The sequence below is a fragment of the Schistocerca piceifrons genome, chromosome 4 (genome assembly GCF_021461385.2).
Source record: "Schistocerca piceifrons isolate TAMUIC-IGC-003096 chromosome 4, iqSchPice1.1, whole genome shotgun sequence".
In the NCBI taxonomy this organism is placed as follows: Eukaryota; Metazoa; Arthropoda; class Insecta; order Orthoptera; family Acrididae; genus Schistocerca; species Schistocerca piceifrons.
Genome location: NC_060141.1, coordinates 612,498,088 through 612,570,176, shown reverse-complemented (window position 1 = coordinate 612,570,176; position 72,089 = coordinate 612,498,088). Strand labels below are relative to the sequence as shown.

The 72,089-nt window shown below is 42.4% G+C and overlaps 1 protein-coding gene across 1 annotated transcript; it reads right to left on the bottom strand.

Annotated features, from left to right (window-relative positions):
* Positions 1-28,163: 28,163 nt before the first annotated feature.
* LOC124795198 lies at positions 28,164-59,814 on the bottom strand. The gene is made up of 2 exons (XM_047259104.1): positions 59,743-59,814; positions 28,164-31,246 (listed from the first exon to the last, which is right to left on the bottom strand). The coding sequence occupies exons 1-2, from the start codon at positions 59,758-59,760 to the stop codon at positions 30,413-30,415; spliced, it is 852 nt and encodes a 283-aa protein (XP_047115060.1). The 5' UTR covers positions 59,761-59,814; the 3' UTR covers positions 28,164-30,412.
* Between the last annotated feature and the right edge of the window lie 12,275 nt (positions 59,815-72,089).

Below are 72,089 nucleotides of genomic sequence, written 5' to 3'. Positions count from 1 at the left end.
AAGCATTATTTGCAAAGAATTATAATAACACTGAAAAGATAAAAAGTTGTAAATAATTATTTGAGGAGATATTTGAAGAATAGAAGATTTTGTTGGATAAACACATGAAACTGATCTAAAACTCCACTATAGCAAGAGAAATATCATTAAAGCATAAAATCACTCAAATTTTATCGTTCCATGTGAAAGCACACACTTTGGGAATTAGTTTGGAATATTATTTTGGCAATGTCCCCATTTCCTTTATGTGATGCTGAATTTAGTGTGTGGGGGTGAAAGGTGGCAATGCTTGCTGCCTCCATCCTATTCATTACAGAGCCACATGTCTCCCCCACATGTTATTCTAAATGGTGAGCAGGTCAGAAAGCTCACCGATCATTGGCTGGGTATGGGTTTGGTGACCCTGAACTGGGGAATAGTGAATGCCACCACTTCTCTATAAGCTATGAAATAAGCCATACTTCAATTACATAAAGCTATTCAGGCAAGCAGGCATCTGCTTGAGGGTACTCTTGTTTCCCTACTTGCTTGTAGGACATCCATGATACCTTCATCGAGCTTGAATACTCCAGGCACTTTGGGTGATCTATTGTTCAAACACCCAATCCTAAAAATATTTCACAAATCTTGTACATCTTATAAGTATACTAATCTGTTATCACTTGATTGCACAGGCATCTCATTGGTGGTTTTATGAGGGATTCTCAAATACTGGGCACAAAAAAGCACTTAAATTACTTTACCTGTTTTGCACATTTATTAACACTTGCAGAAACATGATGACCAATCTTAGTTCTCATATAAGGTACTGAGAATAGGTAAACATATTCAGTAATATCCACATCAGCCTGATAGTGGCTAAATATTTACAGTACACATTTACATACAAAGTCTGACAGACGAACATTCAGAAGTTGTTATCAAATTACACATTTAGTGGGCAAATTAGGTTTCATGATGACTGATAATAATGTATATAAATGCATACAGTTGACAGGGAGCAATTAACACCATAATACAAGCAGCATTATAAAGCGGATGATTATGCATGAACTGAACTTTGACCAGAGAGATTTATGAGGATGTTGTCGTTGGAGTCATCAGTCTGAAGACTGATTCAATGCAGCCTCTCCATGCTACTGTATCCTATGCAAGCTTCTTCATTTCTGAATAACTACTGCATCCTATGTCCTCCTGAATCTGCTTACTATATTCATCTCTTGGCCTCCCTCTACAGTTGTTACCCTCCACACTTTGATCCTACACTAAATTGGTGATCCTTTGCTTTCTCAGAATGTCTCCAATCAATAAATCCCTTCTTTTGGTCAAGTTGTGCCACAAATTTCTTGTCTCCCGAATTTTACCTAGTACCTACTCATTAGTTACATGATCCACCCATTCAATCTACAGCGTTCTTCTGCAGCACCACATTTCAGGACCTTCTATATTTGTCTTTTCTAAACTGTTTATCATCCATGTTTCACTTCCATACAGTTCCATACACTCAAGACAAATACTTTCAGAAAAGACTTCCTAACACCACTGCTTCCCTTTCATGCCCCTCAACTTTTATAACTGCCATCTAGTTTCTGTACAAGTTGTAAATAGCCCTTTGATCCCTCTATTTTATATCTGCTGCCTTCAGAATTTGGAAGAGAGTATTCCAGTCAGCATAATCGTAAGCCTTCTCCAAGTCTACAAATGCCATAAACATAGGTTTATCTTTACTTAATCTAGCTTCTAAGATAAGTCGTAGATTCAGTTTGCCTCATGTGTTCCTACATTTCTTCAGAATCCAAACTGATCATCCCTGAGGTCAGCTTCCACCAGTTTTTCCATTCTTCTGTAACTAATTCGTGCTAGTATTTTGCAATGTAAGAGTTTTGTCACAGCTGGTTTTTCCAAGGCTGTCAGTAGTTCTGATGGAATATCATTTACTCCTGGGGCCTTGTTTCAATTTAGATCATTCAAATTTCTGACAAATTCATCTCACAGTATGATATCTTCCATTTCATCTTCATCTATCTCTACTTCCCTTTCTATGTACAACCTTGCCTTCAAGCACGTATCCGTTGCTTAGACCCTCTATATATGCCCTCCACCCTTCAGCTTTCCCTTCTTGGCTTAGGATTGGTTTTCCAGCTGAGATCTCAATTTTAATACAGCTGCCTCTATTTTCTCTAAAGGCCTCTTCAATTTTCCTATATGTGGTATCTATCTTGCTGCTAGTGAAACATGCTTCTAAATCCTTACATTTGTCTTCTAGATAATCCTGCTTTGCCATTTTGTATTTCCTGTCTATCTCATTTTGAAATGTTTGTATTCCATTTCACAATCTTCACTCTCTGCATTGCACCAATTGAATTCAATTTCTCTTGTGTTATCCGAGGATTTTTACTAGGCCTTGGCCACCTGTCTAGGTGAGTGGTAAGGTGTTTGCCTACCACGCAGTTGGCCCGGGTTCAGTTCCCAGCTGGGTTGTAGATATTCTCCACCTGTGGACTGAGTGTTGTGTTGTCCTCTTCATCATCTCATCATCATCAACACACAAGCTGCCCAATGTGGTGTCACATGAAATAAGACTTGCAAGACGGCAGCCCCGGATGGAACCTCGCGCTAACAATGCCGTACGATCATTTCATACTAGGCCGATACCCATTTGTCTTCTGCTGCTATCCTTCACCCTGTTCTAGTTAATCATTGCCTAATGCTCTCTCGCAAACTCTTAGCAACCTCTCATTCATTCAACTTATGCAGGTCCCAACTCTTTAATTTCATACCCTTTTTCAATTTCTTCAGTTTTCATCTGCAGTTTATAACCAATAAATTGTAGTCAGAGTCCACATCTTCTCCTGGGAATGTCTTTCTGTTTAAAACCTGGTTACTGAATCTCTATCTAACCATTATATAATCAGTGTGAAACTTCCAGTGTCTTCAGGTTTCTTTCACCTATTGAACTTTCTTTTATGATTCTTCAACCAAGTGTCAGCAATGACTAAATTTTGCTGTATACAGAACTCTTGTATGCAGCTTCCTCTTTCATTCTTTTCCCCCAGTCCATATTCACCTACTATTTTACATCCTCTTCTTTTTCCTATTGTTTAATTCTAGTGCCCCAGAACTATCAAATTTTCATCTCTGCTAACATTAGAACTGTCGGAACATATTTGTACACCTAGAACCTCTGATGCGGTCATTTTGACCACTATATGAAAATTATTATTTTCATTATCATTATCATTATTTCAAATGTGTATTTTAGGTTTATGAAACTAAGATAAGATTAATTATACAATTTTCTCAAATTTAATATTTCTTTAAAGTATTACAAACAAGGATGAGTTTTTAGAAATGTTGTATCTAATTAACAAACACAGTCTATATTTCAACTTCTTTTAGTAAAGAAGCTGATTTATTTATTGTGTATGCATTATTATAAAATTAAATGCTGTAATATTTTATGTAGTGCACTTGTAGTCATGAGATCTGTTTCCCAGAGCCACATACCACAACGTGTTTGTAAATCACTGCCTGCCTTTTTCTTCAGTTTATTTGCACTCACTGATGTGAATTACATATCTTTAGTAGCAGGAACTACATACCACAAACTTAGTTATGTCATTTGAACAAGAACCACACACTCGCTGTTTGCACTTTTTGCAGATATAACTTGTCGTATTCCTTCGCTTCTTCATTTGACATTATCCCCTCATTTTATTTCCTTACACAGAGTTTCCAGATTCAATGTCTGTTTCCACCAAGTTAGTTTTTGAGTCTATGTACCTCATAAGAAGCTCCTCTGCTAGCTTCAGGATATAATTTAGATGAGTGATCTTCATCCCTGTTACTTTCTTGAAAATGATCCATGAATTGATAGCTACCAGGTCAATAATATTATAAAATACATGAACTGGCCATCCACAAGTACTGGCTTGAACAGTACATTTTCTTCAAATTTGATCCACTAAATCAACACCATATTTTGTATTGTTGTAGAAATGTACTGTCTCTGGAGTGTTTTTTGACCAGTTTGAATTTCAATTTGAGAATTTAAAGTGCTATACAGAAGCACATTCTTGTTTCATTTGCCTTGATGTACAGTAAAAGTAGCACTGGAATGTTTGAAGAGATCTGAGTCATAAAGATTAGCCTTCATTGCCTTCACAGCATTAGGGATTTCTCTTCTTGATAATTTAATTCTTCCAGCAATGCTAGTGCCACTAGTTCTCAACTTCTAGCCCAGTTTCACTATTACAAAAAAATTGTCCATAGTCTCGTTTCACCCCTTCTTTTGAAACAGCTCATTACTACACTTTCAGGAAGAGTCTGGTCATGTGATCTGTGGTGGTCTTTTCCTAAATAAGGGAACCCACTGCACAGAAACTTTGAGTCAATGTGGACAAGAAGTCAAAATTGGTTTGGCATATACTGTAAGAACTGACACCTTGTTTTGCTTGGAAAGAGCTGTTAGATTTTCACTTGGAATATTGGTCAAATGGCAATTTTCAATGAATTTGTTCCAAACTTTTGGGAATTGATCTGTCTCCAAACTGTCAGATCGGGGGTTTCTAACATCGAAGTGTAAAAATCTTAGAATTTCTCGAAAGCAGTTTCTCCCCATAGCATCACTGAAGATAGGTGATCCCCACTTTTTAACCTACAGTTCATCAAATTCAGTACTATTGGCTCCAAGAACACCACAAACATACAATAAAGCAATAAAAGCCTTCAGTTTATCCAAACTTACACTCTACAATTCATTTACTACAACAAGTTTTGCCTCCGTTTCCATACAGTGTTTTTTGTCTTTCAGTATTGGTTCATCAATAAAGAGATGCCATGGTCCTGGGAGGCATTTGTTGATCTGTCCCTTCTGATATCTTCTTTTACATGATACATTTTCTGCTGCTTGTAAAACAATAGAAAACTTCAAATTAGAAGTGTCTGCTCAGAGTAATTGTCATATAAATCCTGAATTTTAAATGGAGGTTGAATTTTGACATATAAATAAAGCATTTCATAATGTGAATGAGTGAGAAAGTCAATTAAGCGATGGTACACCTCTGGCCATTATGAAACCAGTTATTTGGCTAGGCACTGATTGACAGTTGTTGGATGTCTTCCTGACGTGTGAGTTCATCGCACCAAATTCTTTCCAACTGGCTTGCTACATCCTCCAAATTTCTAGCTGGCAGGGAGGCAGTGCCCTCAAATCTCCAAACCTCTGGCAAGCATGAAGACAAGCAGTAAAACCTCTCGCCCTGAGTGGGCAGGTATTATCTTGCTGCAATGTAAGCCTAGTATGGGTTGCCATGAGGGACAACAAAACGGGGCATAGAATATCGTCTACAGACCGCTTTGATGTAAGGGTGCTGCAGATGACAGCTGAAGAGGTCCTGCCATGAAAAGAAATGGCACACCAAACAGTCACTCCTGGTTGTCTAGCCATGGCGAGCAATAGTTAGGTTGGTATCCCACCACTGTCTGTGGCACTTTCAGACACATCTTTGGCCTGGGCTCTCATTGAATGGAGTAGAATTGTCTTCATCAATAAGTCCCACTTCCAGCTGAGCCCTGATGTCCAACGAAGACATGTCTGGACACTCTCGAGACAGCTGTAGGGTACCAACCTGACTGTTGGAAACCATACGGACCGATAACAGGAGTGATGGTCTGGAGTGCCATTTATTTTCATACCAGGACCCCTTTGGTTGTCATCCTTGGCACCTTTACAGCACAGATGTTGACGGTTTTCTACGTCCCGTTTCGTTGCCCTTCTTGGCAAGCCATCTTGGGCTTGTATTTCAGTAAGATAATGCCCGGTCGCATACGGCGAGAATTTCTACTGCTTGTCTTCACGCTTGCTGAAGGTTTGGAGCATTATGAGGCTGGGCCTTCCTACCATCTCGGGATTCTGACGATCTAACGCGTCAATTGGGCAGAATTTACCATGATGCCCATCAGGAAGACATCCAACAATTCTGTTAATCAACGCCAAGCCACATAACTGCTCGCATAGGGGTAGAGGTGGACCTACGTGTTATTGACTTCCTCGAATTTTGAAGCTCTTTCTCCTTAATAAATCATCCATTTTTCCAAAGTTGTAATCATTTGTTTGTCTGTTCATGTACACCACATCTACCGATTTCAGTCCCATTCGGATAATTCCTTCGTAGTGTGTTCTTTGTTTATCTTAGAGTGTATTTTATAGTAATCTGTCTTGTATGTTCGATTACTTGTCAAGTACGATGTAAGCTTTGGTATGTATGTATGATGACGCGTCATGAATACACTAAGCGTAGACGTTTACCTCGATGTGAGGTGTTCTACATTGCCTTTTCGTGTACGGAACTGTTTCCATGTTGGAAACTATTTGCCCTATTATTTTAGTTCCGCAAGTGGTTGTTATCAGTTACTGTAATGAGTTGCTTTGTACCGATTTGGGGATCACGGTATATTTGCACTTGTGAACATAAGCTGCATTAACACACACACACACACACACACACACACACACACACAAGTGATGCTACAGCTCATGGCGTAACTGCTTTGGCACTGTGATGACGGGCTATGTAGGCTAGGAGATAGAGTTTGCTTTCGAGGACCCCGTGTATAATATGCCATCACCACCACATTTAACGTGCCACAGATATGTACGATTTTGCAGAATCTTTGCCGATTTCATCACTCTTAAGTTTCATATTATTTTATTCTCCGAAAATGAGTGCTGAGCTTCGGAATTTCATATACGTAAAATAAAAACACTTCTACAAATTTTTGTAGAAATTTTCTTCCTAGCCCCCTTCCTCGGATGTGCTTCTGGAACCAGGTCACTAAACCCCTCACATTCTTTGTAGTGGCACAGTTATCGGTATGACTTTGGGTAAGATGGTTCGTGCGGATATTAATGTTATTGCGCAGGTTGTCGCATTAGAGCTGGCCCATGAGTTAAATACAAGGAATCCAAGTGTTGGATGCGAAAGTAGATTTCGCGAAGGAATATAGTTGGGGCAACAAACACAGTAACAAAAGAAATGACACTCGAACACGAAAATCTTGTCCGCTATAGCAAATCAACCAACACTTGGCTTGTATCATCAAGGAACGTGCCGAGATTTTAGAATTTTCTTTGATTCATTAATGCAAGAATTTTAAACACCGGGAGCTATTTCCTACATACAATTCAAAATTCGTGTCTCGTCTTTCAAACAACGATATTTGTGCAACTGGCATTTTGGTTCAATGTTTATTTTATTTATTTACTCACCAAAAAATCTGTCCAGGTCGTAGAATACAGCATTCGTTTGAAAACGTCGTGCACGAATGTGCGTTCCTGCACACACCAACCAACCCCCCCCCCCCCCCCCCCCCCCCCCACAAACACACTCACTCACACTTACTCCTACAGAAAATTAGAAAATTTTACAGGTGTATCAGATCGCTCTTCGTCTTGTTAAAGAAGCTGCGAAACTGTAACTGCCAGCCACTTTTTGAATTTTTTAATTAAGAAAATGAAAAATCACTGAAATCGAGCGGTTTACAGCAGCAATTAGTTTGCAAAGACATGGACAGAATGCTAGTATTTTGAAACATAAGCGCCAGGGAACAGTCAAATGGTGCTTTAGTGTGGTGGCGGAAGGTTATGGACTTTGCTAAGAACAACCGACTTCTAACTTTTATTGGAATGGCAGAATGTTTCACCAGTGCACTGATGCTGCCAAAAACCGGGTTTTCATACATGCAACTGCAGCGCCAATGTCACTGAAAACTAAAGTCAATTAAATTCTGAGGCCCGAATGATTAGCATCATTCTATTGCAGCCTGGTGACCATATTTAAAAACATCATCGAGATTCTTATGTTTTTGTTGGGTGCTATTACAAACATGCAAAAGAATGACTTTTTTAAAAGAAAACACGAGATATCGGCTGATGTGCGTCTCCCCCTTGTAGGAAGTTCGAGTCCTCCTTCGGGCATGGGTGTGTGTGTTGTCCTTAGCGTACTTTAAATTAGATTAAGTAGTGTGTAAGCCTTGGGACCGATGACCTCAGCAGTTTGGTCCCATAGGAACTTACCACTAATTTCCATTTTCAGTTGATGTGGTACAGTTAAATGCAGTACAGACCATACTTTCATAAAAAAAAAACTTGTGATGCACTCCTTTAGGAGATTATTAAAATACAGGTCAGATTATTTGTGTGAGTTGAAAAAACAATCAATAACAAAAATCCTATTGCAGAAATCTTTGTGGTTTCATTTAATTTGTTGTTATTATACTCACAACTATTACATAAAAATTTAAGTACTTCATATAATATTACAATCAGTGGCGGCCGGCTGTCAAGTGTTAATATAATACGGCAAACTGTAAATATTGCACTAAAATTATGCTATTTCTCTGCGAATATGAGCTGGAAATCGCACTAAAATTACACTATTTCTCTTTTAATGCATGCTGATATGCAAGTAAAACCGACAAAAATGTTTTGTAGCACACTGACCGAGCCATCCAGAAACCATGATAGTCAGCCTCACTACGATCAACTCAGAGAAGGGATGCAGTTCTCTGTTTTCGTCTGCACATGATCTGGTGTGAATGCTACGTTGCTCACAGCACGAGGACAGTATTTTTCATTGAAACTGTGTGTAACGTACTGTGGAAGTGTAGAGTATGGGCGATTTTTGAGGAACACGTGCTGCAGTGGCTACGTGGGCAAGTTGTCAAGGTGACCAACTGGGGACTGTTGGCTCCGGTTCAGTTGCCACTGCTGCCAACACTCTTTTTCATTTTATTTTATTCCTCGCGTTATTAAACAGTTAATTACAAAATTAAAATATACATGTAAACAGTTCAATTAATATACATAAAACTAATCATTCAGTTTAGTTACGTTACTACCCTGTCAGCCAAAAGTTGAAGATGGTCATAAAATAAGCGAACATGCGCACAAATTTGGCATGGAAGGTTTTTTTTTTCATAGCGCGTATCACAGCATTGAATTTATTAAAAGGAGGAGGTATTTTCATTATTGCTGTATTGATTTTATTTGTACATGACTAGTTTCAGCCTCGTATGCCACTCTAAAACGATTTTGTGATTCTGCAATAGAAAATTGTGCTTCACATATTGAAATGTCAGAGTCTTTAAATTTACGTTTTGTATTCGTTTTGGTTCAAAAACACCTTTGCAAATGTTACCCTGTCAAACTAACAAGACAGCATTTGTGAATCAAAACGAATTACAACACCTTTCTAAATGTCAAGCTGTCAAAGCAACAAGACAGGGTTTGCGAACCAAAACAAACACAAAATACACATTAAAGACGCTGATATTTCAGTATCTAAAGTACACAGTTGCTGTTACAGAATCACAATATCACTTGAGATGGCGTACAAGGATCAATTAGTGGTGAACGAATAAAATTAATACAACAAGTTGCCTCCTTCTTTCAGTATGAAAATGTTTTCTGCAGATAATCAGCTAAAGAGGCTCTTTTCCAGTTGATCTTTGGTGGAGAAAGTGAGATTTAAAGAGTTGAATAGATCTTTTCCAAATGTGGCATGAGGCTCACCGATGTTGCTCAAACTATGTGAGTAGAAGTACGTAATTATCCCTTTCAAATTCTAAAAATATTTACCCTGAGAGGGTGTATGAAAAGGTAAAACGCTCTCTAAACGTGTACGCTTATTGTGTGAGGGACTTAAATCAGCAACCCTCTCAGCGGCAGGATAGTGTAGTGGTAAAATGCACAGACCCACAGACTGGAGGTCTTGGTTCGATTCCCTCTGGTTCTGACACTTTTTACTTTTTAAAAATTTTTTTCCTTAAAATGTTTAACCGATTAATTGTAATATATATAAATATATTTAAACAGTTCAATTTATGTATGTAAATTAATATATGCAAATTAGGTATTTATTATTATTACTTATTATATGCTCTTGTATGTCAAAGGGCTTATAGTCCACCGCTGTTGTAGCACATTGGTGACAACAGAACTGAAACGAACAATACACAGCATAAATCGAAGTGGAATGCACAAAGAAATTCGACTGTGACTAGCGCAGCCGCTAACTAAGTTTGGTGGTGCCATGCACGAAGTAGCTCATGTCCGACCTCTACAGGTTCGTTACGTTATCATAGTCCAAGCCACTGCCCTGTCCACTTCCCTAAACCTGCCACGTCGAAGTGTCCGCACAATACAATAGCTTAGTCAGATTCTGGTCGTTGTTGTTGTTGTTGTGGTCTTCAGTCCAGAGGCTGGTTTGATGCAGCTCTCCATGCTACTCTATCCTGTGAAAGCTGCTTCATCCCCCAGTACCTACTGCAGCCTACATCCTTCTGAATCTGCTTAGTGTATTCATCTCTTAGTCTCCATCTTCGATTTTTACCCTCCACGCTGCCCTCCAATACTAAACTGGTGGTCCCTCGATGTCTCAGAACATGTCCTACCAACCGATCCCTTCCTCTAGTCAAGTTGTGCCACAAGCTCCTCTTCTCCTCAATTCTATTCAATACCTCCTCATCAGTTACGTGAGCTACCCATCTAATCTTCACCATTCTTCTGTAGCACCACATTTAGAAAGCTTCTATTCTCTTCTTGTCTAAACTATTTATCGTCCACGTTTCACTTCCATACATGGCTATACTCCGTACAAATACTTTCAGAAACGACTTCCTGACATTTAAATCTATACTCGATGTTAACAAATTTTTCTTCTTCAGAAACGCTTTCCTTGCCATTCCCAGTCTACATTTTATATCCTCTCTACTTCGACCATCATCAGTTATTTTGCTCCCCAAATAGCAAAACTCCTTTACTACTTTAAGTGTCTCATTTCCTAATCTAATTCCCTCAGCATCACCCGACATAATTCGACTACATTCCATTATCCTCGTTTTGCTTTTGTTGATGTTCATCTTATACCCACCTTTCAAGACACTGTCCATTCCGTTCAACTGCTCTTCCAAGTCCTTTACTTTCTCTGACAGAATTACAATGTCATAGGCGAACCTCGAAGCTTTTATTTCTTCTCCATGGATTTTAATACTTACTCCGAACTTTTCTTTTGTTTCATCGGGGAGAGGCTACAACTCTGTCTCACTCCCTTCCCAACTACTGCTTCCCTTTCGTGTCCTTCGACTCTTATAACTGCCATCTGATTTCTGTACAAATTGTAAATAGCCTTTCGCTCCCTGTATTTTACCCCTGCCACCTTCAGAATTTGAAAGAGAGTATTCCAGTCAACATAGCCAAAAGCTTTCTCTAAGTCTACAAATGCTAGAAACGTGGGTTTGCCTTTCCTTAATCTATTTTCTAAGATAAGTCGTAGGGTCAGTATTGCCTCACGTGTTCCAATATTTCTACCGAATCCAAACTGATCTTCCCCGAGGTCGGCTTCTACTAGTTTTTGCACTCGCCTGTAAAGAATTCGCGTTAGTACTTTGCAGCTGTGACTTATTAAACTGATAGTTCGGTAATTTTCACATCTGTCAACACCTGCTTTCTTTGGGATTAGAATTATTATATTTTTCTTGAAGTCTGAGGGTATTTCGCTTGTGTCATACATCTTGCTCACCAGATGGTAGAGTTTTGTCAGGACTGGCTCTCAAAAGGCTGTCAGTAGTTCTAATGGAATGTTGTCTACTCCGGGGGCCTTGTTTCGACTCAGGTCTTTCAGTGCTCTGTCAAACTGTTCACGCAGTATCATATCTCCCATTTCACCTTCATCTACATCCTCTTCCATTTCCATAATATTGTCTTCAAGTACATCGCCCTTGTATAGACCCTCTATATACTCGTTCCACCTTTCTGCTTCCCTTCTTTGCTTAGAACTGGGGTTCCATCAAAGGTCTTGATATTCATGCAAGTGGTTCTCCTTTCTCCAAAGGTCTCTATAATTTTCCTGTAGGCAGTATCTATCTTACCCCTAGTGAGATAAGCCTCTAAGCCTCTACATCCTTACATTTGTCCTCTAGCCATCCCTGCTTAACCATTTTGCACTTCCTGTCGATCTCATTTTTGAGACGTTTGTATTCCTTTTTGCCTGCCTCATTTACTGCATTTTTATATTTTCTCCTTTCATCAATTGAATTCAATATTTCTTCTGTTACCCAAGGCTTTCTTCTAGCCCTCGTCTTTGTACATATTTGATCCTCTGCTGCCTTCACTATTTCATCCCTCAAAGCTACCCATTCTTCTTCTACTGTATTTCTTTCCCCCATTCCTGTCAATTGTTCCCTTATGCTCTCCCTGAAACCCTGTACAACCTTTTTGCAGTTTCTTCAGTTTTAATCTACAGTTCATAACCAATAGATTGTGATCAGAGTCCACATCTGCCCCTGGAAATGTCTTATAATTTAAAACCTGGTTCCTAAATCTCTGTCTTACCATTATATAATCTATCTGATATCTTCTAGTATCTCCAGGGTTCTTCCATGTAAATAACGTTCTTTCATGATTCTTGAACCAAGTGTTAGCTATGATTAAGTTATGCTCTGCGCAAAATTCTACCAGGCGGCTTCCTCTTTCAATTCTTACCCCCAATCCATATTCACCTACTATGTTTCCTTCTCTCCCTTTTCCTACTCTGGAATTCCAGTCACCCATGACTATTAAATTTTCGTCTCCCTTCACTACCTGAATAATTTCTTTTATCTCATCATACATTTCATCAATTTCTTCATCATCTGCAGAGCTAGTTGGCATATAAACTTGTACTACTGTAGTAGGCGTGCGCTTCGTGTCTATCTTGGTCGCAATAATGCGTTCACTATGCTGTTTGTAATAGCGTACCCGTACTCCTATTTTTTTATTTATTATTAAACCTACTCCTGCATTACCTCTCTTTGATTTTGTATTTATAACCCTGTATGCACCTGACCAAAAGTCTTGTTCCTCCTGCCACGGAACTTCACAAATTCCCACTATATCTAACTTTAACCTATCCATTTCCCTTTTTAAATTTTCTAACCTACCTGTCCGATTAAGGGATCTGACATTCCACGCTCCGATCCGTAGAACGCCAGTTTTCTTTCTCCTGATAACGATGTCCTTTTGAGTAGTCCCCGCCCGGAGATCCGAATGGGGGACTATTTTACCTCCGGAATATTTTACCCAAGAGGACGCCATCATCATTTGATCATACAGTAAAGCTGCATGCCCTCTTGAAAAATTACGGCTGTAGTTTCCCCTTGCTTTCAGCCGTTCGCAGTACCAGAACAGCAAGGCCATTTTGGTTAGCGTTACAAGGCCAGATCAGTCAATCATCCAGACTGTTGCCTTTGCAACTACTGAAAAGGCTGCTGCCCCTCTTCAGGAACCACACGTTTGTCTGGCCTCTCAACAGATACCCCTCCGCTGTGGTTGCACCTACGGTACGGCTACCTGTATCGTTGAGGCACGCAAGCCTCCCCACCAACGGCAAGGACCATGGTTCATGGAGGGGGATTCTGGTTATGACACTAATGGAGTTATGAAAACACTTCAATGGCCCAAAGTTGGAGTCACATGGGAAATCTGTGTGCAGGTTCAATAAATTTGTCATTTTTGTTTTTTCTTTCTTTCCTTAGTTGCTTGTATATTATTATTATTACTATTATTTGCTACGAAACTATATAAAAGGGTGTTCAATTATGTGCATTTCACTGGCTTCCATTTACGAAGGATCCTCAGTAGTGTTTTTTTGTGATCTTGTTATCACATGTGTGTCGCTCTGGAGTTGGATCTCGTTGTCCTGCGTACATCAGTAGCGCCGTTTTCGGCGTTTACAAACACATTACAAATTTTGGGTTTCGACATAACTGTCATCATGGAGTGTGACCGAATGAAGTTTATAATGTTTATTTGATACCACAAACGGTCGTCACGCCACAGTCACTAAAACAATGAAATTTTGAAACGGCTACATAACTAGTTTCAACGCACTGCGTTATCGTTTTAAAATGTAATCACAAACCTGGAAAACTGCATTAATAACTGCAACCACACTTCTTTCAAATATTACGAAAAATACACTGAAAGCAGTAAACACAATCAAAGGCACCAAAAACGGGTCACAAGATGTCACAACAATTTTTGGTTGATCAGTCATTTCACACCTTAATGCAGTGTAGATGAAAACTCATTACACCGCATTAAGGTGTGAGATGACAGATCAACCAAAATTTTTCATGACGTCTTGTGACACGTTTTTCCTGCCTTTGCTTCAGTTTACTGGTTTCAGTGTATTTTTTGGTAATATCTGAAAGAAGTGTGGTTGCAATTATTAATGCATTTTTCCAGATTTTTGTTTACATTGCAAAATGACGACTCAGGGCGTCGAAAGTAGTTACGTAACCTTGTAAAAATTTCATTGTTTTCGTGACTGTGGCTTGACGACCGTTTGTGGTGTCAAATAAACATTTTAAACATTACATTAAAATACTTGATTTTCATTTGGTATGTACGTTTCAAGAATGTATGTTGGTGTTGTGTGTTTACTGTTTATAATCACAGCGACAGTTAGTCGTTTGAAGATGGTTAGTGGGCAAAATGCGTGAGGAGAAGTGATTCAATAAAAAAATGATTCTGGTCAAGTTCGTACGATTGTGTTACATAAGATGTATCACTGAAGTCATGGCTAGCGAAGAGGTCGAAAAAGACCGTTTTAGTGTACAGACAGCAGAAACATTAGTGAGAGATATGAACGTGTTTATTGAAGGTGAACTCTTGTAGAATAGTGATGGTAGGCAACATTTTAACATAAGGGAACAATTAGTAGAGCATGATAAAGAAACTAGCACCAATGTGTCCATGGAATATTCGTGCTGGGGCGTTGAAAAGTGGAAAACTGAATATAAGTTTTGAAAGGATATTTTCATTTGATCCTCAGTGAACATGTCGATGAGAGAGTGCTATTACTTTGCGATTTTACTCAGTACACAAAGACTGTAGTCTGACTGCAGAATATTTTCCCAAGTAGGACATTACACAAGATATACTGTCAAAGGATATTACCACCCAACACAACCAGGTGCTGCCCCAATGTGCATAAAGTGCCTGTTGCAGGAATAGTCTGCGACAACTAATTCGATTTATATGGGCATCTTACCGCCCAGCACCACCATGTGCTGCTCCAATGTGCGTAATACGCCTGCTGCAGGAGATGTTTGCGGCAATTAATTTGATTTACATGTGTGTCTATGTAAAATTTTACCTATATTACGTTAGACTGGGCACACATAAAATCACTTGCAACCTGAAAAAAATGACTGTGAGAGAGCGTGTACCTATTAAGTGACATTCAATATTCTAACATCGATATATTCAAAGCAAAAGTTATTGACAACAGAAAAACACGGTCTAAGTAGCCAGCAGGCTCTCCCTGTTCCCGCTGTGCAGTCATAGTGGACTCAAACAAATAAAACTTGCAGCATTAACACCACAACTCCACATCAACTTGAACTCTGAACACGTTGCATTGGTCAACAACACTGAAAGGCAACTCTCGACTTCATGGAAGTAACTGAGTCCACATATACATGTATGATATGAAAAACAAAAATTTATTGTCTTTTTTTCCTTCTGAAATGGTACTGAAAGAAATTAGCATCCAAGAAGCCACAACTGTGACAGAATTATTCAAGTGAATGATATTTGTGAAACTTAAGCCTTGCATTGGTGGGTTGTCAGGAATAGTAGGTAGTCAAGAAATTCACTTACTTGTGATGTCCTCATAGCTTTGAAACTGTTCCCTACTTAATATTTTGGAAGGAAGTCTATAATGGACAGTGTCGATAATTTTCAATGACTTGAGAAGATCAAATATCTTTTGTTAGTGATGTATTCCCTGAAAAAATTGTGCTTTCTGTAAAACGAATTTTTAACCATCGCCACATCAATAACTTCAGTTGGTAACACACTGAGGTGACAAAAATCATGGAATACCTCCTAATATCACGTCGGATCTTCCCGCCCAGTGCAGCAACTCTACATAGCATGAACCCAACAAGTTATTGGAAGTTTCCTGCAGAAATATTGAGCCATGATACCTCTATAGCCATCCTTAACTGCGAAGCCGGCCGCTGTGGCCGAGTGGTTCTAGGCGCTTCAGTCAGGAACCGCGCAACCGCTACGGTCGCAGTCTCGAATCCTGTTTCAGGCATGGAAGTGTGTGATGTCCTTCGGTTAGGTAGGTTTAAGTAGTTCTAAGTTCTAGGGGACTGATGACCTCAGATGTTAAGTCCCATAGTGCTCAGAGTCATTTGAACCATAACTGCGTAGCTGTTGCGAGTGCAGGATTTCGTGCACGAACTGACCAATCGATTATGTCCCATAAATGTATGATGAGAGTCATGTCGACCGACCTGGGTGACCAAACCATTCTCTCGAACTGTCCAGAATGTTCTTCAAACTAACTGCATACAACTGTGGTCCATCCATAAAAATAATAACGTTGTTTGGGAACATGAGGTCCATGAATGGCTGCAAATGGTCTCCTAGTAGCCGAACATACCCAGAACCTAGTCCACACCATGTAAGTACAGCATACACCATTATGGAGCCACCACTAGCTTACACAGTCGCTTATTGACATTTTGGGTCCACAGCTTCGTGGCATCTGTGTCACACTCAGACCCCACCATCAGCTATTATCAAATGAAACCGGGACTCATCTGACTAGGCCAGGAACTTTTAGTAGTGTAGGGTCCAACCAATGAGATCAGCAACCCAGGAGAGGTGCAGAAGGTGGGTACATGAGGTCCATGAATGGCTGCAAGTGGTCTCCAAGTAGCCGAACATAACCAGAACCTAGTCCACACCATGTAAGTACAGCATACACCATTATGGAGCCACCACTAGCTTACACAGTCGCTTATTGACATTTTGGGTCCACAGCTTCGTGGCATCTGTGTCACACTCAGACCCCACCATCAGCTATTATCAAATGAAACCGGGATTCATCTGACTAGGCCAGGAACTTTTAGTAGTGTAGGGTCCAACCAATGAGATCAGCAACCCAGGAGAGGTGCAGGAGGTGGGTACATGAGGTCCATGAATGGCTGCAAGTGGTCTCCAAGTAGCCGAACATAACCAGAACCTAGTCCACACCATGTAAGTACAGCATACACCATTATGGAGCCACCACTAGCTTACACAGTCGCTTATTGACATTTTGGGTCCACAGCTTCGTGGCATCTGTGTCACACTCAGACCCCACCATCAGCTATTATCAAATGAAACCGGGACTCATCTGACTAGGCCAGGATCTTTTAGTCGTGTAGGGTCCAACCAATGTGGTCACCAACCCAGGACAGGTGCAGGAGGTGATGCTGTGCTGATAGCAAGGACACTTATGTAGATCATCTGTGCCATGGACCATTAAAGCCAAATTTCACCGCACTGTCATAACGGACACCTTCGTCATAGTCCCACATTGACTGCTGCGGTTATTTCATGCAGTGTTGTTTGTCTGTCAGCAATGATAAACAACATTAATCTTTGTTGTTAAGTGTCCTTAGTGTGGTAATACCTGAAATTTAGTATTCTTAGCACACTTTTGAAACTTGGATCTGGGAATGATGTGTTCCCAGACATTCTGCATGCACAGTTCGTTAATTCCCATCATACGGCCATAATAACTTCGGAAACCATTTCGCTTGAATCAAGTGTGCACAAATAGCAGCTCTGCCAATGCACTACCCTTTTATACCGTATGTATGTGATACTACCGCCATTTGTATATGTGGATATGCCTCTGCAATGATTTTTGCAAGTGTGTTCTTCAGTATGTCTTTGAAGCAACAAGTGTCATTTCACAAGATGCTAATGCTCCCTTCCTTTATGTAACGCAGCAAATGGCAGCCACCTTTACTTTTGAGATTATTATTCCTCTGATCCACACAACCTTGATGTTACGAACTTAATTAGCCCATAATTCTGGAAAGGGTCTTCAAAAGGGCAACCTTAGTGTTGCCTACGGTGGCAGTGCCAGGTGGAGCTGGGGCAGTTTACTCCTTCAGTGAGTGGCACAATAAAATGCCTATTGACTGCAACAGCTGTTTCGTGGTTCCCCCTCCCACTCCCACCCCCACCCCTCACACACACACAGTGAGCCTCTATGTTTGGCCACCTTCAGCATGCTTCCCTCTCTCATGCCTCTCCTATCATGAAACGCTCACATCAATTGCTTTCCACCTACTTGTTTATGTTAATATCTTATCTCGTTGTATGGTTGAGAATACCATGGAAAAATTAGTGTTCATCTTATTTGTCTAGAACAAAACATTACTCTCTTATACAGTAGGGCTAATGACTGTGTAAGAGTTGATATCTTCTGTTATTTACACACATAAATCAGAGTGAATGTATGTGTGTCCAGGATCTCCTCCCAAACCCCTATATCGATTTCAACCAAATTTGGCACAGAAACATCAAGCATCACAAGTATCAGCACTGTGGAGTTTGTAAGTTCCTAGCTCCGATTGGATTGGGGATACAGGCAAAGACATGTATTTTTCAGCCCTTGGCATATAGGCTGCCCTGTATGACAGCTAAATTTTGTGCTAAAAGAGCATTCCAAATAAATCTGCTTTATAGGGCAGCCTAGATACCAGGGGCAAGAAAGGGTTTACAGGACTCCAACACATAGGTTGTCCTGCATGACAAGTGTGTTGCATTGGATTAGTATTGGCCTGCTTTATGCACCTGCACTGCATATTGCTTCTATGTTAGGGGCAATAGATGGCTTTCAAGCCCCTGATGTGTAGTCTGCAATGACTGTCAGGTGTGCTATGGGAGTAGTATTGGCTTGCTTCATTGAACTGCACTACAGGGGCTGCATATGCCAGTGAGCATTACTGGGTATGTGTTGAGATGGATAGAGGAGGAGATGGACAGAGGGGGAGAAGGAAATGGACAGAAAGTGGGGAGAGGGGGAGATGCATGAGGCAAGTGGAAGGTGTGGAATGGCTGTGAGGAGGTGAAGAAGGAAGAGGGGCAGGTGGAAAGAGAGGGGGAGAAGGATACAGTCAGAGGGAGAGGGAGGGCAGTGTGGTTAGGGAGGGGGCATGGAAATGGATGAAAAGCCTTTTTTTACCCGAGTATCTCAAGTTGTGGTCCAATGAAATATACACTGAAGAGCCAAAGAAACTGGTACACCTGCCTAATATCGTGTAGGGTCCCCGCGAACATGCAGAAGTGCTCCAACACGATGTGGCATGGACTCGACTAATGTCCAAAGTAGTGCTGGAGGGAACTGACAACATGAACCCTGCAGGGCTGTCCATAAATCCTTAAGAGTACGAGGGCGTGGAGATGTCTTCTGAACAGCATATTGAAAGGCTTCCCAGATATGCTCAATAATGTTCATGTCTGGGGAGTTTAGTGACCAGCGAAAGTGTTTAAACACAGAAAGTGTTCCTGGAGCCATTCTGTAGCAATTCTGGACGTGTGGTGTGTCGTATTGTCCTGCTGGAATTGTCAAAGTCCGTCAGAATTCACATTGAGTATGAATGGATGTAGGTGATCAGACAGTATGCTTATATACGTGTCACCTGTCAGAGTCGTTTGTCCTTAGGTTAGTTAGGTTTAAGTAGTTCTATGTTCTAGGGGACTGATGACCATAGATGTTGAGTCCCATAGTTGGCTCAAATGGCTCTGAGCACTATGGGACTTAACATCTGTGGTCATCAGTCCCCTTGAACTTAGAACTACTTAAACCTAACTAACCTAAGGACATCACACACATCCATGCCCAGGGCAGGATTCGAACCTGCGACCGTAGTAGTCGCGTGGTTCCGGATGAGTCCCATAGTGCTCAGAGCCATTTGATTTTTTGTCAGAGTCGTATCTAGATGTATCAGGGGTCCCATATCACTACAACTGCACATGACCCACACCGTTACAGACCCTCCACCAGCTTGAACAATCCCCTGCTGACATGCAGAGTCCATGGAGTCATGAGGTTGTCTTCATACCCATGCACGTCCATCTGCTCGATAAAATTTGAAATGAGACTCGTCTGACCAGGCAACATGTTTCCAGTCATCAACAGTCCAATGCTGGTGTTGATGGGCCCACGCGAGATGTAAAGCTTTGTGTCATGCAGTCATCAAGGGTACACAAGTGGGCCTTCGGCTCTGAAAACCGATATCAATGATGATTGTTGATGGCGCAGCTTTGAAATCTGCAGCAGTTTGCCGGAGGATTGCACTTCTGTCACGTTGAAGGATTCTTTTCAGTCGTCGTTGGGGCCAGTCTTGCAGGATCTTTTTCCGGCCGCAGCGATGTCAGAGATTTGATATTTTACCGGATTCCCGATATTCACGGTACACTCGTGGAATCGTCATACGGGAAAGTCCTCACTTCATCGCTACCTCGGAGATGCCGACTATAACACCACGTTGCAACTCACTTGAATCTGGATAACTTGGCATTGTAGCAGCACTAATCGATCTAACAACTGCGCCAGAGACTTGTCTTATGTAGCCGTTGCCGACTGCCTGTTTACATATCTCTGTATTTGAATACGTGTGCCTGTACCAGTTTCTTTGGCACTTCAGTGTACATTCATTTTAGGCGAGACAATGGCTGAGTTTATTGGTTCATTTTTCCATTTGGCGTATTTTGGGCTTATTTATTTACTTCAACATGAATGGTTTCTCGGCAACGTCACCATCCTTTGACTAGTATTGGCTATTCTCAATTCGGACTGTCACCAGGTCACCTCTAATTCTTTTTTCTGCACCAAGCATTTCTAAAAGTCAAGATTCGTTGCACCTAAGAACCTGAAAATGTCTATTATACTGCAACGGCCACTACAGTAAGCTTTTAGAAATCCAATTTCTGCACCCTTAGTGTGTTTCAGCCAGACATGACCCCTTTTATACCAATTTTAAATAATTTTTGCAGAACATGTGTTGCAGGTTCGCTGAAATCACTCTGAGTGGCCAAAACAGCTCATCCTAATTTCCCAAAATGCATTACGGCGAATACAAAGTTAGGTTTTTTATGTTATATTAATCTAAAAAGTACATGTGTGAAAGAAAAAGCTTTCGTATCATAATTTCTTCGCACTATGCTGCATACCACCAGACTGTGGAATTCATTTCCTATGATACTCAATGTTTGCCCTAAATTTAGTAAGCCTATATACTACTAAATTTCCTCAAACTTGTCAGCCACTACCAAGTCTTGTCCTCTTTCAAATATTTATGGGGGAGGGAACTGCTGGTTAACTTTACAAACATGTCGTATCATATTCGAGGTTCCGGAATGAGTGTTTAGTTTCTTTTCACACAATTTGTATTGCGAGACACGTAGCGATTTATTTGTAGCTGCTTCAGAAACACACAACAACTGTTCCCCTGCTAGACATTGGCTCTGTTCCATAACAGGTCTATGATCCCCAATTCTTAATTTCTCCTCAGTCTCCCTTGGTTTGCTCAATTTGCTGCTCCAACCGTTATGATAAATTAGCTGCAGTGAAACTACCTACGGAAACATATACATGGCTAGTAACGTTGGACTGACAGCGCAACCTGTCCTCAGGCGCGCCTGGCTGAAAGGGTCCCTTGGAGCTTGCCAGGCTTGCGGAAACCTAAGCTGGCCTGTTTTAATCCACCATGCTTCAGTACACATGTACTATTATCTCTCCGTTGCGGCAGGCTGGAAGGACAGTTTGTAAACCGCTGGGTAACTCACTCGGAAGGCACGGCAAGCACGGCCGTGAAGTCAGAGCAGCGATGACAGGCCAATTGGTTCCGTAAGGCGGCACCAGGCGACCTTGGTGTGCTCTGCTGGCGGGGAGAGCGCACTTCCCGCCGTCACGTAACGCAAGCAGGCAGCGCTGCGGGAACACGCACGCTCCTGGCGGCAAATTAATCTCTCACGATGGCAACACTGCTGCGGTATCCTGTAAACAGCGGCCACTGGAATTTGCGTCCAGGAAACGTCCACTAATCCCCTTGTCCGAGCACCTCAACTTGCTCGGCAGGTAATTCAACCAAGAGCTGTTACGTTGTGCACTGGTGAAGAGGGCTGGAGATGCTCGAACACGAACTGTAACGCCAAAGTTCTCACAATTGGAAGTGATCATAGTTTATTCTATTTGCTGTCGGATGCAATCACAGAATCTTACTCGCCGCTGAACCTTCTGCAACTGCAATTGAAAACATAAAAACAAAATTGCAAACATGAAATATAAAAATCGTGTCACTTCTACATGACAAAGCATACTTTAAAATAAATATGAAATAAAATTTGATCCAAACCTGAGGATCAGCTTATGGTGTGTCTACAAAAGATACTTTGTCATACTAACTAAAAGGCCAAGTACAGGTAACATAAGCTGTACACAGTTTGTGCTCCCACTCTCACACCTAAATGTGTTCGATGTCTACATATTATGTGACTTCAAAACATTAAATCAGTTCCATGCACACTGAAGAGCCAAGGAAGCTGGTACACCTGCCTAGTATCGTGTAGGGCCCCCGCGAGCACGCAGAGATGCGGCAATACGACGTGGCATGGACTCGACTAATGTTTGAAGCAGTGCAGGAGAGAACTGTCACCATGAATCCTACAGGGCTGTCCATAAATCCGTAAGAGTACAAGGGAGCGGAGATCTCTTCTGAACAGCACGTTCCAAGGCATCCCAGATATGCTCAATAATGTTCATGTCTGGGGAGTTTGGTGGCCACCGGAAGTGTTTCAACTCAGAAGAATGTTCTTGGAGCCACTCTGTAGCAATTCTGGGCGTGTGGGATGTCGCATTGTCCTGCTGGAATTGCACAATTCCGTCGGAATGCACAATGGACATGAAGGGATGCGGGTGATCAGACAGGATGCTTACATATGTTGAAACGTCCCCTTAGAAAAATTTATGAATTACTGTGCTGATAAACCTCTTACATTTTTGATTTTCAAACAGATGATCAGAACTGAACGTACTCAGACATTTCGCTCTTTACCTATTCTGATCAACACTAAACTGACACACAATATTTTTAGCGCAACGCAATCTGACTTTCAATAATCTCTACAAAAGAATGGCCCTGACTAACAATAACCTATACCTTTCATGAATGACTTACCTCACGAAAATCTTCGTTACTCGAACTACTGCAATACAGCGAGCGCCAATACTGCAAGCTAAATAAAAGATTCTAACTACTGAAGGCACTAACTACTGACAGGCATAGTTAGCAAATGAAAGATTTTGATAGAGAACAAACAATGTATTTACCTTAATAGTGTTCAAAAGTCATAATATATATACCAGTTCATGATATCCAATATTACAAATGTACTCTAATGGACACACGTCCAGATCATCCGCTCTCAAAACACCGCCATCTCACTCCCCACAATGTGTCAGCTGTCAGTCATATCGAGACGTATCAGGAGACCCATATCACTCCAACTACACACACCTCACACCATTACAGAGACCCCACCAGCTTGAACAGTCCCCTGCTGAAATGCAGCGTCCATCGTTTCATGAGGTTGTCCCCATACCCGTAAACGTCCATCCGTTCGAAACAATATGAAACGAGACTCGTCCGACCAGGCAACATGTTTCCAGTTGTCAACAGTCCAATGTCGATGTTGAAGGTCCCAGGCGAGGCGTGAAGCTTTGTATCGTCAGTCATCAAGGGTACACAAGTGGGCCTTCGGCTCCGAAAGCCCATATCGATGACGTTTCATTGAATGCTTCTCACGCTGGCAGCTGTTGATGGCCCAGCATTGAAATCTGCAGCAATTTGCAGAGGTGTTGCACTTTTGTCACCCTGAACGATTCTCTTCAGTCGTCGTTTGTCCCGTTCTTGCAGGATCTTTTTCGGTCACAGCGATGTCGGAGATTTGATGTTTTACCGGATTCATGATATTCAGTACACTCGTGAAATGGTCGTAGGGAAAATCCCGACTTCATTGTTACCTCGGAGATGCTGTGTCCCATTGCTCGTGCGCCGACTCTAACACCACATTCAGACTCACTTAAATCTTGATAAGCTGCCACTGCAGCAGCAGTAACCGATCTAACAACTGCGCCAGACACTTGTCTTATACAGGCGTTGCCGACCGCAGCGCCGTATTCTGCTTGTTTGCACACTTCTGCATTTAAATTCGCATGCCTATACCAGTATCCTTGGTGCTTCAGTGTTTAAGTCTACATGTCGTTGTCATCATTTCCAAGCGGAAGATATATGAGCATTATAAAACTGTTTAACCTACATTATGTGATCAGAATTATTCAGATACTTATTAGTGGAGGTTAATACGAGGTATGTCCGCTTGAACGCTGCTCGGAACACTTCCAATAATTTTTCTGAATGTCTTCCTCAAGAGCCGAAAGCAAAGAAGGTGTTAATGTGGGACACTGGGGTCCCAAAGGTGTTCCATTCGATGTGGGTTGGGACTCTGGTCAGGGCAGTCCATTTCAGGAATGTTATTGCCCAGAAAACATTGCCTCACACATACTGCTTTATGACAGAGTGTACTGTCACAGTCATTATCTCCGAACTGTTCCCACGATATATTAAATTATTTTCGCTCATCAGTGTATATTTTGCGAACAGGATTTTAACAGAACTTGCTCCTGAACGAGAATCAGAATGCTACGACTTGGAGTCCTTACTGTTGTAAGTGGGTCTACGTAACATACGTGTACACAGGGTTCGCTCCAGTTCATGATTTACCTATAATTTGATTTAACTTAATTTGATTTAACCTTTCCTACCGCCACAGTTGTCAGTTAGTTCAAGGGGGAAACTCGTGTGCGGTACATCGTGTGTCGGTACATCGTGTAAACTTCGTCCCTTTATGTTATCGCATTTCATCTCTTACGCTTTTTCTGAGGCGGAGATTAGGGACTTCCCCGGCATTTGCCTAACCGAGTGCGGTGAACAGCCGAAAAACCACACTCAGGCTGTGGGGTTTAACGGACGAAGGATTATTAATCCCGTATGCAGATTAGATCCGTGACTGGCTAACCTCTTTGTCTGGTAATAAAATGATCTGTGGGTTTATTTTCATTTTCTTTCGATTTGTTATTGCTCTCCTCTGTCCCCTTATAGGCTTTCCACTTCTCTCGCGTTGATTGCTTTCTCAGTTCGCGTTCTCCGCTGTGAACTCTCATTAATTAAGTAAACTGAAAAGAAAAAGAAATTTATTTTCGTGAAGAAAAATTGATAACAGTGGTTCTGCAGTGAAGTAAGTGTTCTGCTCTTTTGTATTGCTTTGAAGTAACAATCAAAACGTTTCACGCCGTCTGCTTGTATTTTGGCTGTGTTTTTAGTTTGCAGTGTTCTATATTTAGCATGTGGGTGAAGTTCAGGTAAGACGGTTCTTAACTCTGTGATACATTATTAATATATGACGGAAATAAATGGGTGAAACATTTTTTTTTTCCTGCGGTACTGCGTACTATCCGTCAACCAAACTTGAAGTTATGTTTTGCCGGTTTGTCATAATGGCTAGTCGAATCGCTGTTCTACGGAATTCTTATGGCGACTTTTTGTCATCTTGCCATAGTAGAGGTGAACTGTATGTGTATATCTTGATTTAACGTGCATGTGTTCCATTTTCACGTAAAGAATTATTGCTACTAGTAATGTCAACGATACAAATCTGAATCATTTAACATTTGTTGTTAACAAAGTTATGTTCATTTGATTGAGGTTCAAAACAAAGGATAGACTCTGAAAAAATAAATAAATTCGGCTTTTTCACTTTATAATTTTACCAATGAAATGTAGGTAATAAACACCGTGTGTAAAAAGATATGTATAGCTACATTACTTATACGAATGCATATGTCTACATTAATTACCAGAATAATGAATATAATCATATGAATTATTTTTGTGATATTTGATCTATGTGTAATAAAACTTTATGCGGACTTCTACTACTTTCATGCGAGGGATATTCAGTTCACGCTTCAGTCCCTGGTTTAGAGAGATAGAGGAAGAGGGAGACAGAGAGAATTTGACGTCAATGACTACTGTTCCTACATATAGTTAATATGAAGTAAATATTTTAAGAACGAAAACATGGTACAAGCAGGCTATAATATATTTATTGTTTATGCTATTAGTTAATTTCGACCTCGGTCATTTTTAAGCACCTGAAATACATCCGCAAAAAGGGAGACATTGTTTTATACAGATCTATCTACATGAAAGATCTGGCGTACATATATACCTGATAGACGAAGTTATTTACTTATCACAAGCCTCAAGCTTCACATCAAATTTGACTAAACAGCCAGTACATATGCAACAGCACACGTCGTTTTCATGTGCTTTCGTATCATAAATACAATCCAGTAGTGCCCTAGACTACGTCCATTGGTAATACGCATACAGAAAGCTGCCATATCATAACACAGACACAGCTGTTATGATGTAGCCAAAGATGCTTAGAATTATATCCGTGGATGGTCGATAATACTATGTACGGTTGTGCTGCAATATTTTCTGGCAAGTTATGTTCGTTACACTTAAGCGTTACAAGCAGATCACAAATCGAGACACAAATCGATAGATTATAAGCTACAATAACAAAACAACGGTATGTGAGTCGTACTCGTTATACATTACAGATTGCCTAGGTATCTGTTAGAGATTGTGTTGGTACATACTTGCGTCTTACAATATGCAGTAGATATAGTAAAGATAGGCTGAATCATACTAGCAGTTAACTGTCGCTATCCAAATTGTATGTTCGCCCTAGCTACGTATTAGGTTATGAAATCACCTAAGTATGAAACGTTCAGTATGATGTGAATGGAACAAGAGTTTTATCGATATTATCTGCATAAAACACACGAAAAAATTTATTTAGCAACGTATACATTTCTGAAGCAGCAGCAACAGTTCAAAATGGCGATAGCGTAACTAGAAGAACAACCTTATTGAAAGTTAAGAACTGAACTTTATCATGTTTCATGGTAAATGTAGTGTTGGAATTTACAGTACCAAGTAAGAAATACAGAAGATTACGTCGGACTCTCCCACTGGGCCATGCCATACGATGTTCAAAATCAGATGTTAGTGATACATTAACGGTATGTAACTGGATATTTAAATGTATTAAAGATTTATACATTATGTATTATATTAAAAACAGTAGCAGATTATATATGAAAAGGGCGCAATTTTTCTATTACCCAAGTATGGTGATATAATGCAACAGTATGGAATCTTATCTGCCTGAATGGCGTATATTCATATCAGTACATAACGGTATACAAAAAGATGCAACAATTTGAAAGTTGTAAAAATTTCGAAACATTTAATACCGTATTACTGTCTGATCACGTACTCACAGGCTTATGCTGATCAGCTTATTTGATTTTCGCAGTATGTACGCCAGGTGTAAAGTAGAGGAAGTAAAGGTGGATTAATTCATGCCAGTACTTAGCAGCCTCAATTCAGGGTACATATTTGCCCCAGTTATCTATTGGCATATGACAGCACAGATGTTGGAACCTTCTGGTATCATGTGGAGGAAAAAGGAGATTTTTCGGAACTATGTGCATGAAACACACAAATTGTTGCATTATGTGGTACAATATTGTAGCAGTATCTATAGTTGCAAAGAAACGAGCGTAACTAAATCTTGCCCTTTTAACAGTGCCAAATCCGAAGATCATACATCGTATGTTACGTTAGATGTAAAATTGGGATTTGCAGCACCAAGTTAGAAAAACTAGAGATTATGCCAGACTCCCTAATGGGGCACACTAGTCGGTGCATAAAATGAAACAGAAACTACTAAAGTATTAACAAAGGTCTACAGGAATTTTCAAGAAGTTTAAAGGTACATAAACAAAGTAGTGTGTTAAAATACAGTAACAGACTATATACATAAAAACATACAATGTCTGTATACCTCTACTGTTGTGCTATGAAGCAAAACAAATTCTAAAAGCGTAAATGGCATGTAGTCAAGTTGAAAATTTTTTATTTATTTTTATTTAATTTTTTTATTTTGAAATTTTTTACACACATGTTTAACATGTGACGTCACCCGATGACGTACCTCGCTGCACGAGCAGCGGTTGGGCGTACCGATCCGTCCACACAAGCGCGCACACACACACGCACACACACACACACACACACACACACACACACACACACACACACATATATATATATATATATATATATATATATATATATATATATATTCCCTAATCAGGTCAAGCATTCAAGTCCGCGTGGCGTGGCTCCGGGTTTACATATGCAACTTTAGCGGCTCGGGTTCAGGGATCGAGCCCTGCGGTGGACAAGCAGTATTGTTTTTCATTGCGTCAGACGGTTATGCGTTTACATTGAGGTAACATTATTTTATTTATCGGTTTCGCGGTCTCCACTACTTTATTGTAAAGTACAGTACAACAAAACGTACCGTACTGCGTCACAAGTAAATCAGTAAAGCTTCCAAAATTGCGACGTTACCAGTAAGTGACCGAAGTTTTCTGTACTAAATAAAGTTTGTAAATAAGGAAAGAAGGGAGAAAAGGAAAGAAACACAAAATAAGAACAGCTTTCGTTTGGTTACATGAAGGATAGCAATTCTGTGACTCTACCCTTACAAAAGGCCACTTTTTCAAAAGATGTTTGAACTTCGTACCGTTTGCTTGAATGCAAGTATTGCATCACGCAATGTGCGATGTGTAGCACTGCCCCCTACCGGCTATGGCAGGATCGACAAGCCCAGACACTACACTTGCGACGATGTGACGTCACGTGTTCAACGTTTCTCATCCGCTTTGGGTTATTTCTCGACATTTACGCCCCCATGAGTCATTCTGCATATGAAGAAAGGTAGGGAAAGAACTGATACCACACATATAATGAAGCCTTGACGGTACTTCATGATATCTTCAGTGTTGATGTACCTCCTACAGAAATCATGCGTGATGCTGCGAGCAATGAGGAAAATGGCCAGAGGGCCGCTACAGAAGCAGTGTGTGACAAGTTGAGAATTTGGGTTGTACGTGAAACGTACTCGGTTAGCCAAGGTGTTAGGCGATCGCACGCATAAAGCGCGACACAAATTATCACTTGTCGCCATTGGATTATTTCAGTACGTTAATGCGGCCGACGTCGTTATTTGTCTTTCAGCAGGTAAACATACGGGCGCGGAATCACGACTTTGCGCAGCCTGTGCTTTCGAACATACCCGAAAGAACAGACACCACACATACAATTGTAATGTGTAAGCCAGTCAACTTTTTGTGGATGTATTTCAGGCACTTGAGAATGTCCAACGGTCGAAATTAGCTAACAGCGTTTTCGTTCTTAAAACATATTCAGGATGTGAATTCCCACGGAAAGATTCTGAAATATATGCGTTTGCAAATACCCTTATCAAAGAATTCACAATAGAGAAATTTCTTGCCGTCCTAATGTTCTTCGCGGTTAGTTTATCACAAAGAGAGCTGATGCTTGGATGAGCTAAGAATGATCACCAACAGAAGTATAGTGCTGTGCAGCTGAGTAGAAATAAAGCACGGCGATGCTCTCCCAGTTTATTTACATCAAATTGGATTTTACATGGCACATTACATGAAAAAGATATATACTTCCTATACTTGTGTGAAACAGTCGCTATCATTTTGAGAAGGGATTTAAGCGCAGTTAAATTTTTTTAAGCCTTTCGGAATAATCAGTCGCAGCTCACGACATACTCTGTGTAAACGTTCCGAAAAACGAATCACATCAATGGTCTTTTTTACTGCCACTGTAAATTTTTAAATGAAAACATTTTCTGTTCTTTTATTTTGTAATAAACATTTCCATAATCCATAACGAGTGTGTGCAGCATCAGAAATTACTTGGAGAAATGCATGATACAGACTGTGCTGCCTTACAATACATTTATTCACTACCGGTTTTGATCACACACAGTGGAAAAATATCTACGGTGACAATTTCACATGGTATACATGCTGTTTAACCAGGAATGTATACGCCATTGCTGATTGGAAAACGTAAGAGTTGATACTTAATGCCACAATACAGGCTTAAGCAAGCAGAAAACAGCATTGAAAACATCAAAACATGTAAGAGCAGTAAGTGGGCAGCGCCATTCCTCAGGCACAACCTACTGTGGACTTACTGCTCTTATATTGTTTCCGTGTTTTCAACGATGTTTTCTGCTTGGTTAAGCCTGAATGACGGAGTTAAGCATGAGTTTTCTTACGTTTTCACGTCAGCAACGGCTTACACTTCCGTGGTTAAATAGCATGTATGCCATGTGAAGTTGTCGCAATAGATGTTTTTCCATTGTGAAGACGGTCCATGATCGAAACTGGTTGTGGATAAATGTACTGTAAGACAGCATAGTGTGTATCATGCATTGCTCCAAGTATTTTGATGCTGTTGACGGTCATCTGAAAAAAATATTTGATCATAAATTAGCTCGAAAGGGAAATTGAAGTGGGTAACCAAATGCTTGAGGTGCCCCATAGCCACCATTTGGGTACATATTCTCTGGTGCAAGCCCAGATGGTCCGTAGACATTGTCGTAGGGCATTGGGGATTCCCCATTGTAAGGATAATTGAACATTCCAGCATCTGTATCCACAACAAATATATTAGGATCATTAGTAGCCGGCGTGTCGTCTGAATCATTGTCAACATATTGTGCAACTGGCAGTGGTGAAACTGTATTGTACGCGCTCACAGATTGGTGAAGCGGACATACTAGTCTCGATGGATAAAGTGGGCTAGGGTACCCCATTTGCGGCACAAACATCTTATTCACCGAATCGTCAGATGCGCCGCTTCCCACATTCGTCGGTGCTGAGATTTTGTAACCAATGTAAGGCGGATACACAGCTCCGTTGCTGGTGGCGGCAAATGGCTGATTTGGACTGATATCCTGGTAGACTGGGGGTGCAGGGTACAGATAGCAAACGAGGTAGGAAGGAGTCTGCCAGGGGTCGGACGCAGCTGCTCCCGCCTGGTTGGCGTTCGTGTCCTGCGTGTTGCCCTGCTGGACAGGTCTGCGCTGCGGTCTCCTGGCAGGCCGCTGTTTCGCTGGCTTCCGTGTTGGTCGGCGGGTCTGCGTTCCCTGACCTTGCGCGCTGGCTGGAAGTTTCCTGTCAGGTGCGCGCCTCTTCTGTCCCGGGAAGCTACCGACGGCTCCGGCTGGTGGAGGTTTCGCAGTACCGGCGACACTAGAGGTGCCATCACCGACTGAGGCAGCAGCCGACAGCAGCGACAAAAGCAAAAGAATTATCTGCAACATAGGAACCGGGAAATTTATTTACTACAACTTTTGATAGTAGTAGATTTCGTGAGTTGAATTTCCTTAAAGTGTTGTTCAAGCAATGAAATCGTGAAATTACAATAGAGACAGATTTACAGGCAGTGGTGCCCTAGGTCACAGATTTTTCAGCACCACGAACCACCCCGCCCTCCCCCATACGTCTATAGTTTTCATAAACATTTCTGTTGTCCTACAAAATTAAGATTCCACGTTACCAAACATTTAATCAATAACGGCATCCTTCGCTTTATAAATTCTGTCGACTTTTTCTTGTTGCACTCTGATATTTGTTTACATTCTAGACGCATTTAGTCTTTTTTCGAGTGTTGGAACTTAAATGGTGGCAACTATTTATTCACAACCGATACAAAAGAGTTACATGTTTACACCTGTTACTGTCCTTCAAAGTATTCACCAGCGTTGTGTAGAACCCGTTGCCAACGATGTGGAAGGCGTAGTATACCGTTAGCAGAGCCTGTTCTGTTGATGGTGCGAATGGGGCGGTCTACTGCCTATTAAATCTCTGGAACAGTTCTGAAGCTAATGCCACGAAGTGGTTCCTTCATCTCCGGAATCATATCAACGTCATACGGACTTAAGTCGTACTACTGTTCGGTTTTGGAGCATTACCCGCGACCAGCTTTGCCAAAAAAGCGGCGACACTCTCTGCGCAACCCACCCATAATTTTGCACGACAATGCGCGGGCGCATACAGTGCAATCTGTGGCTGCTCTCTTCGGTCGTTGGACTGGGAAGTACTTCAAAAATGGTTCAAATGGCTCTGAGCACTATGCGACTTAACTTCTGAGGTCATCAGTCGCCTAGAACTTAGAACTAATTAAACCTAACTAACCTAAGGACATCACACACATCCATACCCGAGGCAGGATTCGAACCTACGACCGCAGCGGTCGCTCGGTTCCAGACTGTAGCGCCTAGAACCGCACGGTCACTGCGGCCGGGTGGGGAAGTACTGTACCATTCACCATACTCCCCGGACTTAAGTCCTTGTGATTTTGATTTGATTCTGAAAGTGGTATTCGCTTCAGAACTGTTCCAGAGATTCGACAGGCAGTAGACCGCTCCATTCGCACCATCAACAGAACAGTCTGTGCTAACGGTATACAACGCCTTCCACATCGATGGCAACGGGTTCTACACAACGCTGGTGACTACTCTGAAGGACGGTAACAGGTGCAAACATGCAACTCTTTTGTATTGGTGGAGAATAAATAGTTGTCACTATTTAAGTTCCAACCATCGTATATGAAACGCATTTCTCAGTGGATTTAATACGGAAATAATATAGTTTCAGTTTTACATGGATACTTACACATTGGACACAATCCACAGCATAATGGAAAAATGTCATATTAGCGCCTTGAATTGCTAGTAAAATATTATAATTATACAACCAGTTTCAGTCGTGTGACCATCATCAGCTTCATAAAACAATTCATAGCATCATGTTAGGCTAAATATAAAATCGCTGTCGTCAGGTGATAAAACCATGGATCATATTGGTAGGTAATATAAATTATGTCATCAATCTATAAAAATTTTGCTAGGCAGTGTATACATCCATGTCGGTACTGCTTAGAGTGAGACGTAATTTATATTGTGATATGATGACAGTGTATTATTCATGATTTTATGACCTCAGGATAACGGTTTTATAATTCACCTATCATGGTACTGTGAAGAATTTAATGAACCTGATGATGCTCAGACGACTGAAACTAGTTGTGTTCAGATGGCTCTGAGCACCATGAGACTTAACATCTGAGGTCATCAGTCCCCTAGAACGCAGAACTACTTAAACCTAACCAACCCAAGGACATCACACACATCCATGCCCGAGGCAGAATTCGAACCTGCGACCGTAGCAGTTGCGCGGTTCCGGACTGAAGCGCCTAGAACAGCTCGGCCACCGCGGCCGGCAACTTGTTGTGTAAAACAAGTTTTTTTACTAGCGTGTCATGATGTTTATATGACATTTTTCAAATACGTAAGAGCTGTGGAGCATCACTGAATGAAAATATAATCACAGAATAATGTTTACATGAATAAATTATCACTTACAGTTGTTCTTCCTACTTGCCGAGATCTGCTCTTAGGTTAAGGGTCACACTGTCGCTTTCCTTATGAAAAGTTAACGTATATCAAAATAGAGATCTGCTCGTTTTGTAATTTTCATACTTCGTTATTTAAATGATGTAAAACAACACTACTGCTCAGGCGAGGACTGAAGATTTTTCTCGTGATATCTGTGAGCGAATTCTGTCGCAATACTGTTTGTTCGCCTGGTGTCCCTTTTATTATTTGTGTATGCTGTACATAAATGTTACAAATAACATAAGTAATGTTATGAACTGTATTATGCAATACAGAACTCCTCCAGTATATTTCGTTAGAGAAGATCCATTTCGGTCAAGGATCAGACTGTCATCGGGTCCAAAAAAACATCTCAGCTATGCAAACAGCTGTATCACTATACTTTATTAGAGACAGTCGGTTTCTGTCTAGGATCAAACCATCATCTGGTTCAAAAAATGCCTCACATTAGCTACGCATTTGTATTTACATAGCTGTTGTTTTAGATCCTATGGTGATCTGATACCAGATCGAAATCGATCGTCTCTAATAAAATGTACTAATACAGTTGTGCATTGCTTAACGCAGTTCTTAACATCCATTAAAGCTGTACAATACCACCTCCATGAAATAATTCTATTAAGAATAATGTATTCACGTAAAAATTATGACGTGAACTGTTACGAGCAAGAAGCCTGTATTATTCTAGATTAAATCCACTAAAGGTGTCGTAATACGTATAAAAGGCGAAACGCGTCTAGAACGTAAATAAATATTAAACTATAGCAAGATAAAGTTGTTTGAATTTAAACAACGAATATTTATATACTTTCTGTGGAAAACGACCACATCACGAATATGTATTAATGTAATTACTTAAAAGAAACATGTCAAGGACTGTCAGGATCAAATTGATCTTTCTGCTTACAGTTGTCTCTTTGCTGTAAAAAGGAATACTACATCAGAGTGAGGGGAGGAGCAATTTCGACGTAAATGTTCTTGGGTTCTGAATATGGAGTATGTAGTAGGTTTTCTTATGATTTGATGTGACTTTTGTTGATCTCAGAAACCCTATTGTGTGTTGCCACACGTGGATAGGGACAAGTCATAATTACAATTTTTATAAATATTAGAATTAACACATAATAAGAAGAAACAATGGATATGGGACAATTTACAATTACATTACAATAAACTGATAGCAAGAAATAATAATAGTTACATCCCTAGAAAGGAAGCGCAACAGTTAATTTCACCGTAGAGTAACAACGAAACAAATCAAACCGAAGTGGTTCATTCAAAGGACGAAAAGAAAAGAGGCAAATAGTTTTTAAAACTATTAAAAGAGTTTGATTCATTTCAGTTATTATCATTTTTCAACTTCCTCCTATTACAAGAGTCTGCAAATGAGGCAAAATACGTCACATCTTCAAAGAAAAAACAAACCACTGCCCGAAATTCTCTTCTCCATTTGATGGTTTACTGAGTATTCTAAGTAGAAAATACGAGTATAATACTCTCATTTTGAGTAATCAAAATCCCACTTACGTTTTGCCTAGCGGTGCAGCACCAATAAACTCTCATACTGCATCGTTATTGACCCAATTCGCAGGGTCTTTGAATTTTTCTTTTTTCATTTTTCGCATCTTTAAAACACAATTTTTTTGCAAAGTCCACATGTGTACTAGCACCTCCTGCGTCAACTGTCGTGTTTACATCCATACACTCTTCACAACTTCTCTTGTCACCGATACTGTCTTCCTCTAGTTCTGTGTCCCCAAACTCCATGCAACCTTTACAAGCTCCCGACTTTAAAGCCACATCAACATGAACAACAGCGTCCTTTCTATTTCTAATTCTATTGCCACTATCGCCACTCATTTCACCAACACCAAAACTTTCATCTAATGGTGTTAAAATTTCACCTTTAGCAATTAATATTACTACTACAGATAGGGCGGTTGCAATTTGCATGTGCAGTCTTAGAAAAGTATTCACTAAATATTTTAACTTGAGCGTGATATACCTTTATTCGTTCACTAGATAGTTTTCTCCTTTGTGCACCAGTTAGCTTCTTCACGAGTCTCATTATGTTGGGCAGAATACTTTTAAACATAGAAATAGGTAACACACGCAAAGATGACAACCGACAAGGTAAGCGATGATAACTTACACACGAAACAATTTTCTGAATTTATTATATTCGTCTGGTGTGTAGCCTTGCGTGGACGTGAAACATCGATGATATGCAGCTCAAAGAAGAAGAGAACAGAAGCCTTTGAAATTTGGAGTTAAAGAAGAGCGCTAAAAATTATATGAGTAGATAGAATAACTTACGTGAAAGTACAGAATCGAACTGGAAGAAAAAGAGATTTATGCCACAACTTGACTAAAAGTAGGGATCGGTTGACAGGACATATCCTGAGGCATCAAGTACTCATCAGTTTAGTAATAGACTGATGGGTTGCAGAGGGGGACCAACGTATGAATACAGTAAGCAAGTTCAAATGGATGTGGACAGAGTTAGTCGTGCAGAGATGAAGATGCTAGTGGAGAATAGACTAGCGTGGAGAGCTGCATCATCCCAGGCTACAGATAGAAGATCACAACAACAACAGAAAATTTTCAAAATCATGCACTACTCTATAAGTACTACCCAACCACGATATTATCGAACTTGGCCTCCTGTAGCCGTTATCGGAAGCACGCAGTGACGTTAGAGTAAAGAGGTCCAGTGCTGACTAAGGAAAGCACATCACATCGAGAATGATTTTAAGATAGTTGTGTATATACCGGATGATCATAAAGTCAGTATAAATTTGAAAACTGAATAAATCACGGAATAATGTAGATAGAGAGGTACAAATTGACACACGTGCTTGGAATGACATGGGGTTTTATTAGAACCAAAAAAAATACAAACGTTCAAAAAATGTCCGACAGATGGCACTTCATCTGGTCAGAATAGCAATAATTAGCATAACAAAGTAAGACAAAGCAAAGATGATGTTCTTTCCAGGAAATGCTTAATGTGTCCACCATCATTCCTCAACAATAGCTGTAGTCGAGGACTAATGTTGTGAACAGCACTGTAAAGCATGTCCGGAGTTATGGTGAGGCATTGGCGTCAGATGTTGTCTTTCAGCATCCCTAGAGATGTCGGTCGATCACGATACACTTGCGACTTCAGGTAACCCCAAAGCCAATAATGGCACGGACTGAGGCCTGGGGACCTGGGAGGCCAAGGGTGTCGAAAGTGGCGGCTGAGCACACGATCATCACCAAACTACGCACGCAAGAGATCTTTCACGCGTCTAGCAATATGGGGTGTTTGTTTTGGTTCTAATAAAACCCCATGTCATTCCAAGCATGTGTGTCAATTTTTACCTCTCTATCTACATTATTCCGTGGTTTATTAAGTTTTCAAATTTACACTGACTTTTTGATCACCCGGTATTATGAAAGGGGTTAAGGGTATTTTCGTGAAATATCACGATAAAAACTCACGATAAGCCGACCAAAGCGCTTTCTCACCAAGTGCAATAATACAGAGGTCTACTACTAGAGTGCTTAAGATTGGAGTTTCGAAAATGGTAATCATAACAGTTTAGTCATGGCCTAAAGTTAATGATCCATGTTAAATAAAAGTCATTAAAATCACACAATTATGTACATCCAGGTCTTACACCTGACACACCTCATCTCTTTGAGTGTGTAGTTACGAGGGTTGCCCAGAAAGTACCGCACCGCATTTTTTTCTACAAAAATTCTTCATTGAACATAATGAGAATTACACGCGTGAAAGAATGGTGTTTTATCTGCACCCCCGGCTTTTGCACGTAATCTCCTCCCCATTCTGTGGCCTTCCTCTAGCACGAAGCAAAGGCGTGTATGTCGTGTCGGTACCAATCATTTTTCTGGTGACAGAGCCAGTGCTTCACCGTGTGAATCACCTCATCATTGACAGATGCAGCACCAACTGTCGAGTCGTAATGCGTCTCTCCTCGCGAACGACATCAGCCGCTGCAACATGTGAGGTGTGACAGCTGTGCATGGTCTCCGAGACTGCTGCATATCGTGGAGCTCCGCCCAACCGCCTTCTGATAACCTTATCCTCTGTGCTCTGCCACTAACTGTACTTCTGTCGACAGCAAATGTTCACAGACTTTGCACAACCGATTGTCAATATTCTCCACAGTTTCTTTCTCTGCAGTAAGAAATTCAATGACGGCACGTTGCTTGTAACGTATGTCATCACCTACAGACGCCATTTTGGAACTGTCCCGCAGCTACGCTATCTGTTGGAAGTGACGGAAACTTGGCGCACTCACTCAGGAGACTTCAAATAATACGTACGTAACGTTTCACATTCGTAGCATTGTTTTCGGCTGAGAAAAAACTTCATTGCATTATTTTCTGCGTAACCCTCGTACAAAGCCACGTTCAAGAACATTTGCTTAATTATTGATTTATTGTTAATTAATTAACATTTACTTTGTGTATCGCATAAGAGAATGAAACACTAAACATACAAGGAAGGTGGCACAGAAGATATTTTAACGTAGTTCATTTTTTTCTCTTTTATTGAGGGTTGGATTCCCTCTCTTCTTCATCGAAGAGTTTCACTGCCTGGGCTACTCTCAGGGTGCGCCTTCGACGTGGAAGATCCCTGCCGTGTCGTCTATTTGCCGCCGCCGCCGCCGCCGCCGCCGCCGCCGCTTGGTCGCCGCCTTCCGGTCCTTACAGCCGCCGCCGCCGCTTGGTCGCCGCCTTCCGGTCCTTACAGCCGCCGCCGCCGCCGCCGCCGCCGCCGCCGTCGCCGCCTGCCGGGGCTCGCCGCCCCCGCCTGGTCGCCGCCTGCCGGTGCTCGCCGCCGCCGCCGCCGCCGCCTTCGCCGCCTGGTCGCCGCCTGCCGGTGCTCGCCGCCGCCGCCGCCGTCCGGTGCCGGCCGCCGCCGCCGCCGCCGCCGCCGCCAGCCGCCGCCGCCGCCATCCGGTGCCGCCTGGTCGCCACCATCGCCGCCGTCCTGACCCTGGTCTACGGCCGTCTTCGCCTTCATCCGTCTTCGTCTTTGTCTGTCCCCAGTTTCTGTCCTCTCCTCTTCGTTCTGTTCGTTCTTGTTTCTCTCTCCCGTCATGTCCGCCCCCACCACCACTGTCACTACTACCACCACCGCCATTGTCTATACCTCCCCTTCCGCCGCCTCCACCACCATAACTTGGTGTGCCCAGTCCCACCCCCCACCTTCCATTCCCCCTCTCCTCACTCTCCCTTCACCCTCTATCTTTGTCGCCCCCTCTCCCGCTTCTTCCTCCCGCTCCTCTCGTTCTGATCCCTTCCCCCCACTCCCCCAGCCTGTCACTGCAGCTCCAGCTCGGGTGATGGCCCGTCGGGCCACTGCCCACGCCCAGCTCTCCCCGTCACCTTCGCCATCACCGCCGCCACTGCCACCGTCATCGTCATCGTCGCCTTCACCGTCACCGTCACCATCTCCGGCGCCGACTCCGGCCCCGGGACCTGCCCCTCCCCGCCACATTCCCGTTGTTCCCATCCCCCACACCTCCTCCACCGCCGTCAAGCGCCCCGGTGGCACCCCTGCTTCCTCTGCTTCCAAAAAGGCTGCGCCTCGTCCTCCTTCCCCCACCCATGATGCCATGGAAGTCTCCCCGCCTGTCCCTGCCCCCTCATCCTCCTCCTCTCCCCCTTCCTCCTACCGCTACCTCCTCTCCCGTCCTGATCCCTCTCTCCTTGAAGCCCGGAACCTCACCCTCTTCCTTCGCCAGCATTGTCCTGGTGCCCCCATCTCCCTCCTCACTCCTCGCCGAGATTCTGTTCTCATCTCCTCCCCCAGCCCAACCCTCCATACTGACATCCTCTCCCATCTCCCCATCACCCGTTTTGGTCCCAACGCCTCCCTTACCCCTGCTCCTTCTCCATCTCCTACCCGCCAACCCCAACGCCCGCGTCGCCCGCCGACCCTCACCGCCGTGATCACGCGGCTCAGTCCGTCGATCACGGAGGAGGAGGTGTTGGTGGAGCTCCAGGCCCATCCCACGCTGGAGGTGCGGGCGGTCCGCCGCATTTTCAACTCGGCCGGCCCCACCCGCCTTATGCGGGTTTTCTCTGAGGACGCCCCCTCCATTGACTGTCTCCTGAAGGAGGGTGCCCTCCTCTTCCACCAGCGGTACAAGGTCGACCCTTCCCGTTCCCCTCCTCAATCCCTGCGCTGCCAGAGGTGTCTGCGCTATAATGCGCACCCCACAGCTGAGTGCCGCGAGGCCCCCACCTGCCCGCATTGTCGGCAGGCGCACTTCCTCCGGCAGTGCCCTAACCTCCAATCCCCTCCCTCCTGTAATACCTGCAATCTCCCTCATCCCACCTACTCCCAAAAGTGTAAAGCCCGACCCCCTCCAACCACTCCTGAACTCACCGTACCTGTCCGTCCTCTGGACGCCCCCACCCCTCCTGGCAATTCCCTTCGTCCCCCACCCACCGCTGAGGACATCATCAGGTTCCTCACCATCATCCTCCAGAATGTTCATCCCTTTCAGCGCCCTCACACCCTCCAGCAGATCTCCCTTGCTGCCCGTTCCATCTTCCAACTCAAGATGTACGCCACCTACTCCAACAACCAGGCCCATTTCACCTTCTCCCGTCTTGACACCCTCGTTTAAATCCCAGTCATGGCGCGACAGCAACGTATCCTTTTCAACAACATCCGCTCCCTTCCCGCCAACAAAAACCTGTTCCTGCACACCCTTGCCACCCACCGCGTGGATGCCTTCCTCCTCAATGAAACCTTCCTGCAACCCCACCACACAGTCCACACTTCGCCCTACCTCCTCCACCGCTCCGATAATCCCCTCCCGATTGCGCGTGGCGGAGTTGCCATTGGTCACCACCGCCAGATCCCCGTTCGGCTCCAACCTCTCCTTCCCGACCCCACCGAACACCTGATCCTTAGTCTCTTCTTCCCCGGCCTTACCGTTACCTGCGCCACCATCTATGTCCGCCCCAACGCTCCTATTCCCTTCGACTTCCTCTCCCACGTCGATCGTACCTTTTCCTCCTACGTGATCGCTGCCGACCTCAACATCCATAGTCGTTCCGCTGCCCAGTTACGGCGATGGCATCGGTTCCTCTCCACCCTTCAAGGTGACCTCGTCCCCATCCCCCGGCATACCCGTCCTGAATCCAACTCCACTCCTGATGATATCCTCTCCTCCCCCAAACTCCTTGGCCGCATAACGGTGGATGTCCTGGAGCCTATTGGTAGCGACCATCTCCCTGTCCTCCTCACCATTTCAGACGGTCGTCGCCCTCGCCCCGACCCTCGTACTGACCCTCCCCCTAAGTATGTCCACGACTATTCCCGAGCCGACTGGAATGCCTACCGGGATACCCTTTCCACCCAGGTCGATAGCCACCCTCTCACCTACCACCACCCTGACGATGTCACCCATGCCGCCTCCTTTCTCCAGCGGACCTTGTCTGAGGCCGTGGAGGCCCACGTTCCTACTGTCGCCATCCACCTCCACCGTCCTACCTTACCCCCACAGGCCGTTCTCCTCCTCCGTGAATCCCGTCGTCTCTACCGTGCCTTCCTCCGCACGCGTGACCCGGACACACTACGACGCCACCGGCAACTCCAGCGACACGTTCGTAATTTGCTCGCGGCTAAGAAACGCCGGGACTGGCGACAGACATGCACCCGTTTAAATGCAACCCTACCAATCAACTCGTCCAAGTTCTGGTCGGCCTTCCGTCGCCTTACCGGAACTAAACCCTCCCCCTATTATCCTCTTCTCCATGATGATCACCCTTTCCCTGACTCCCTTAGTAAGGCCAATCACTTTGCCTCCTACCTCTCCGATGTATTTTCCGTCCCCGATGATCCCCAGTTCGATTACTCCCTCTTCCCGGATATCCGCGATCGAACTGACACCTCTTCCCCTCCCCTCGCTCCTGGTTTCCAGTACTTGGACAACATTACACACACGGAACTCAATGCCCCTATCACTACACAGGATCTCATTGCTACCCTCCGCACAAAACGCAACACCGCTCCTGGTCACGATCGTGCCACCTACCGTCACCTTCGTGAAGCTCCTGTCTCTTTCCTCTCCACCCTGGCCAGGCTCTACAATGTAGTCCTGTCCACCGGTTACTACCCCGACCTGTGGAAAACCTCCCGTATCCTCATGTTCCTTAAACCTGGCAAACCGCCGTCCGCCGTCTCCTCCTACCGTCCCATCAGCCTTACCTCGGTCTTCAGCAAGGTCCTAGAATCTATCCTCACCCGCCGCATCCACCAGCATCTCCGCCAGCACCGCCTCCTTCCCGTCACCCAGTGTGGCTTTCGGCCATCCTTCTCTTCCGACGATCTTCTCCTTCACCTCACTCATCTCCTTTCCGAACAGCTTAATTCCCGTCGCTCCGCCATCTTCCTCTCACTCGACCTCGAACGCGCTTATGACCGCGTCTGGCATTCCGGTCTCCTCTTCAAGCTCCAAACCTTTGCCCTTCCCATTAACTACGTCCGTCTGATCGGTTCCTTTCTCTCCCGCCGTCCTTCCTATGTCACCATCCATAACACCGATTCCTACACCTTTTTCCCCTCCGCCGGTGTGCCCCAAGGCTCCGTCCTCTCCCCCCTTCTGTACCTTTTGTACACGGCGGACATGCCGCCGCCGTCGCCCCCCGTCCACCTCCTCCAGTTTGCCGATGACACCGCCTTCCTCGCCCTTACCCCCACCCTGCAACGCTCCCAACGCCTTCTCCAATCCCATCTTGACCGGTTCACCGCTTGGTGCAACCAGTGGTTGCTCAAGGTCAATCCCTCCAAAACCCAGGCGATCATTGTAGGCAAAACCACCCCTTCCTTCCGCCTCCTTGATTTCTATCTCACCGTCTATGGCCATCCTATCGCCCTCACTCCCACCCTTAAGTACCTTGGCGTCACCCTCGACCGTCGCCTCTCCTGGACTCCCCATCTCCAGACGATCCAAGTCAAGGCACGTTCCCGACTCCGTCTCCTCAAGCTCCTTTCCGGCCGCACGTGGGGTCTGGACCCCTCCACAATCCTCCACACCTATAAATCCCTCATCCGCCCTATCCTTTGTTACGCCCATCCAGCGTGGATCTCCGCCCCCCCTACCTTTTATAAATCCCTCCAAATCCTTGAACGCCATGCTCTCCGCCTTGCCTCTCGCATCCGTCTCCCCTCCCCCACGCGGATCCTGTATGATCTCATCCCCTTCCCCCACCTCCTCCTTTTTCTTGAAAGGATACGTATTCTGTACACCTCACGTAAACTTGATCCTCCTCACCCGCTCCTTTCCCCGATCCTCTCCCACCCCCGCCCGCTGCCGCGCCTGTATTCCCACGTCCCACCCGGTCTCCATCTCTCCACCCTCCATACCCTCTCCCAAGGTGGCTTCCGCCAGCTCCCTCTCCCTGATGATGTCCTCATCCCCTCCATCTACCCCTCCTATCAACTTTGACCCTGCCCCGCCCCCCACTTCCCGTGTCCTTTCCTTTCGGCACCCTCCCTCCCTTCTCTTCTCTTCCCTTCTTTTTCCGTCTCCCTGTCCCCTCCCTTCCCCCTCTTCCCCCGGGCTTCCTCTCCCCCTTCCTCCCTCCCCCCTATCTCCCCTGCCCGTGGCATCTCTGCTCTCCCCTCTCGCTCTCCCACTCACCTTCCTCCTCCTCCTCTCTTGGCAGGTCCCCGGACTCGCACACGTATAGTGAACATTCGCGCGCCGGAGATCGTCGCCTTTTGTGTCTCGTGTGTGTGACGTCGTATAGTGTTTTTGGTGTCCGCCGTCCCACTCCTACGTTCACTTGTGCCATCGGACTCATCAGTGTTTTGTGCGCCGTGCCGACGTGTTTTCCGTGTTGTTATCGTCACATGTGAACGACTCCGTGTTTTTTATGTCTCTATGACCTCTCTCTTTTGCCCGTCACTTTGTTCTTTGTCATTCACCGTGTTTTATACTCTTGTAAAACGCTACGGCTGAAGAGCGGCGTAGTGTGCCGCTGCCAGCCTACCTGAGTTGTACAGGTTTTAAAATAACAATAAAGTAAAAAAAAAAAAAAAAATTTCTCTTTTATTTTTAATTTGATTTTCTTTAAATTCTCATCCATGTAAACAACTAAAGGCTGTTACTTTTGCGACAGAGTTTTAATTCCAATTAGAGAAATAACGATTACATTTTTTCTCAATACACATTTGAATATCATCTATTGTCCTCTCATAGTCAATGTGTCTACTTGTAACTACTATTATCCAAAACTGAACTCATCCTTTGAAAACAGTACGGAGAATACCGCGATATGACGTTACATCCTCCATTACAGCATGATAACACCAGGTTGCACAGTTGGAAAAATAATACGATAGTACAGCATTAGTTACGCCGGTAATATGGAATCGAATGGACTACAAAAATATGCTCTTGCCGGAATGGTATATTTTCCTTTGCAACATATCGCTGTCAGTCTATTGGGAAAGACTGTGACTGCAGAGACATTACAGTGTGGTTCTTTTTTTATTGCGCTTTGACAGATGTGAAAATTACCGAACTATCAGTTTAATAAGTCACAGCTGCAAAATACTAACGCGAATTCTTTACAGACGAATGGAAAAACTGGTAGAAGCGGACCTCGGGGAAGATCAGTTTGGATTCCGTAGAAATGTTGGAACACGTGAGGCAATACTAACCTTACGACTTATCTTAGAAGAAAGATTAAGAAAAGGCAAACCTACGTTTCTAGCATTTGTAGACTTAAAGAAAGCTTTTGACAACGTTAACTGGAATACTCTCTTTCAAATTCTGAAGATGGCAGGGGTAAAATACAGGGAGCGAAAGGCTATTTACAATTTGTACAGAAACCAGATGGCAGTTATAAGAGTCGAGGGGCATGAAAGGGAAGCAGTGGTTGGGAAAGGAGTGAGACAGGGTTGTAGCCTCTCCCCGATGTTATTCAATCTGTATATTGAGCAAGCAGTAAAGGAAACGAAAGAAAAATTCGGAGTAGGTATTAAAATCCATGGAGAAGAAATAAAAACTTTGAGGTTCGCCGATGACATTGTAATTCTGTCAGAGACAGCAAAGGACTTGGAAGAGCAGTTGAATGGAATGGCCAGTGTCTTGAAAGGAGGATATAAGATGAACATCAACAAAAGCAAAACGAGGATAATGGAATGTAGTCAAATTAAATCGGGTGATGCTGAGGGGATTAGATTAGGAAATGAGACACTTAAAGTAGTAAAGGAGTTTTGCTATTTAGGGAGTAAAATAACTGATGATGGTCGAAGTAGAGAGGATATAAAATGTAGATTGGCAATGGCAAGGAAATCGTTTCTGAAGAAGAGAAATTTGTTAACATCGAGTATAGATTTAAGTGTCAGGAAGTCGTTTCTGAAAGTATTTATATGGAGTGTAGCCATGTATGGAAGTGAAACATGGACGATAACCAGTTTGGACAAGAAGAGAATAGAAGCTTTCGAAATGTGGTGCCACAGAAGAATGCTGAAGATAAGGTAGGTAGATCACGTAACTAATGAGGAGGTATTGAATAGGATTGGGGAGAAGAGAAGTTTGTGGCACAACTTGACTAGAAGAAGGGATCGGTTGGTAGGACATGTTTTGAGGCATCAAGGGATCACAAATTTAGCATTGGAGGGCAGGGTGGAGGGTAAAAATCGTAGAGGGAGACCAAGAGATCAATACACTAAGCAGATTCAGAAGGATGTAGGTTGCAGTAGGCACTGGGAGATGAAGAAGCTTGCACAGGATAGAGTAGCATGGAGAGCTGCATCAAACCAGTCTCAGGACTGAAGACCACAACAACAACAACAACGAGCCTAACATCTTGTACTACGGAGTCATCTGTTTGGTTTAACAAACATTGGAGATAAGTTGGACCAGGCACCTCAAAGATTGCCACCTACATCCGTGTCTACTCTCCGCAAGCCACCTTATGGTGCGTGATGGAGGGTACTTTGTGTAGCATTGTCACTTTCTTCCGTTTCTGTTTCGGTGGTGCACGGGAAGGAAGATTGTTGGCGAGCCTCCGCGAGAGTTCAGATCTCTTTAATATTGGCTTAATGGTCTCTTCGTAAAATATATGTAGGAGGTATCAGTATATTGGCTGAATCTTCTAGCACTGTACTGTCTCGGAGTTTTAACAGTTAACAGCATTGATATGCGTCTGGTACTGGAGACGGGCGATCATAACGCTTTCGCGCCTACTAACCGACCAAGTGACGAAACACACTGATCTTCTTTAAATCTTCTTTATTTCCTTAATCCATTCTATCTTTACTTTTTGTGTTACTATAAATTACTATAAATAATAATAAAAAATAAAAAACCCATCCTATCTGGGAAGGGTCCTAGATGGACGAGCAAAAGTATCAGCTGCAGTTTTTTTCGTAAGCTGTCTCTTTCGTCTGTTTCGTCTGTTACTGAATCTCAGTCTGGCATCTGCTTTCCCTACGATAATTTATATGTGGTCGTTCCACATTAAATGACTCCGTACGCATACTTCTGCCTGTTTGATGCATGTGTGTGCCACCGTGCTGTTTGCGTAGGCAGCAAAAGTGTTTAGTATGATGACAACATACATACACCTGAAGATAAGACAGGAATTCGAAAGGTAACCATGGAAAAAGACTGCACCAGACGATGAAGCGATTTTTCAGTTAGAACAGCAGAGGTATTTCATCACACGTGAGTCAAGTCGAAATCCGATATTTGAGTAAAAGGGATACAAAAGTTAAGTGTAAAGCTAAATTCATGAATATGGGTACTGAGACCCAATGCAAACGAACTTCTTATATGTTTAGAATATTGGAAAACTCAGGAGACATAAATGTTCTTTGCCTGTTTGAACGTCGTGTAACTACAGGGATAAAAAAATTAAATAAATGTGGATATAGCCTAGCATTATTTTTACGTAAGATCAACATGAAAAAATTGAGGTGTTGCTACATACGTAAAAGACGAACAAAAAGTAAAAAATAATGATTCAGTCATATTTGCCTAAATCAGAACCTGGTATGTGCGTGTAAGATGCTACAGTCTTATGGATCCACACTAAGAAAGTCTCTGGTAGGTTCAGTTTTGATCCCTCTGTCAAATAAAAGGAAACACTTGATAGTTTGTAGCTATATCAACGTAGATTCCTTAAAAGTTGCTGACAGAAAAAGAAACCGGGGAAGTACGAGTAGGACTTAAATTTCGAAGGTTTCATATAAATTTAATTATGTTTATAGATGGTTCATCCATCCTCGGAATTGAGAATCTCGACGATATTTGCTTGTTATCGATGTCAACACTGGCGAGATGTCGGTCCCGAAAATTCCAAGACTTTCAGGAATGTTTTAAGTTTAAATTGTTTGTGTAATTTCACATTCGCTATTTAAATTATTCGTTTTTTGGAGTTATATTGGCATGGTGCACTAATTGAAATTGCAGATGCGCGTTGACTTCTCTGCTCTTGTTCCTGTTGCAATTAATGATAAGATTTAACGGAAGTCTCCAGAGAGAAAACAATAGAGCCAGCCATAGGTCTATTGCTGTCACACATCTGTTGAATGTTCTGTGTGCTTCAACGGGTATTTAATGGGATATTGGAACCTCATCCGAAACAATGGAAATGCAATCCTGAATCAAATACCGTTATTGCTTTGCTCTGAAACATTACAGATGATGTATGCATCATACGCAAAGACTGCCAGAGGATGTTTGTATGTAGAATAAGCAGTTCATAAAGGAATTGTAATGCTAGCACCAGCATGGCGTTGGTAGTCGGGTGGCCTTACACTTATCACTACTAGTGTCAAGGGCGTTGTTTTCACAGCAGTAGGTGACTTTATTTCATCGTAGCACAGCGAATAGCCATGCTTGTAACTCGCTCTACCTATTACAGAAAACCAGATCAAAATCTCTACAGCATTTTATGATTTTATGACAGATTACAAGTGCAATGTAAGTTTGTAATGGCAAAAGAATATTTTTTATTTGATATAATTAAAAATTAACAATGTTCGTATTTTTCAGTTACTTTTACTGTGAAACCTTGATTCTTCATAAATATCACGATTATAGGTCAACAGGAAGCACCCCATAAGTTAACATCAAATACGCTATGGGTTTTCATGAGTGAGTTTGCGAGTATAAAAAAAATACTGTTTCCAATGTCTATATATAACGGTCTACTATGCAATGTACTTCAGAGTTGCATGCATGTCTGAAGGAACAGACACTGTTCTAATCTATAGCTGTATGGTTAAGTGTATTTGCAGTTGTGAATATGATGAGCCCCAGCTGTACAGTTTATCGGCGATGTACGAAAATTTGTGCCAAGCTGGGACTCGAACCCAGATTTCCTTCTTTACGCACGTGGTCGCTGTAATCACTCTGGCTGTCTGGGCATGCTTCCAGGACCGACCCAAGCCCCCCCCCCCCCTGCCCCCCCCCCCCCCCCCCCGCCCCCAACGTTACCGTGTGCCCACGTCCTGCAGTCGCTCAAACACTGTGATTCTCCCCATAGGAAGTGATTTATTAATGTTGTGGGCTTTGCCCAGGCATGTAAATACTGTTTGCAGTGCACGTGTATAACGGTCTACTATGCAATGTACTTCAGACATACATACGTATCTTTTGATTACACTGATGAAAAGTTAAAATTTTTATGCCGCCGTGGGCCGCAGACCATAGTATAAGACACAAATTTCAACTTGTTACCTCCACTCGTTCCTGAGAAAAACGAATCTTAACAGACAGACATACAGGACGGCAACACTATGTTGGTCCGAGACATATTTATGCAAAACACATCTTCATTAATAATTCTTACATCAATGTTTTAAAAATAAGATTAAACGCGTGGAATGGAAAGAGATAAACAGGGAAATGAATGATAATGCGAATTTCAATGTATTTGGTAACTAATTTCTGTCAGTGTTTGTAAGTAATTTTTCCAAAAAATAGTTCAGAAAGTCTAATATAAAAAGCAAGTTTGCTGTAGGTAACAGAAGTGAGTAAAATATCATTTAAAAGGAAAAGAGGAATTTCTGTGTAACCAAAACATGTTGAACAAACGTATGTTACTTGCATTCTACAAGAAACACTGTGTTAACTTAAGGAGATTTGTTAATAGATTCAGAACATACACAAAATGACAGAGATTAATAGTACTGATTACAAAATTAAAACATTGTGGGATATGTTAAATGAGAGCCAGAACAGCCAATTAATATACAAGATACCATCTCAAACGGAATGACTGTGTTGTGGTTAATGAGTCACAAGCTGCAATGGTCAATTTGTAACTGTAGCAACAAAAGGATAAAGTAGTTAGGTTGAAGAAGCAAGGGAATGCAGTAAAAATAAATTCTGTAGAACTTTACGGAAGTAGACGTAATGCGCTCAACCTACCACTGACAGTATCACACTCATAAAAGTTCTCACAAAAGCTCTTTCATGTTGTAGATGGAATTTAGAACCTGGGAGAACTGTTATAACTTAATAAATCACGTCACTAGCTATTTATGAGAAGAGTCACCAACACAAAATATTTCTTCTGACAGGTACAAATGTACCACTGTTAAACCTATTTACAACAAAGGTGTCAGAAAAGATATAGTTATCATCCTACTTTCTCACAGACATCATTTTCAAAAATAGTCGTTGGATACGTTTCAAGACAGGGTTTCCTAGCCTCGATTTTTTCCTCAAGATATCCTCTACAACCCCTCGAAGTCTGTCCCAACATTTCTGGGACACCCTGTGGGTACAATAGGACTCAATGAAGTGAAATGGGAAGAAGATAAGGGTTTCTCATCAGGTGAATTCAGGACAGTATCTAGAGCATCAGAAATGTAATAATGGAATAGGATTCTTTATGAATAGGAAAGTAGGGCAAGAAGGTAGTTACGGTGAGCGGTTCGGTTATAGGGTTGCTCTTACCGGTTCGACAGGAAATCAAGGCCGACACCAACAGTTATGGTGTACTTACCTTTGTAAAACGAGCAGATGAAGAGATAGAGTATATGAGGGCACTGAACTAGGAACTCTGTATGTGGATGGAAGTTAAAATCTTACAGTCATGAGGAATTCCAACATTGTGGTAAGGGAGGATGTAGATGACTGCATCACAGACGAATAAGGGTTCGATAGTAGGAATGACACAGGAGACAAGCCGTCGAGTTCTACAATAAATTTTGACTGGTAGTAGGGAACACACTGTCCAAAAATCGGAAGATCAAGAAGTACATTTAGAAACAGCTTGGAGACCCGGGAAGATTCCAGTTTGATTACATCGTGTTGGAGCAGAGGTTTCGAAATCAGACATGTGATTATCAGGTGCACCGAGGACAAGATACAGACTGATACTGCAATTAAGTGATGACGAAACGTATGTTAAAGTTTGCGAGAACTATAAGGAACAACCCATGTGTAAAGAAGTGAGACGCTGAAGTATGAAGGAACGACGAGGTGCGTTTAAAGTTCTCTAAGGCTGTAGATACTGCGATAATGAATAACACAGTAGGCAGTTCAGATGAAGAAGAATGGACATCTCTAAAAATGGCAATCACAGAAGCTGGAAAAACAAATACAGAGCAAGTAAGATAAATGCGAAGAACCCTTGTGTAATAGAATAGATACTCAGTTGATGGAAGAGAGAAATATATCAGGGAAAATGCAGGAACACTGCAATATACGCCACTTAGGAATGAAATGAACAGTGAGTGTAGGTAAGATAAAGCAAAAGTAACTGCATAGAAATGTGAAGAAATCGAAGAAAAATGGTCTTCGGCAGGAGAAATTCAGCATATAAAGAAGCCAACCTGATTTTCAGTGAACTTAAAAGCAATACCATGAACATTAAACAATTCAAACGGAAGCCTACTAGTAGCAAACATAGGCCTTGATTTTGGGAAAAAGCTCTGAGCATGTGTGTCTGAAGCAAAGTTTTCTTTGGACGTGAAACATGAACCATGAGAACATCAGTAGAGAAGAATATGGAAGCGTTTGAGTTGTGGTGTTACTGAGTTGTGCTGAGAATTAAGTAGGCTGATAAGAATCGAAATGCGGAAATTAAATGTAAAATTAGCGAGGAAAGAAATATGTGGAACATACTGACAAGAAAAAGGTACAGGGTGGTACGACATCTATAAAGATATCAGATAATATTTTAGATTAGTGCAAAACCTTTAGAGCAAGAGAGAGATTTGAATAAATCGAACACATTGCGATGTAAGTGGTTATCTGAAATGTGGAGGTTGGCGCAGGAGTGAAAATTGTGTCGGGTCGCATCAGACCAGTCAGAAGGCCGAAAGAAATAAATAAAAAAAAGTTTTATGACTAACCAATCAGTGTTTGAACCAAATGTTTACTTGTCATCATCAGTCTTTTCCTGTGTTAGCAGGTCCACAGCTTCTCCATTTACTGCCATCCATTGCTTCCTTCTCCGTGTTGTATGTGCTGCACTGCAGCACATAATCCAGAATGTAATGGCCCAAAATGGAGTTATCTTCATCTGTATCTACATATATACACTACACGCCTCCGTACGGTGCGTGGCAGAGGGCATCCTGTGCCACCACTAGTCATTTCCTTTCTTGTTCCTCTTGCAAACAGAGTGGGTGAAAAACAACTATCGATATGCCTGCGTATGAACCCTAATTTCTCTTATCTTGTCATCGTGGCCTTAATGCGAAATGTACGCTGGCGGCAGTAGAACGGTTCTGCAGTCAGATTCAACCTTTCTCAGTAGCGTACCTCGAGAAGAACGTCCCTCTCCCTACAGGGATTCCCATCTGAGTTCGCGAAGCATCTCCGTAATACTTGCGTGTTGTTCGAACCAACGGCTAACAAATCTAGGAGCCCGTCTCTGAATTGCTTCAATGTATTGCTTCAAACCCACCTGGTGCGGGTCCCAAACACTTGAGCAGTACTCAAAAATGGGTCACAATAGTGTCCTATATGCGGTATCCTTCACAGATGATCCACATTTTCCTAAAATTCGCCCAATAAACCGTTCCGTTACATATCGCTTTACAACAATATGCCTAGATATTTAACAGACGTGACTGTGTCAAGCAGCACATTACTAATGCTGTATTCGAACTTCACGGATTTATTTCCTACTCATCTGCATTAACTTACAATTTTCTACATTTACAGCTAGCTGCGATTCATCACGCCAACTAGAAACTTTGTCTAAGACATCTTTTACCCTCCTACAGTCACTTAATGACAATACCATCCCACACTGGACTCGCATTCGGGAGGACGACGGTTCAATCCCGCGTCCGGCCATCCTGATTTAGGTTTTCCCTGATTTCCCTAAATAGCTCCAGGTAAATTCCGGAATGGTTCCTTTGAAAGGGCACGGCCGACTTCCTTCCCCATCCTTCCCTAATCCGACGAGACCGATGACCTCGCTGTCTGGTCTCCTTCCACAAACAACCCAACCCAATACCATCCCGGACGCTACAGCATCATGAGCAAATAGCCGCAGGCTGCTGCTCACCCTGTCCACCAGATCATTTATGTACGAGGTGCGGCTAGAAAAAAACCGGACTGATGCTGGAAAAAACATTTATTTACAATTATTTACAATTTCATGTTATCTCCTTCAATCTACTCTCCTCCTCGGTCTCTACACCGCTCCATACGAATTTTCCACTGTTCGTAGCAATGCTGCAGATCATTTTCGGTAAGTCCATACATTACTTCCGTCGCTTTTTCTTTTACTGCTTCAACAGTCTCAAATCTAGTTCCTTTCAAAGCTGACTTGACTTTAGGGAAAAGAAAAAAGTCACAGGGGGCCAAATCAGGTGAGTAGGGTGGATGATCTAAGATGGGAATGTTGTGTTTTGCCAAAAACGTCTTCACTGACAACGCACTGTGAGCTGGGGCATTGTCTTGGTGAAGGATCCATGACTTTTTTCTCCACAAATCGTTCCGTTTTCTCCGTACTCGCTCACGTAGGGTAGCCAGGACGCTAATGTAGTAATGCTGATTCACTGTTTGTCCCTCTGGTACCCAATCAATGTGCACAATCCCTTTGATGTCAAAAAAAACAATCATCATTGCCTTGAATTTGGATTTTGACATTCGTGCTTTTTTTGTCGTGGAGAACCAGGAGTTTTCCAATGCATCGATTGGCGTTTAGTTTCGGGATCGTAAGTAAAAAACCACGATTCATCGCAAGTAATAACATTTTGTAAGAAGGTGGGATCACTTTCAATGTTTTCCAGGATGTCGGAACAAATCATTCTTCGGCGTTCATTCTGTTCAATTGTGAGACACTTTGGAACCATTTTTGAACACACTTTGTTCATGTTGAAACTTTCATGAAGAATCTGCCTAACACTTTCCTTGTCAACTCCTGTTAACTCAGACACTGCTCTGATTGTTAAACGGCGATCTTGTCGGACAAGTTTACCGATTTTTTCAATGTTTGCATCAGTTTTTGCTGACAATGGTCTGCCAGTGCGAGTGTCATCACTGGTGTCTTCGCGGCCATCTTTAAATCGTTTAAACCACTCAAACACTTGTGTTCGCGATAAACAATCATCGCCGTACACTTGTTGTAACATTACAAACGTTTCACTTGCAGATTTTCCTAGTTTGAAACAAAATTTGATGTTAACACGCTGTTCTTTCTGTACACTCAACATTTTCCGACGCACAGACAAAACGTCAACTACTTAAAACAGACGCCACGGGCAGACTGAGTGCAGGAGGCAGATGAAACTCGAGCAGTAGGCGGAGCGAGAGTCACGTGACAGGCCACGCGACTTTCAGCCTTATTGCATTCGTTTTATTGTTTCACCAGTATTAGTCCGGTTTTTTTCTAGCCACACCTCGTATATAGAAAATAACAGCGACCCTATCACACTTCAGTGAGGTATCCCTGACTACACCCTTGTTTCTGATGAACATTCGCCGTCGAGGACAAAGTACTGTGTTCTGTTACTTAAGAAGTCTTCAAGCCACTCACATACACTAAATGGTCAAAAGTATCTGGACATCCCCAAACACATACGTTTTTCGTATTAAGTGCATTGTGCTGCCACCTACTGCCAGGTACTCCACATCAGCGGCCTCAGTACTCATTAGACATCGTGAGAGAGCAGAATGGGGCGCTCCGCAGAACGCACGGACTTCGAATGTGGTCTGGTGATTGGGTGTCACTTACGGACACGTTGTAAGAGGTCCATGATTAAGGAATTTGTTGCTAGCCCACTCGAGCAGATGTAAATGCTCACGCGCTGGCTGCGATATGTAAGGTACAGGGTCCGGCATAAAAAACTCCCCGATTACAAAGTAACGTGCAGCGGACAATAGAAGGAGCAGAGTGGTGGGGGGCGCGTCGTTAAGTAGCTGCCTACGTGCAGTTTTCAGTGTACGCCATGGCGTGGTCTGGTGAACATCGTGCCTTCGTAGTGGAAGATTTTATTCAAAATGGCGAATCGCCTATTAATACTCAACGTGCTTTTCGCGTTCGCTTTGCGCTCGGACGACGGGACCCTGTTCCCGATAAGAAAACAATTTATTCTTGGGTTGCTAACTTTCGTGAGACAGGTTCCGCATTAAAAAGGAAACCACCTGGACGACCACGGACTGCAACAGGCCCCGGAAATGTTGATGCAGTTAGAGCTTCAGTTCAACAATCTCCTCGACGATCCGCTAAAAAGCATGCGGCAGCATTACGGATATCTGATCGAAGTGTGAGAAGAATCTTGCATCGAGATCTTAAAATGCATCCTTACAAAATTGTAACTACGCAGGAACTGAGTGAACGAGACTGTGGTGTCCGTGTAAGTTTGTGCCAAGACCTTCTTCGGAACATTCGTCCCAACGATATTGTGATTTTTTCTGATGAAGCACACTTTCACCTTGCCGGAACAGTGAACAGCCAAAATTGCAGGTACTGGTGTGAACACAATCCCCAAGAACTTCATCAACGACCACTTCATAGCCCTAAAGTAACAGTATGGTGTGCTGTTTACAATTCCGGAGTGATCGGTCCTTACTTTTTCGAAGAAAATGACAGGAATTTAACCGTCAACAGTGAACGCTATTGTGCCATGCTCCGCGACTTTCTCCAACCGCAACTAAGGGAGCTTTTTGGTGAAATAGAGAACGTGTGGTTCCAGCAAGATGGTGCTACTGCCCACACAGCGCGGCAGTCACTGGCATTGGTGAAGGAAATGTTTCCTGGACATGTGATCTCGTTGCGTGGAGACATTGGCTGGCCCCCACGATCGCCGGACTTAACGCCCTGTGATTTCTTTCTTTGGGGCTATTTAAAAGCAAAAGTTTATGAACAACGTCCACAATCTTTACGAGCCCTGAAAGAAGCAATTACACAAGAGGTTGAAGCTATTCCACCTGAAATGACTCAAAGAGTAATGAATAACTTCAGGGAAAGACTCAAACAGTGTGTCGACAGTGCAGGAAGCCATTTAAGGGATGTTTTATTTAAAAAGTAAGACCATAAGAGTATTTTCTAAAATGGCATAATATGTACTTTTATTTAGTATAAATAAAATTGTTCTACCTTATTTGGTTTTGTTTTTATTAGCTTTCCTTAAAGGGGAGGTTTTTCTGCCGGACCTTGTATAAGAGAATCTGAGACCAAAGAGCAGTGTTGTATGCAGTAGGAACTGTGTAGCAGTAAGTTGTTGCTAGCGAGCAGTCGTGTCTGGTGTATCGTGTTGGCTGGCCCGGTCGTGGTGCAGTGATGGCGGAGCCTGAGCGTTATAGTATAAGGTAAAAGCAGCGTCGCGCATATCTAGTAATGTTATGTGAACTCCCATGTAAATCTTTTAAAAATGTCCTAATAATAATCTTTGTCATATAAAGTAATTTCTAACAAGCATTCATTGCAATTTAAGGAATTTACTAATTTCTTCAATCCATGATCATTCCGATTGTTGCAAAAGAAAAATCAGTTGCTTCCTTTCATAAATGACAAATCTATCGGCCAGCGTTGCATAGAGCTGTGCTGGAAAAAGTTGTTGTAAGAGCAGATAGTTGGCGACTTTATTGAGGTAAGAGTTTTTGCTTGTTATTCAGAATGATATTACAGGGCCATGACGCAGCACTGCTGTCGTCCAAAATTTACCAGGTTACTGAATTTATTTTTCATTATGAGGTTTAGGAATTTTTCTGTTTCGAGCTTACATTAAATGAGAAAAGAATTTTGTGCGTACATTAAATGGGAAACAAATTTTGTGTGGAGGTTATATGTGAATGAATTTCTGTAGAGAGGTTACACTAAATTAGAATCACATTCATTATTCATATTATTATTAATTAATTTTTGTGGGGAGGTTACAACGTACAGCATAAAAGCGTACAGACCATCACACAGGAATTCCAGACTGCATCAGGATCCACTGAAAGTACTGTGATAGTTATACGGAAGGTGAAAACTTAGATTTCATGGTCGAGTGGCTGCTCATAAGCCACACATCACGCCGGTGAATGCCAAAGGACGCCTCACTTGGTGTAAGGAGCGTGATCATTGGACGACTGAACAGTGGAAAAACGTTGTGTGGAGTGACGAATCACGGTACACAATGTGGCGATCTGATGGCAGGGTGTGGGTATGGCGAATGACAGGTGAACGTCATCTACCAGCGTTTGTAGTGACGACATTAAAATTCGAAGGTGATGGTGTTATGGTGTGGTCGTGTTTTTCATGGGGGGGGGGGGGGGGTTGCACCCCTTGTTGTCGTGCGTGGCACTATCACAGTACAGGCCTTCTTCTTCTTTTAGGCATCTTATTGCTTCCCACAGTTGAAGAGCAATTCGGGGATGGCGACTGCATCTTTCAAGGCGATCGAGCACCTGTCCATAATGCAAGGCCTGTGGCGGAGTGGTTACACGACAGAAACATCCCTGTAATGGACTGACCTACACGGAGTCCTGACCTGAAACCTACAGAGCACGTCTGGGATGTTTTGGAACGCCGACTTTGTGCCAGGCCTCACCGACCGACACCAATACCTCTCCTCAGTGCATCACCCTGTGAAAAATGGGCTGCCATTCCCCATGAAACCTTCCAGCACCTGATTGAACGTATGCCTGCGAGAGTGGAATCTGTCATCAAGGCTAAGGGTGGGCCAACACCATATTGATGGCTCTGAACACTATGGGACTTAACTACTGTGGTCATCAGTCCCCTAGAACTTAGAACTACTTAAACCTAACTAACCTAAGGACATACCACACATCCATGCCCGAGGCAGGATTCGAACCTGCGACCGTAGCAGTCGCGCGGTTCCGGACTGCGCGCCTAGAACCGCTAGACCACCGCGGCCGGCACCATATTGAATTCCAGCATTACCGATGGAGGGCACCATGAACTTATAAGTCATTTTCAGCCAGGTGACGGATACTTTTGATCACGAAGTGTATCTGGGAAGCTATTCCGTATGCTCCTATCTTCGGTAACAGTCTGCATCCTGTAGAACGCTTTTCGGAAATCTAGAAATATGGAATCTGCCTTTTGCCTTCCTTCCGTGGTTCGCAGGATATCATGTGAGAAAAAGACAAGCTGAGTTTTGCACGAGTGATGATTTCGAAAACCGTGCTGATTCGTGGACAGGAGCTTTCCCGTCTCAAGGAAATGTGTAATTTTGGAACTGATAATAAGTTCAAGAATTCTACAATTATATGCGATGTTTTGAGGCATCAAGGGATCACAAATTTAGCTTTGGAGGGCAGCGTGGAGGGTAAAAATCGTAGAGGGAGACCAAGAGATGAATACACTAAGCAGATTCAGAAGGATGTAGGTTGCAGTAGGTACTGGGAGATGAAGAAGCTTGCACAGGATAGAGTAGCATGGAGATCTGCATCAAACCAGTCTCAGGACTGAAGACCACAACAACAACAACATGTGATGCCCCTACACTAGAATTGACTTGTCTGGAATCTTCATTAAAACACTGAACTGCAGACCTTCATCATAGCGTCTAAGCAGTGCTTTATAGTGCCCTGTCGCCGTTAATGATCGTAGCTAATTTTCTTATGCAAATGCATATGTATGATTCAGTGCTTAGGGAAGAATGAAGAACTGTTTTCTTTTCTTTTGCTATAATGCTTTTATAAAGAGCAACACATAAATTTTATGTAATTTCGTACTCAGTTCATAATTCACTTGTTTTTGCAACGAGCTAGTGTTACAGGGAATCCAATTCTCCCAGATTTGTTTGTAGTCTCTAAGAGCTATTATTCTTTTCGTCATTGAGGTGGTTTTTAATTTTAGTTTTTAGCCTTTAGTACCACGAATATCATGAGCAACGTTGCCAAACACCAGGTACAATCGTTTAGGTTGGTTCTGCGATAACTGACGAACGTGATGTTAGCGCTTCTATAACCGAAGAGTTTCGAGAACTTCATACATAAACACAACTGCATCTTCCCCATTTACCGATCTTGGAATATGCAGCTGTGGACCACAGCTCTAAACGGAAACCGTGGTGGGCATCATATTTAAGCTATGTTTTGGAAGATATACCGCCATGTTTGGAACGAAAGATCCAGTAATAATCCTGATTTAGACACTGCAGCGGTGTCTATTCTGAACTGAAGCTTCCCTGAAGACTGAAACTATTTGCCTGACCGGGGCCTGAACGCAGTTCTTATCCTTTGGAAAGAACACTGTTAGCCCTTGAACAATCTGTACACTTGTAGAGATCCGAAGGATAGCTTTTATGCACCATAATCTGTCTTAAAATTTCGGTGGAATGGTACTCCTGAGAGAAATAATGGTCAAAATCTCTCTCTAGCTCTAGACAGGAATATTAACTATCTTTCTTTAACATCACAAGTGTATTTTATGTGTTATTGTTAACTATCAAAACAAAGGAAATTGGTATCCCGATAATTTAATGTATCACCTAATTTACAAAAAGAATACGATGCAAATTATTTTACCCTTTTCAATCAGCAACGAGTACGTGAAGGAAAGCACCTTCCTTCCAAGATTCACTCTGTCTCTCTCTTTATCTCTTTCTCTCTCTTTGCTCTGTAAGGGGCACACTTGCCTTGAGGAAAAGGAAATACATTGCTGAAAGTGGGAACATTTCATATATTAACAGCCAAAATCTAACCAAGGGTTGGAAGTGAAGCAGACAGCTGGAGTAAAACAATCTTTACAGTTATTGAAGTTCGTTATTCCGAACACAGACGTAAGAACATTAAGACAGAAATGATTTTAGGGATATACGATAGGTGTTGTGTGATAAAAGGAATTGCCATTTCTGCAACATTTCACACAGATATCAAGATTCCCGCGTTTATAATGATTCTGGGGATTAACGATAGTTCAGTCACTCTTTCACGTTAAATTCAAAATTGTGAACAATACAGATGAAAAACGTATTTCGTAAGATTTCATAACTCAACAACTGCGTGCGAAAAACCTACATAAACCAAAAGGAGGGTGTGAACAGTATGACAAAAATGGTTCAAATGGCTCTGAGCACTATGGGACTTAACATCTGAGGTCATCAGCCCCCTAGAACTTAGAACTACTTAAACCTAACTAACCTAAGGACATCACACACATCCGTGCCCGAGGCAGGATTCGAATCTGCGACCGTAGTGGTCGCGCGGTTCCAGACTGAAGCGCCTAGAACCGCTCGGCCACACCGGCCGGCAACAGTACGACATGATCACATAAGTTAACTACAGGATGTTCGAAAATTCCCTTTACAAACTTCTAATACTTGTAGAGGGGAGTGAGTACAGAATATTTTGCGTAGGAACTTGTATACGGAAACATACCGTTTCTGTTCTATGACGGATTCAAGTTCAGATGTTGTTCTCATACACTTCTGCTTGAGGAACTGAATCAGGCGTGACGGTGTTTAAATATTAGATAACAATTCCAAAGAAAACATAACGAAACATCCATTCATCACTTCATCACATCGAGCCGCTGTTGTAATGCGTCAGTACTGTTCTGTACGTACAGCATGCTGGGTTCCTTTTTGTTTTGGAAAAAGCTAACTCGTAATGTTTATGCGTTAAACAATCAAATATGCTTACGTGATAAATGGGTGTTTCATTATGTTTCCTTTCGAATTCTTACGTAATAATTGTACTGCGTCATGCCTAATTTGATTCCTCAAGAAGAAGTGGACGAGTTAAAATCTGAATTGAAATATTTATAGAACGAAAATGGTATGTTTCCGGACACAAGTTCCTATTCAGAATATTGTGCACTCACTCCCCTCTTCAGGTCGAAGTTTGTAACGGGAATTTCCGAACACGCTCTATATCGTAGCCAGATGCTGTGTTTTATACAAAGAAAGTTTTGACAGTACTCACACACGTTCGGGGTAGCATCAGCAACGTTTCACTGCACGAAGAAAACTAAACGCCGTGTGCCTACGAGTGAAGTCCTACTAAAGAACGATAAGGCAGTCGGGTATAATGTTATCAGTCAGAACAAAAAACATGTCGACTTTCTTAGAAAATTAGCTAGAAAGGAAAGCAGCGTGTCGACCTTCATGAAAATGATAACAGAAAATATATGCGGAACAGTTGGAGAGAGCGTAGTTTGTTCACTGAAACAGAAAAATGGTTACTTATGAACATAAGCTTACAGTATTTGAGTATGATAGTAACACTGAAGATTCATATAGGATCCATTGAACTCCATTATTTCCAAATATACCTATTAATTTTGGGAAGATGGGAGCAGTGACAGTGCGATTAATTCTGGATGTTACCAGGTTTGCAATATCGATTCCAGTAGGTGTGGCGTATGTTTATTATTCTTGACTGGAACACCCTGACATAAGACAAAATCACAAAATATAAGTGAGCTCTGGAGTGACTAAAAATGGCCTAATTGTTGTTAACTTATCTACAGCCTACATACGTGATTTAATGTCAGGCACAGATCTAGTGGTGACCAGTTTCTTATTTTCTTCTGCCTTCTCTGCCCCCCCCTCCCTCTCCCCAATATATATATATATATATATATATATATATATATATATATATATATATATATATATATAATTTTCTGGTACTCCAACATGTACTGTACTAAAGGTGCGTATGGTTTTGATAATAGTAATAACAATAAAATATATGAACTATTTAATATAATAATAATTTATCTAGAAAAATGCTTAGTATATTGCTTAAATATAAGTTTCAAGATGTCATCATTCAGAAAAATTTATCATTTTTTAGGCTTTCGTCCGAAAATTTGAGAAGTTCGTCATATAACTAATTTAAGAATTACAATACCATCAGACTGTCCAACTTTGACAATATCGTAATTTATAGGATTTAAAATTGTGCTCTCATAATCCCGTATTATCGTAGCACTATCCCTACGCAAAACTTCGGCAATGTGAGCGTCTAAATGTGGGGGCTACCGTCTCTTTCGCCGGGCGGTGTGGCCGAGCGGTTCTAGGCGCTACAGTCTGGAACCGCGCGACCGCTACGGTCGCAGGTTCGAATCCTGCCCCGGGCATGGATGTGTGTGATGTCATTAGGTTAGTTAGGTTTAAGTAGTTCTAAGTTCTAGAGGACTGATGACCTCAGATGTTAAGTCCCAGAGTGCTCAGAGCCATTTGAACCGTCTCTTTCAGTAGTTCCTGCTTCCTTTCGGGAAGTCAATATGTCTGTGTCTTTTTTCTTAGTGTAGGATCCTTCTCTCGGTGTCTTGCTTTTCTCGACTTCTATGGTTTACCGGTTCTGTCTGTGAACTCACGAACAGTGTTGGATTTGCTATTGTGTACAGGACAGGCCGTAAAGGCATCCATGAGGCCTAGCACTCAGGCGAAAAATGGCCAAATATCTTGTGTTACATACAGCTTGCACTTTTTTAGAATTCCTTATGGTTTTTGAGAGTAAAAGTAATTTACTTGCGGAAAGTTATTTGGGAAACTTGTAAATCATTATACGGGTGTGTAACAATGTAAATGCTTTTAACACAATGTTCCTTGGGATGTCTTTGATCCGCACCTGCACCATGTAGCTGGAAGACAACCACACTCATACTCTCTTAAAAAGTAATAATCACATGTTGTTACGGTGATTCTGAACTAGGCTATAGCGAGTTTTCTCCTTGCAATGTATTTCTTCATGAAATATCTCTTCTTCAGAGATATAATTTGTCCGAACGCTCACTATGGTTCAAATGGTTCTGAGCACTATGGGACTCAACTGCTGAGGTCATTAGTCCCCTAGAACTTAGAACTAGTTAAACCTAACTAACCTAAGGACATCACAAACATCCATGCCCGAGGCAGGATTCGAACCTGCGACCGTAGCGGTCTTGCGGTTCCAGACTGCAGCGCCTTTAACCGCACGGCCACTTCGGCCGGCCCGAACGCTCACTATAATATAACTCATTTCGACAGATTACTTCATAAACAATGACTTATCGCACTATGAGTCTAATTCTTTGTTTACATCATCAACTCTGTTATATCGGAGGGGGAAAAAAAAAACAGAGCAGAAAAATGTTCGCCGAATGGAAGCAGTACACATTTTACTGAAGGGATTGTCAAGCTTTTATTTCTGTGTAACATTAATTAACTTAGCAAGTATGATTAACTACAGCCAGTGGAATGGAAATGAGCGTACGGCATTGTGGGCCGGGAGTCCCCTATTTGGGGAAGTTCGGCCGCTGAGGGCAAGTACTCGTACTTATTGCGTTCGACGCCACATTGGGCGACTTGCGCGTCGGAGATGGAGATGAAATGAATGAGCTCTTCCTATTCAGAAGGAACGTTATACAGAGCTCATTTACTATCGTTCGTCCGTTTCGAGCTTTTGTGATCATCATCACAAACTAACGTCTTGTTGAGCTACAGCTACATCTACATGGATACTTTGAAAATCACACTTCAGTGCCGGGCAGAGGGTTCATCGAACCATCTTCACAATAATTCTCGTTATTCCACTCTCGAACAGAGCGCGGAGAAAACGAATACCTATTTCTTTCCGTGCCAGCTCTGATTTCCCTGTTTATATTATGATGATCGTTTCTCCCTATGTGGGTCGGCGTCAACAAAGTATTTTCGCATTCAGAGGAGAAAGTTTATGACAGAAGTTTCATGAGAAGATTTTGCCACAACGAGAAACGCCTTTGTTTTAATTATGTCCACCCCAAATCCCGTATCATGTCAGTGACACTCTCTCCCCTATATCTCGATAATTGAAAACGTGCTGCTCTTCTTTGAACTTTCTCAATGTACCCATTAATCCTATCTGGTAAGGATCACACTCGCGCAGCAGTACTCCAAAAGAGGACGAACAAGCTTAGTGCAGGCAGTCTCTTTAGTAGACCTGTTGCATGTCCTGAGTGCTCTGCCAACAAAACGCAGTATTTGTTTCGCTTTCCCCAAAACATTTTCTATGTGTTCTTTACAATTTAACGTGTTCACAATCGTAATTCCTACATATTTAGTTGAATTTACGGCCTTTTGATTTGACTGATTTGCCGTGTGATCGAAGTTTATCGGTTTCCTTTTAGACTCGTGTGGATGACCTCACACTTTTCAGTATTTAGGGTGAACTGCCAATTTTCGCACCATACGGATATCTTTTCTAAATCCTTTTGGAATTTGTTTTGATCTTTTGATGACTTCACTGGGCGGTAAACGACACCATCATCTGCAAACAGCATTTATATAGGTAAGGAACAGCAGAAAGCCTATAACACTACCTCGAGGAACGACAGAAATCACTTCTGTGACTTTCCGTTCTGTGACTTCTCTGGCAGGAAATCACGGACCCAGTCGCATAATCGAGGTGATATTCCATAAGCACCCAATTTGATTACAAGCCACTACTGAGGTACAATGTCGCCTGGCAATCTAGAAATATGGATTCAATTTTAAATACTTTATCGAAAGCACTCAGCACTTTGTGTAAGTAAAGAGGTAGTTGTGTTTCACAAGAACGATGTGTTCTAAATCCGTATTGGCTGTGTGTCAATAGATCATTCTCTTCGACGTAATTCATAGTGTTCGAACACAATATATGTTCCAAAATCCTGCTGCAGTCTTTCTACATACATACATAAATAATCCGCAAGCTACCAGACCGTACTTGGCGGCGGGCACCTAGTACCACAAGTCATTCCCTTTCCTGTTCCACTCGCAAATGGAGCGAAGCAAAAACGACTATCTTATGCCTCTGTACGAGTCCTAATTTATCTTATTTTTGTGATTTTTATGCGAAATGAACGTTGGCAGCAAAAGAAACGTAACTCTGTCAGCCAAAAACGCAGTTCTCTAAACTCTTTTAACAGTGTTTCGCGAAAGGAGCATCGTCGTCTCTCCAGGGTTTTCCAAATATTTACTGAAAATAATTTCCGCTAGAGTTCTCAGAGCATCCCCATTTAACTCATATGTTGATCGAAACTAATGATAACGAATCTAGCAGCACGCCTATCAATTGCTTCGATGTTTTTCTTTAATCCGACCTGCCGATGATCCCAAACAGTCAAACATTATTCAAGAATGGGTCGCACTAGCGTTCTACATGCGGTCTCTCTTTTCTGGAATTCTTACGATTAGCCGGCGTCGAATATACGCCTTCACTACAACCGACCTCAATGTGCTAGTTCCATCTCACGTCATAGCAGAGTAGCACTTGCAGACTAAGTCCTAAGTTTTTACTGGATGTAATCCACTTTGTCTTCCTCTACAGTTTTTACCCTATACAGTTCCCCCTATGGAGGTCATTCCCTGATGTCCTAAAACATATTCTATCATCCTGTCCCCTCTTCTTGTCGGTGTTTTCCATATGCTACTTTCCTCGCTGATTCTGTGGAGATTCTCCTCATTCCCTACGTATCAGTCCACCTAATTTTCAACAGTCTCCTGTTGCACCGCATCTCAAATGCTTCGCTTCTCTGCTGTTTCGGTTTTACCACAGTCCGTGTTTCATTACCTTACAATGCTATGCAATTCTCAGAAATTTCTTCCTCAAATGAAGGCCTACGTTTGACATCAGTAGTCTTCTATTGGCCGGGAATATCACCTTACCAGTTCTACTCTATTTTTTATGCCTTCCTTGCTTCGTTCGTTATTTGTTACTTTGTTTCCCAAGTAGCTAAATTCCTTAACTTCGTCTATTTCGTGATCACCAATTATGATGTTAAGTTTCTCGCTATTCTCATTTATGCTACTTCTCATTACTGTTGTCTTTTTCCGGTTTACTCTCAATCCATATTTTGTAGTCATTAGACTTTTCATTCCATTCAACAGATCTTGTAATTCTTCTTCAGTATTACTCATAACAGCAATATCATTACTGAACTCGTCATTGATATCCTTTCACCCTTAATTTTAATCCCACGCTTGAAACTCCATATTATTTCCATCATTACGTCATCGATGTATAGATTGAACAGCAAGAGTGAAAGATGGCATCTCTGCCTTTCACCGTTTCTAATCCGAGCACTTCACTCTTGGACTTCCAGTCTTACTCTTCTCTCTTCGTTTTAGTATGTATTGTACATTGCCCGTCTTTCCCGATAGCTTACTCCTATTTTTCTCATAATTTCGAACATCTTGCGCTTTTTCGAACACTTATTAGCTGCAACACCAGAGGTGCCTATCTGGTGCCTTTACTTTTCATAAGGCCAGACTGATCGTCATCTAACAGAACATTATTTTCCTTTTCCATTCTGCTAAATATTTTTCTCGTTAGTAGCTTGGATGTATTAGCTGTTAAGCTAATTGTGCGGTTGGTCTACAACTTATGTGCTCTTGTTTCTTCGGAATTGTGTGGATGACATTTTTCCGAAGGTCTGATGGTATGTCGCCAGTCTCACTCATTCTAAACAACAACTAGATCAGTCATTGGTTGCCACTTCCTGCAATGATTTTAGAATCTGCGATGGAATGTTGTCTACCCCTTCTGGCTTATTTGACCTCAAGTCTTCCAGACACCATTTATATTCTGATTCCAATCCTGGATCCTCTATATCTTCCATATCGACTGATTCTTCTCCTATCAAGTCATCAGTTAAATCCTCAATCCTCATAGAGGCCTTCAATGTAATCTTCCATCCTATTCGCATTCTCCTCTGCGTTTACTTGTGGAATTGCTTTTGCACTCTTATTTCCATCCTTGCTTGTAATTCTACCGAAAGTCGTTTTGCCTTTTCTATATATAAAGTCAGTCCTTCCAACGTTAATTTTTCTTTTCGATTTCCTTCACATTTTTACTGTAGCCTTTTCGCCTCGGATTCCTTGCACTTTCTACTTATTTCACTAATAAGTGAATTATATTCCCGTCTTGTTCTGAACATTTTTGTACTTCCTTCTTTCGTCAAGTAACTGAACTACGAGGTCTGTTCAAAAAATTTCGAAATTTTGTCTATAAAATTTTTGTACGTTTACCTTTTACTCTCATTGTGCATGGTCTCCTTCGAAATACTCTCCTCCACAATTGATACATCGCTTCCAACGCCATTTTCACTTCCGGAAGCTGTCCTTATAAGCCTCTTGCTGGATCGCACGAAGCGCCGTCTGCGTATTTTCTTTTATCTCATCCATCGTTGCAAATCTTCGTACTTTGAACGAGGTTTTCAGGGCTGAAAATACAAAGAAAAGTTCACAGGGGCCAGATCTGGAGAGAATGGAGGGTGAACCAGCACAGTGATTTGGTTTTTTTTGCAATAGTCACGCACCAACAAGGTTGAATGTGGGTGCATTATTGTGATGAAAGAGCCATGAATTCTCACCACATTTCAAGCTTCTACCTTCTCACATTTTCTCGCTGGCATCGCTACACGTCCCGATAGCGCCATCGGTTAACAGTTTCTTCCTGAGGCATGATTTCATGATGAATAATCCCCAAGTCAAACAAAACCACCAGCATGTCTTTGCCATTTGACCTGAACCGATGAGCTTCTTTTTATCTTGGAGAACCGTTCCCGACGCGTTATGAAGACTGAACCTTGGTCTCAACATCATACATATAGACATACGTCTCAACACCAGTTACAGTTCTCTTAAGTGACATCTCATTCTCATTTGCGCGAACCAAAAGCTGTTCGCAGACTGCGAGGCAAAGGTATTTCTACCCTTGACTCGAGAGCCGCGGGACCAACTTGGCGGCAACAAGATGCATTCCAAGATGCTGAATGTTGTATTCTTCTGCAATCTCTCGGATAATCAATCTTACATGGACATGCACAATTTTGTTGGCGGTCCTGATATGAGCATTGTCGGTAGACGTCGAAGGACATCCTGAACAATGGTCATTTTTAGCTTCTTTCCAGCCATTTTGAAACCGTGTGATTCATTCATAACATAAAGTAAGGCTCAAGCACGTTACCGTAGGCTTTCCGTGTCATTTGGTGTGTCTTTGTAAAGGTTTCCTTAAGTTTCATGCAAAATTTAATGCAGACGCATTGCTCCTGTAGCTCTGCCATCTCGAAATTCCCAAACTGTAAGACACAATGTTCTACTCAATGCAGCACTGCGCAGTGACAGAGATACAACAATGAAACTTCTCGCAGTCATAGATTAAACACAGGCGTGTGCAGGGATGCCAACAGCGTTTCGCTCCAACACCCCTGGCGCGAAATTACGAGTGTTCTGGAATTTTTTGAACAACCCTCGTATTTCTTCTGTTACCCAACGTTTCCTAGTAGTTAACTTCCTCGTATCTATGTTCGTCTCTCAAGTATCGTTTATTGCCATATTTAGAGTTGCACTCCTCTTCAACTGAACTGCCTACTCTGGCATTCCTTTTCGCAATATCCACGCCAGTTCGGCGACTTGCGAGTCAGTCAGTAACTACTGACAACATGACTCGTTTATATGATGTTATTTATATATATTTGACGATGCTGGTGCTGATTCTGCAGTTAACATTTGACGATGCCACTATGGCTGCAGTACATTAGGACTTTGTTTTTATAAAACAGAGCTGATGATGGCCATTATAGACCGAAACCGGTAATCTGTTAACATAAAGTTTGTGACCATAGACGTAAATTAAAGAACACTTATTGTATACATGGGTCACTGTTTTATTCGCGACAATGTCGGAGCTTGTGCGAGTCTTTATCGTTACTGAAATGTTATCTGTCCTTGATTTTTGTTCCTGGGTACAACTTAACAATCCAAAATCTGATTACTGGTTCGCTATCGACTATAATGAGAACAAAACTGCTCACAGTAGCACATTTTCAGCCCTACTTTCATAACAAATCCTGCTCCAGTTATACCATTTTCTGTTGCTGTTGATAAGTCCCTATATTCGTTCCCTATATTCGTCTGACTAGAAATCCTTATCTTCTTTCCATTTCAATTCAGTGACTTCCACTATGTCTAGATTGAGCATCTGCATTTCCCTTTTCAAATTTTCTAGCTTTCCGGCAGTGTTCAAACTTCAGATATTCCATGATACGACTGGTAGAATGAACTCTTCGTTCGTCATGAAACCATTTTCTCATGGGTGCTTCCGCCCTGGTTGTCCCCTCTCAGAGATTCGAATGGGTTACGAATCCGGAATCGTTTGCTAGTGAGGAGACCATTATGGCACGTTTTCGGTTACAGGAAACACATTATGTGTCTTTAATGGACTGGTTTCGATTGCCTTCTGCATCCTCATGCAGATTGCCGTTGATCATTGCTGGTTCTTCCGTCTTTAGGGGCGGATTCACACCACAGGATCGAGAGAGTGCAATGAAAATATGAAATCATCGTGTGGCATTATTGGCCGGGAGGTCCCATTCGGGGGAGTTCGGCCGCCGTATTGCAAGTCCTTTTTAGTTGGCGCCACTTCGGCGACTTGCGAGTCAATGATAAATAAAATGATGATGTATGACACAGAACCTTCAGTCTCTTGCAGGGAATTGAACCCGGGTCCCCTGCATGAAAAGCTGAAACGCTACCGCTACGCTACGGAGGCGGAGTAACGGTTTGTAATTAAAATCTGTCTACTCATTTGCCCTCTCAAAAAGACCGTTGACAGAACGTCGTTACTGATGCATCGTTATTCGTAGATACGAGGGCTACCCACAAAGTACATTACGTTTTGGAATTAAAAATAAATAAAGTATTGGAATTTTTTTTATTATATACGGATGAAAGCCACACTTAAATACTACTTTTCTATATAGTTGCCATTTAAATTAAGGCACTTATCGTAGCGATGGACGAGCTTGGAAACTGATTCGTCGTAAAATTCGGCCGCCTGCGCCTTCAACCACGTGATTACCTCTTCTTGAAGCTGTGCGTCGTCATCAAAACGCTGCATAGCCAACCACTTCTTCATCGCTGGGGATAAGTGTAAGTCGCTCGGTGCCAGGTCGGGACTGTACGGCGGATGAGGAAACAACTCCCACTTAAAAGATTCGAGAACTTCACGAGTGGCATTTGCAGTGTGGGCCCGGGCGTTGTCGTGAATCAGCAAGATCTTTGAGCCCAACTTTCCCCTGCGCTTGTTTTGTATTGGTCTTCTGAGGTTGTGCAGAGTTTGGCAATACCTTTGAGAGTTTATTGTAGTGCCTCTTTCCAGGAGATCCACAAAAATCACACCTTTTCTGTCCCAAAAGACAGTCGCCATCACCTTCCTTGCCGACATTGTCTACATGCATTTCTTCGGTTTTTGGGGGTAATTTGTGTGCCCCCACTGCATTGACTGCAATTTTGTCTCGCAGTTCACGTGCTTAACCCATGTTTCGTGACCAGTAACGATGCGATCGAGTAATGAGTCGCCATCTTTCTCGTAAGCGTCCAAAAACGTTAACGCTACAGCCATTCGCTGATTTTTGTGAATCTCTGTCAAGATTTTTGGTATCCATCTTGCACAAAACTTGTGGTAACCAAGCTTTTCGGTAATGATTTCGTGCAACAAACTTCGTGAAATTTGTGGAAAACTCATAGAGAGTTCCTTTATTGTGAAATAACGGTTTTCACGGACCGCGGCATCGACTTTTTCGACAAGTTCGGCAGTCACTATGCTGGGTCTTCCACTTCGCTCTTCGTCGTGAACGTTAGTTCGGCCATTTTTAAATTTTATGACCCATTGACGCACTCCACCTTCAGTGATTATGTTGTCCCCATACACTTCACAAAGCTGCCGATAGATTTCTATCGGTGTACAGTGTTTTTGCAGTCAGAAACCTTATTACAGCGCGCACTTCACACTTCGCGGCATTTTCAATTAACGCTGACATTTCAAACTGTCACAGTAACTCAACGGAGTGCGGCACGAACCTCTCACTAGCATGGCAGGATGCCGACTGAGCGGCGGAATGCCATGACACCAAGATGGCCGCGCTAGCCCCGCCCCTAACGGACACAAACGAAAACGTAATGTACTTTGTGGATAGCCCTCGTATTTAATCGACCTGACTGTCACGCAGCACACCACAAATACTGTATTCGCAAATTACAGGGGTATTCTCCCTACTCATTCGCATGAACTTACTTTTACTTCATTTAGAGCAAGCTGTCATTCGTCGCACCAAATAGATATTCTGTCTAAGCAATCTTGTATCCTTCCACAGTCGCTCAACGACGACATTTTCGCGTACACTACAGCACCCTCAGCAGACAGTCGCAGAGTGCTCCTCACCCTATCTTTTATCATCCTTCTCTTTCCTTCGCCATCCTTACTATTTGGTTCTAGTGGCTGCAGTTCTTTCCAATAATAACCGTTATGCTTCTTCTGGGCCTGCCTTTTGAGTTCCTTCTTCAGAGATGTTTCCTGCGTAGCCGTTACGTCGAATTACATGTCCAATTAATTTTCTTCTCTGTATCACGCTAATCAATGACCTTTTTTGTTAAATTCAGCCTAGTGGTCAAATATGGGGTGTCTAGGAAACCTACTTTCTCGGATAGCTAGACAACATTCAAACAAATCGTATTAATGAGTTTTATTACAAAATGAAAAGATTACAATGCTTATCTTTGCGATTACACAGATGTGTCGCAAGCAAAGGGCGACAAACAAAATAAGCAACGTTCTTCAGTATAAACAATCCTAAGTCCGTGTTACATAGACAGTATAAGCAAGTGATTAGAGTTGATACTTCTATCCAAGTTGCTAGTCTTGAAGCTGCTGTAGTACTGGCCGTGACCAATCGGGCGTGTCGCTTATGTCCTCTCCGCATAGGGGCCGATGCTGTCACATTTTCGCCCTGGAGAGGTTTCGGTCAGCGGGCAATTGTCTGACGTCTTGTCTCTTCTCTGTCGTTCCTGACTGGCGTGCCGGCCTTTGTCTGTTAGTATTGACTTAGAATTCAAGATCTCTTTCCATGATTAAATGACCGTAACAATATTAAATTATTGTATATTAAAAGTGGCGAACGAGTATTACGGGGCAATCAATTTTTATGGCACAAAGACTCCTTACGACTGCGAGAGACAGATTATCTCTGACTCGTGATATAGAAACACTGTTGACATAATATGGAACATTACATGTACGATGGAAGTACGCTGTTTATCAAGCGTCTGCAGAAGAATTAAATGATTTCTTCTCAACAGCTGTGAACTGCCACGCAGCCCCAAGATATCAATCTCTCGAGAGACAAGTTTTTTCTAAAACATGTCACTACCGGCACAGTACACAAGGCAATTATGAGAATCTCTTCCGAGGCATTAGGAAATGATGGAGTGAGCATTGGCATGATTAAGAAAATCGTAGACACTATTACTCCAGTTATCACAGACATCTTCAACCTGTCTCTTGTCAGTAGTACATATCCTACTGAGTGGAAGTAAAGTTTAATTCAACCTATACCCAAAACTGACAACCCTAAGTCGCCAAGTGACTACAGGCCGATCAGCATACCCTAGAATACATCGTCCATGAACAGCTGACGGATTACCTCAAAACTAATAACATCCACGACAAATATCAGTTAGGCTTTCGAAAGCACCATAGTACAGCAACTGCATTAATCAAAGTAACTGATGACATTAAACATGCTATGGACAGACGTGAAGCTACCATCCTAACACTGCTTGACTTTAGCAAGGCTTTTGATACAGTTGACTTTGTGATATTACTAATTAAAATGAAGGAGCTGAATTTCTCAAACAGCGCAATACACTGGTTCGACAGCTACCTCAAAAACAGAAGTCAACAAGTCATTTGTGGGTCGGAAAAGTCATCATGGAAAAACGTGCGCTCTGGAGTTCCCCAAGGCTCCGTCCTTGGTCCATTACTCTTCTCACTGTACATTAATGATATTTCTTCAGTGATTCACGCCTGCAACTACCATCTATATGCCGACGACATCCAACTGTACATAAGTGCAAGCCCCAAGAACATTGCTGACGCAGTAGCGAGTATGACCGCAGATCTTTGCTCTGTTTCTCGATGGGCACAGAACCTAGGTCTGAAACTAAACCACAAGAAATCCCAGGTCATACTTATATCTCATCCAAAGTTAATCAGTCGGTACTTTCGCGAAACAGTCCCTCAAATACTCCTCAATGGTACCCAACTACCATACCAAAAATCAGTAAAAGACCTTGGAATAATCTTGGATGAACACCTAAACTGGGAAGAACAAACAGTCACAGCTTGCCGGAAATCGCTCTCCTCCCTACATGCAATTCAAAAACTTAGAAAAATATTTCCAACCCATGTTAAACAAAAATTAGTCCAAACACTAGTCTTGCCTAATCTTTACTACTGTGATGTACTTCAACACGGCACAAATA